This window comes from Delphinapterus leucas, chromosome 17, assembly GCF_059928025.1.
Source record: "Delphinapterus leucas isolate spDelLeu-1000000601 "Yukka" chromosome 17, BTC_Dleu_Yukka2, whole genome shotgun sequence".
NCBI lineage: Eukaryota > Metazoa > Chordata > Mammalia > Artiodactyla > Monodontidae > Delphinapterus > Delphinapterus leucas.
The window spans coordinates 62,544,637-62,616,725 of record NC_143145.1 but is presented as its reverse complement, the minus strand read 5'-3'; the positions used below and the strand labels follow the sequence as shown (position 1 = coordinate 62,616,725).

General features: G+C 37.5%; 1 protein-coding gene across 2 annotated transcripts; it reads left to right on the top strand.

Annotated features, from left to right (window-relative positions):
• Positions 1-13,348: 13,348 nt before the first annotated feature.
• Positions 13,349-63,184, top strand: ZBTB10 (zinc finger and BTB domain containing 10). Of its 2 annotated transcripts, none has more exons than XM_022555003.3 (6): positions 13,349-13,471; positions 25,471-26,359; positions 37,356-37,454; positions 42,244-42,420; positions 42,619-42,791; positions 43,066-63,184. In XM_022555003.3, the coding sequence occupies exons 1-6, from the start codon at positions 13,376-13,378 to the stop codon at positions 43,369-43,371; spliced, it is 1,740 nt and encodes a 579-aa protein (XP_022410711.1). In that variant the 5' UTR covers positions 13,349-13,375; the 3' UTR covers positions 43,372-63,184. The 2 variants fall into 2 exon arrangements, with proteins under 2 accessions (XP_022410711.1, XP_022410710.1); XM_022555002.3 differs by lacking the exon at positions 13,349-13,471 and adding an exon at positions 14,376-15,387.
• The last annotated feature ends 8,905 nt before the right edge of the window (positions 63,185-72,089 follow it).

The following is a 72,089-nucleotide window of genomic DNA, read 5'->3' as shown; positions in this document are numbered from 1 at the left end:
ATCGCACCAACAGGAAAACAAGTTACCTCACTTACGTTGACTGTCTTTATACGTGCCCATGACACTACTGAGCAACTGTAAGCAGTGCAACTACTTTGAGCAGTCTAGGCAAAGGTACTTAGGGATCTTTCCTTCTCCCCCCACGCCATCTGGTCCACCCAGATGAGAACGGAGGTATGACAGCACGGCTATTCTTAATGGCTCTTGTTGCAAGAGCAATAACTCAAAATTTGAGGCAAATTTTATGTTAGTTGGTCGCATATGTTTATAAGAATTTCATCTTCATTTCTGGAAGTTGTGTTAAGGATTTTTAAAGTATCACACCATCTTTTATGAAATTATTGCCAGTGTGACTGTGGAATTCTCAGTATACCTGAGAGGTGGGAGGCTGATAGGTATGTACTCTTCAGGGTACTGTACAGGATGTCGTTAGAAGTCTTATTAGCTTCTCAGGCAGGACTTCAAGAGGTGGCAATAACTAGATCTCAATAATACCTCAGATTTCCAGCTCAGGTATGGGCATCCCCAAACCGGGCTTGATTGCTATATTTAAAATCTATGAGATTTTGGACACTACGTCAAACCAATCAAATTTAGAAGAGACTGCCAATTCACTGTTTTTCAATGGAACATTTATCTGGCAGGATAACCCATTTCATTTACTAAGGGAATTTCTTCCTAGTGGATGACTACATAGAAGGCCCAATTAAAGATCAGATTTTTGGATGAGCGACAATTAGGAATTAAATGTTATTAAGAAGTATCCAGAGCTTCCCTGGTGGCGCAGTGGTTAAGAATCCGCCTGCCAATGCAGGGGACACGGGTTCGAGCCCTCATCTGGGAAGATCCCACATGCCTCAGAGCAACTAAGCCCATGCGCCATGGCTGCTGAGACTGCGCTCCAGAGCCCACATGCCACGGCTACTGAAGCCCGCGCGACTAGAGCCTGTGCTCTGCATGCAACAAGAGAAGCCACTGCAATAAGAAGCCCGTGCAACGCAACGAAGAGTGGCCCTGGCTCACCGCAACTAGAGAAAGCCCCGCGCACAGCAACGAAGACTCAATGCAGCCAAAATAAATAAATAGATTAAAAAAAAAAAGTATCCAATTTAGTCATTTCCTTGCTTAAAAACTTTCATTCTCCCCATTGCTTTCAGGAAAAAATACAAACTATTTATTGATCTTTCCCCCTCCTTTCTTTTCAAATCTCACTTCAAGCATTTTTATAGTCCACACACACTGAACGACTAAAAATTTCCTTACTTTTATGATAAATTTCCTTTCATTTTGGTGACATTCATATCTATATTTCAAAACCCTGCTCAAGGATCTATATTCCTTAGCAATTCAATTTTTCAAACAGTCATTCTATCCTCCATGTTTTCATAGCATTTTGTACATATCCCTATCAATACTTAACTGTTATAATTGTTAATTTACACATTAATCTCCCTCACTGAAATGTGAGTTTCTTCGGGGTTGGGACAATCTTCTTTATCTATTAAATTCTAGTGTTTGGCAGGCAGTAGGAAAAAAAAAACTTTAAAATGCTTGTTGCTATGTCCATTAAACTAGGTGGTAAATTGGCTGTCTCAATTCCTCAACAATTCCAGAATATTCTATTTTATAAAATATTCCCCTTTACATTCTGTTAGACCAGTGGTTCTCTCAGGGTTCTGAATTTTGTGAGTTAGTAAAAAAGTTTTAAAAAATATTTTGGGGAGCAATAAAGAGCATTAAAAAAAGCTACCATCTGTTAACATCTTAATTTCAAAATATGTACCTTAAGCTTAAAACATCAGAAAGGATATAATTTCAGAATAATCAACAGTCTTAAACTGAACAAATTTAACTTTATGAAAAGTTCTGTAGATTGTATTTATTTTTCATTTTATCACCAACTGGTGAAATATAGCATTTGGGAAGTGCTGAAATAGTTCAGTGTCCTCCCCAAAATAATTTTGAAAAATTAAGTACCCTTTTATGCATTCTTTTTTTTTTTTTTACTTTTTATGTAATTTTGGCTGTGTTGGGTCTTCACTGCCGCACGCGGGCTTTCTGTAGTTGCGGTGAGCGGGGGCTACTCTTTGTTGGGGTGTGTGGGCTTCTCATTGTGGTGGCTTCTCTTGTTGCGGAGCACGGGCTCTAGGTGCGTGGGCTTCAGTAGTTGTGGTGCGAGGGCTCAGTAGTTGTGGCGCAAGGGCTTAGTTGCTCCGTGGCATGTGGGATCTTCCCGGACCAGGGCTCAAACCCATGTCCCCTTCATTGGCAGGCGGATTCTTAACCACTGCACCACCAGGGAAGCCCCCCTTTTATGCATTCTTAAGGTAGCATCTGAGATATTTTCCTTGTAAGTTCAAATTGTTGTAATGAATGTCATTTCTGGCATGTTGTAAATATTGACACTAAAAAATAAAATTATATCTTCTTAGAAAATCCAATCAATAGAAACTTTATACCATATTTATTTGATACCCACAATCATTCACTTAAAAATATCTCTACTGGGGACTTCCCTGGTGGTGCAGTGGTTGAGAATCTGCCTGCCAGTGCAGGGGGCACAGGTTCGATCCCTGGTCCGGGAAGATCCCACATGTCACAGGGCAACAAAGCTTGTGTGTCACAACTACTGAACCCGCGCTCTAGAGCCCAAGAGCTACAACTACTGAGTCTGCATGCCACAACTACTGAAGCTCTCACGCCTAAAGCCTGTGCTCTGCAACATGAGAAGCCGCTGCAAAGAGAAGCCTGTGCACCACAACGAAGAGTAGCCCCTGCTCGCCGCAGATAGAGAAAGCCCATGAGCAGCAATGAAGACCCAAGGCAGCCAAAAAATTTAAAAAATATATCAATACATGCTCATCAGCCAAAAAATTTAAAAAATATATCAATACATGCTCATACAACACAAGAAGTATAGCCAATATTTTATAATAACTATAATTTATTTATTTTCTTTTATTTATTTTTGGCTGAGTTGTGCCTTTGTTACTGCACGCGGGCTTTCCCTATTTGCAGTGAGCGGGGGCTACTCTTTGTTGTGGTACGTGGGCTTCACATTGCGGTGGCTTCTCCCGTTGCAGAGCACAGGGCTCTACGCGTGCAGGCTTCATTAGCTGTGGCTCGAGGGCTCTAGAGCGCATCCTCAGTAGTTGTGGCGCATGGGCTTAGTTGCTCCGCGGCATGTGGGATCTTCCCGGACTAGGACTCAATCCTGTGTTCCCTGCATTGGCAGGCGGATTCTTAACCACTGTACCACCAGGGAAGCCCTATAATAACTATAAATGGAGTATAATCTTAAAAAATTGTGAATCACTCTGCTGTACATTTGAGTATTGTAAATCAACTATACTTCAATTAAAAAAAAAATCTAATGGGACTTCCCTGGCGATCCAGTGGTTAAGACTCCGTGCTTCCACGGCAGGGGGCACCGGTTGGATCCCTGGTTGGGGAACTAAGATCCCGCATGCCATGCAGCCAAAAAACAAAAAAACAAAAAAACAAAAATAGAAGGAAGAAAGAGCTTATTAAAACAATACATGAACAAACAGATGGAAAATCTACATTATTCCTTTATTTCCATTCTACTTCCCCACAGAGTTTTATAATATTTATACTCAGAAGTCTATTATCAATTTAAATTTAATTTAAAAAATTCTATGACCCTAAATGTTATAAAATATCCTGAAATGAGTTACCATTATAATTATTAATTCACATTTGGTCAAAGGAACATAAATATATTGATATTAAATATGACATATTTATTGGAAATACATTCCTTAATTAGCTGAGTTTTTTCAACTAATTAATGTGCCAAGAATTTGTTTTCTAGGGAATTTCCTGGCGGTCCAGTGGTTAGGACTCGGTTCTTCCACTGCAGGGAGCATGGGTTCGATCCCTGGTCGGGGAAATAAGATCCCCACAAGCGGAGCAGTGCAACCAAAAAAACATTGTTTTCTATAGTGAAAATGTTCTTCTTTTTTTGAATACGTGCTGCGGACATTTGTTCACAAAAAATTATGGATGATGGGAATAGAAAGGGTTTTGTTTCAACTACATCACAAAATTCTTTAAACTCCTTCCAAGATATGTGCAAAACCCCCTAGTGATCTATCGTTGAAAATTATTTTTAATGATGAATTGACACTTCAATTAGGGCCTTCTTGAGTTTTGATGAAAGTAAAAGCTGGAATCAGAGCTGCAAAAGCGTAGTTACCAAATAATTATGACATTTACTTCCTCTATTTGTCTCTGGTGCTCTTTTTCCATCCTTGGGCAATGTAAAACAGGAAGATCAGTGATGGGCGGACCGCTTGCCTCTTTTGGTGAAGTGGAAGAAAGGTGATTGAAAAGGGAGGTGGGAAAGGAAAACCAGCTTGAGAGGAACATTCTCCAGCAGTTCAGTTTTGGAAAACGAATGCGTATGGAAGTTGAAAGCCTGACAGCTTATTATCTTAAAAAACCATCTATGTGCTCACATATCCCTTGGAAATTCTGTGTATACCTCCAGGGCTAAGCACACCCCAGTTTGAAGGGCACTGGACTAGACCTGAAAGTATTAAGTGTTTTCTTTGAAGCAGTTACATTCCAATCCTGGGATGTACCCTCAATCTTGAACACATGGGAGATACCCTAATCACCGCTTTGGGATGGTATGTTTCTTCTGTAAAGACCTATCTCATGATTGATATTGATTCTCTCAGCTTTAGTTTCAAAGTGTGGTATTTTCTGACCTTGACATGACCTTCAAATTCTGGGAGAAAGGAGTTACGTTATCTAGAATTGTAAGCCTCCTATGAAGTTATTGCCTGAAGTTATGTAGAAAGTCCTGCTTTAGGGTATTTCTTCATGACATTGTACCTTTACAGCCTGGCCATCTTTCTGTCTTCCGTGTTTTCTCACCTGGTCCTTCTGAAGGTAATTGGTTTGCATTTGCAAATTTATGAAAAAGGTGGTTTAGTGTGGAATCTATGGCTACTGAATAGAGCCTAGTTAATCAGCCTAGCAGGAACATGAATCTGTGAATCAAACAGTATCTGTAAACCAAATATTTGGGTTGGAACTCCTACAAAAATCAGTATTGTATATGTGGTTTTAATAATTCAGTTTTCAATAAAAATAAATATCGACCTCCTCCTCTACTCCATAGTTCTCATCCTTTGAAGCCTATATAAAAATTCATATTGTAAAAAGAATCTATTTTTGTGCAACTCATATATACAAAGGAGGCATTTTACTTTTTACTTCCTCTCTCTGAGAATAGAGTGAACTAACTCGTTTTTGTGATTAATTAGAATATAGACACTGCAATCACAAAAGGGTTAGCTATCATTAAATTTAGAATTTAGAAGCATAACTTCAGGGGCTTCCCTGGTGGCACAGTGGTTAAGAATCCACCGGCAAACGCAGGGGACACAGGTTCAAGCCCTGGTCTGCAAAGATCCCACACGCCGCGGAGCAACTAAGCCTGTGCGTCACAACTACTGAGCCTGCGCTCTAGAGCCCGTGAGCCACAACTACTGAGCCTGCGCTCTACAGCCCGTGTTCCGCAACAAGAGAAGCCCGCGCACCGCAACGAAGAGTAGCCGCCGCTCTCCGCAACTAGAGAAAGCCCATGCACAGCAACGAAGACCCCATGCAGCCAAAAAAAAAAAAAAAAAAGCATAACTTCACAGATAAAGCGGTTTTGTGTGAATTTTTAATGACGTAGTAGTTGAAATTAGAATTTTTATGCACTAGCTTTAATTTAAAAATATTTCAAAACAACCTTTCTACAACTACATATTTTATGGAAATGCCTTACATTGTATAACATGCAAATATTATCAACACTTAAAACCTACCATAACATATTTCTGTTCTACTAGTTTATTCAGTAAAAATCTGTTTTAGTCTTTTGTTGAAAGTTCAAGGTTGTGTGTACCTAGTGCCTGCCAATCTGCACATTCATATATTGATTCATTTAACAAATCCTTCCTGATTGTATGCTATGTCGTAGTCACTGTTTCTAGATGCTGGAAATACAATATTGAGCAAACCCAGAAATGGTCCTTGCTTGCATGGAGCTATCAGTCTGTTGGCGGAGTATGCAATAATCAAATAATTATACACATTTAAAAACTGCAATTTTGGACTTCCCTGGCAGTCCAGTGGTTAAGACTCTGCACTCCCAATGCAGAGGGCACGGGTTTGATCTCTGGCTGGGGAACTAAGACCCCGCAAGCCGCAGGGTGTGGCAAAAAAAAAATATATATATATATATACAAAAATAAAAACTGCAATTTTGACATGTTTAAAAACGGCTGTTGCCACAAGTGCTGTGAAGGAGAGGAAAAAGTGCTGGGAGAATCTGCAACAGGATATTTGAATGTTGGGGAGTGTGGGTGGTCAGAGAAAGCTGCCCTGAGGAAGTGATGTAAGAATGAATGTGGGGGGACTTCCCTGGTGGCACAGTGGTTTAAGAATCCACCCGCCAATGCAGGGGATACGGGTTCCAGCCCTGGTCTGGGAAAATCCCACATGCCACGGAGCAACTAAGTCCGTGCGCCACAACTACTGAGCCCGCGTGCTGCAACTACTGAAGCCCGCGCGCCTAGAGCCCGTGCTGCGCAACAAGAGAAGCCACAGCAATAAGAAGCCCACGCACTGCAATGAAGAGTAGCCCCTGCTCGCCACAACTAGAGTAAGCCCACATGCAGCAACAAAGACCCAATGCAGCCAGAAAAATCAATCAATCAATTTATAAAAAAAAAAAAGAATGAATGTGGGTTCATTAGAAGAAGGGAAGGAAGAGCGTTATAGACAGGGAACAGTTCAAAGGCCAGACAGGGCTCAAAGCAAACCTGAAGGACAGAAGGAGGCTAGCTTCTGGAGGAGAGGGTTAGAGGAAGAAGGAGAGGCTGGAGAGGTGGAAGGCAGCCAAACTTGCTGGGCTCTGCAGGGCTTTAAAGTGTTTTGATATGTAGACCAACAGAAAATAATTAAAACTTTTGTAGGGTTTTAATGTGGGTGGGGTGATAAAATCAGATTGGCATTTTAAAAAGATTACTGGCTTCACAGTAAGAATGGATTAGAGGGCAGGGCTAGAATGTATGGTTTAGTGAGATAGATGCTACCCTGAACATATGCATGTAAACACAAGCTTTTGAAATATAAATCATGTTTTAAAGGGATTTAGAATTTTCTAAGAAAAGAATCACTGGTTTTTATCTTTTAAATCTTTGTGTTTATTTTTGGGGGTCAGGGCAAAGTTGGTTCACGATACATGGAGAAAAAGAAGAAAGAACAGTATTTTCCAGAAGACCTGGGGAAAAACATATCATCAAAGTTAACTTTTTCCCCAAAACCAAAAACAGCTGTATTTTTTGGATTATATACTCAATATAAATTATAATATCAGTATAAGACAGTATGGAAAGTACATCCTTTTAAACTACTTTTTATGCTTGTAGTCACATACAAACTTATATATACGCTCTTGGGAGCATGGCTGTTTTGTTCAGTAACGAATATATGCCCAGTACTTAACAAAGTAGGTGCTCAGTAGCTATTAATTGCATTAATTATTGCTGTTATATCTGTTAATATACATATTGCTTTTTTCACTCAATAATAAGCCCTGGACTTACATAATACCACATCAACCTTTTTAATGGCTCAATAATTCATTATAGGCATGTGCCATAAGGTATGTAAACAACCCCACACTGACGGAAGCTCAAGATTTTTAGGCTTATAAACACATCCTTGTGATTCAATGAGCATCCTTGCACAGACATTTTAATACTTGTCTAGGATAAATTCCTAGAACTGAAGTTGCTGGGTAAAAAGATATATACACATTTTATATTTTGATACCTATAGCCAAATAGCCTACCAGAAAAGTTGTTCCTATCCCCATTCTCAATTGTATTCATTTTCCTATACCTCTGATGGGTTAAAAAATTTCATCTCCTGGTGTTTTTAATGCACATTTCTCTGATTATTGGCCAGATCTGCACGTCTTTTCATAAGTTTACTAGCCACTTGTATTTTCTCTTCTGTGATTTTCTAATACATGTCCTTTGCACATTTCTTTTTCTTCTACTAGATATGTGTTTATCTTATTGATTTATGAGAGCCCTTTGGATATTAGTGATATTAAGCCTCTTTCTGTCATATAGATCCCTATTTCTTTTTCCTAGTTCACTCTAAAAAATCTTTATTACATCTTTGGAAAACAAAAGTTTTATAATTTATATAGTCAGTTCTGACAATCTTTTCCTTTAAGGTTTCTGGCCATTGTATTCTGCTTCGAACTAGGTCTTTCACTCCCCAGTATTATAAAAATACCTCCCTAATAACATTTTCTTTTGGTACTTTTTACACCTTTGAGAACATTTCTGGAGGGCAATCAGGTGATACTAATAGGACGTTATAAAATGTTCATTCCCTTTGCCAGAAATTCCCCTTTTAGAATTTATCCTAAAGGAATAAGATACAAAGTTTTAGTTTCAAGGATACTCGCTAAAGAGTTATTTATAATGGCAAAAAACCCAAAACGGTAAACAATGAAATGTTCCACAATGCAAGACTGGTTAAATCAATTATGGTATATCTATATCCATTAAAATACAAAAAATATTTAATCATATTAAAACATATTAAAAACTAAAAGCAGAAATATGCTAAGTCCAATTCATAAACACCAAAAAAACTTTTTGGCTAGGCACAAAAAAAGAAGACTGTATTTGCACAATAGTGGTTAGTTCTGGGCACTGATGACCTTTTTTCTTTTTCTTTTCTTCTATGAGAGTATTTGAACAATAAAAATATTTAAAATTTAGTGTAGCTTACAATTATGCAGATACAACATCATTAAGTGTATTATTTGTTTTAGTAGCCAAGGGTGCCTTAGACTAGAGAGCATTATCCTTGTCTTCAACTTGCAAAGGCAAATTTTGCCTCATCCAATAACTTAAGCAATAACAATAAATTAAGCAAGTCAATTAACCTTTTCGTACTTGGGTATCCTCATCTGTTGAATGAAGATAATAATACCTACCCCGATTTAACTCACAAGGAAGTTGTGTAAATTGTAATTCACTGTAAGCAACATAGAAAATGGTGCTAATATTATTTATATTCAACTCCATGATTATCATTGTTTTTGCTTAAGCCTCTTTATTGAGGTATGATTGACATATGAAAGGCAGTACATATTTAATGTACACAATTTGATGAGTTTGGAGATAAGTATACACTTATGAAACCATTACCACTACCTATGCCATAAATGTATCCATCATCTCCCAAAGTTTCCTACAGCCCAGTCTGTTTACTGATTATTTTTGTGATAAGGACACTTAAGATCTATCCTCTTCCCAAAATTTGAAGTGTACAGTACAGTATGGTTAACTACAGGCACTATGCTATATGGTAGATCTCTAAGACTATTCATCTTGTATAAGTGAAACTGTACCCTTTGACCAATACCTGTTATTTCCCTCTCCTCCCAGCCCTGGCAACCACCATTCCACCTTCTGCTTCTATGAGTTTGACTAGATTCCTCACATAGGTGGCATCACGTAGTATTTTTCCCTTTGTGTCTGGCTTATTTCACTTAGCATAATGTCCTCAAGGTCCATCCATGTTGCTGCAAATGGCAGGATTTCCTTCTTTTTAAGGAAAAAAAAGATGGAACCCATCGTGTGTTATACGATTATTGCTGCTTTTAATGTAAATGCAATGGAAATGGTAGGTCAATATCTTTAAAAAGAGTATTTTTAATTATCTAAGGGAAAGAAGAAACAAAAGAAAAAAGTGGCCTACCAAAACAGACTGTAAGGGAAGATGATTATCCAGTAAACATTTATTAATTGTCTACTTTGTGCTGGGTTGGTGCAGAGGTAGGGGAGAATAAGAGTGAATAATACAGAGTCTCTATTCTCAGGTACTTTATTCCGGTGGATGACTCATGTCAGTGCCACAGACAGAATCACAGACCATTGTCCCTAGAACCTAAAGAGGCAAAGTGCTGACAGAGGCAAAGTGCCTCTACCAAGGCAATAAAGGACAGTCAAGTTCGACTGTCAGAAATCAGCTGAACCAGGTCTAGGAGCTCAGCCTCATCACAGAGTTACAGTGGAAGAGTTATCAAGGTAACCTGCAGCAGTTCCACACGGCCTAAAGTGAAATTAGGGGACAAATTGGTTGGGGGTGCCCCATTCTGAAGGGGTTCCCCTGGTAAGCATACGGGGGAATCCCCTTAAATATGGTAGAACCCCTACCGTAAATATAGGGGCTAGAGGGGAGAACAGATCCTGGCTTGCTGCTAGGAGGCTGGAAGGGGTGGGGGAATTCTTTAAAACTCCATTTACAGAACAGGAGATCCCCTTCTGTTACTCAAAGTTCCCTTGTACAGGGTATTCGTAGCCATTTGTGGATTACTATCCTCTTGAACTTTGTTTCTGATTCGATCTTCCTTCAGGGTTTAGAAGAAGACACCTGAGTATATATTTATACATATAAAATGATAAAAATATAAATACATACACACACATACACCACACACCCCCACTGTTTGGCTGTTAGGCGGTCAGTGGCCCTAGAATTTAAGTCATTTATTTGTACCACTTGAATCTAGTGTTGTTCATACCTCATCGGTGCATGTTTAAACATAATTCCAGACAGAAGATGATGTGTATTTTACAAAATACAAGGTAAGATATATGTCTGAGAAAAATACAGTTCGGACACAATTAACAACTTTATGGATTCAAGCATTTCTGGTGATTCTGGTGCTATAGGAATCAGCAAAAATAATAATACTAGCATAAACTTATATACTGCCTACTATGTACTAGGCATATACGATGAAAAGAAGCAAAGATATGAATTTAACAGTATGGGAATGAAAATAATCTTTAAAGTTGAAATTTTAAAATTCTTAAGTACATTTTACTTCCCATCACCTTAACCCTAGATAAGCAATTAACTTCAGTAACTGTTCCCTCCTTTTATGGAGGAGGAAGTGGTGGTTAAAATTGAATAAATAGTGTATATATATTTATTTGCAAAGTGCCTGGAATTTTAAAAAATGCATTAAGGACAAAGCACAGTATTATTATAACATTCTTCCATATATTACATGGAAGCACATAATACATACAGCCAAGCAGGCAGAATCCTCTCATTTCTCCAATGTACAAATTAGGTCATCATAGATTCCACTGTCCTAAACTTTCCAACTAAAACAAAGCTGGACAAAATTTTTTAAAAACCCACAAACTGGGGCTCCCCTGGTGGCGCAGTGGTTGAGAGTCTGCCTGCCGATGCAGGGGACACGGGTTCGTGCACAGGTCCGGGAAGATCCCACATGCCACGGAGCGGCTGGGCCCGTGAGCCATGGCCACTGAGCCTGCACGTCCGGAGCCTGTGCTCGGCAACGGGAGAGGCCACAACAGTGAGAGGCCCGCGTACGGTAAAACAACAACAACAAAAACCCCACAAACTGTACCAACCTGAGGACCTATATTGGAATTCCAAGCTGTTGATCACTGGTGGCCAGGTGACAATATGGACAGGTCGCAATATGATCATTACTGAAAAAAAAAAACTCAAAGCCAAAATCTTTTTGTGGCAAGTTAGTATCATCATTCCTTACATTAAAATTACATTTCATCTATAAGGCAGAAGTCATATTTTTTTTTTGATATACAACACTGCTCATTTTTACAGATACCAAAATTACAGTGAATCAAGTGAAAGTTGTTTTGACTAAATCTATATAATCAATAACATATGAGTCTGGTTGTGCATGCATGTGTTTAGTCCATTTAAAAATATTAAGACAGGGCTTCCCTGGTGGCGCAGTGGTTGAGAGTCCGCCTTCCGATGGAGGGGACACTGGTTCGTACCCCGGTCCGGGAAGATCCCACAGGCAGTGGAGCGGCTGCGCCCGTGAGCCATGGCCGCTGAGCCTGTGCGTCCGGAGCCTGTGCTCCGCAATGGGAGAGGCCACAACAGTGAGAGTCCCGCGTACCACAAAAAAAAAAAAAAAAAAAAAAAAAAAATATATATATATATATATATATATATATAAAGACAAATGGTATTTTATAATATGTCTGGGAAAATCTGGCTTTTTTATTAAAGTTAATCTTGAAAAACATAGCATATTCCATATTCCACATGGTATATTCAAAGCTTTAAATATTATTTTAAAAGAAGAAATTTCTGAATCACAAGACTAGAGAACCTAAAAATTGTAACACATGCTCTTTATTAAACATACACAATTTTCATTAATATATAATGTAGAAGATTAAAATCTCTAACACAGGATAATCTACAACTGTAGAGTCTGTATTCTTTTTCCCCATGCACGTCCTGACATATATTAATGTAAGAAGTAACATATCATTTTTTCCCACTCAATAATTATCTTGAACATATTTTACATTAGTTTGTGATTAAACTTTTAATATATATTTTTTAATTTTTAATTTACTGAGTTATTCTTAAGGTTACATACACTGTTTCATTTAGTCCTCTTATTATATTTCTTAAAAGAGTAAAAAGCTCCTCCATAGTTTGAAAATCTTTTTTTAACCTGAAATAGGTTTGAATAAAAATAATTTAAGATTTCACACTTCTTGTTTTCTTTGCTTTTCCTTTTATTTTTTCTTCTTGTGTTTTTACAAGTTTGTTTCACATTTCAAAATAGTAAAATGAATCTAAGCACTTTAGATTTTGCTAAATTTAGCATATTAAAATTTTTTAAATAGGAGTATAAGGGCTCTAAGATGGAAAATCTTCTGAAAAACCTGACTACGATTATTATTGTAAGAGTTTCATTTCCAGCTCCATCTGTTCTTCTAATCATTCTAAATTCCAAATGCAGTGTAAACAGTTAAAAAAAACAAGTCTTACAAATCAATTCTTGCCTTTACACACACGATCTTCGGAGTCGCACGCAGCGTCTGTATAAGCAGACTCCTCCCCACTCTTGGGGAAAACCCTGCCTAATATTTATAACGTTATGACATACTGTAATACTCACAAGGTGGTTGTAGAAGTATAAACACGACTGGAGTTATCTGATTGGCTGCTGGTGATGTAACACCCATGTCAATACTTCCCACTGAACGCACGTGTTCGACCTTTTATTTAAATTTCCATTTCATCACAGCAATAAGACACTCGGGGCGGTGCATTTTCTGTGAAATGATTATTGCCTTGGGCCTGAGGTGCTGCCTCGCACACACAATACATCAGACGAGGAGGTGTCCGTGGTTGCAACCTCCTCGCGTGAAAGGCACAGCCTGGTCCAGTCTTTGTGAAGGAACAAAATAAGTTCACTTCCTTGGGCACCGCCACACACCCCCAGCAAATGACAAGGCTGGAGCGCAGCTCCCACCGCACAGTTATTTCCAAAGTCCCAGGTGAACTCGTGGCGAGAGAAGGAAAATGTGCTTCCCGGGCGCGGGTAGGTGCGTGCGGGCAGCGGGGAGACGGCCAGACCCTGACACTCGCCAGCTGTTAGTCCTCCGCGGAGCCCGGCCCCGGCCGCACACGCCCGCCCCCTCCCCGAGACCCCCAGCCTGCCGCCCGGCCTTTTGTCCCCCGCTCCTCGGCCGACTTCCTTCCCCGCGGCCGCACCCCCGCCCCCAGGCCGGAGGCGCGGCCCGGCCCCTTTCCCGGTCCCCTGGCGCCCCCACCCCACCCCACCCCAGCCCAGCCCCAAGCCCAGCCCCCCTCCCCCAGCTCGGCCCCCACCCTTTCCCCCTCCAGCGGTTACTGCTACCCCGGTGCATTGTGGGCGCACGGTCCGTTGTTCATTTGCCATTCGACCTCCGCCGGGGCCTGGTCGGACGGAAACGCTCCGCCGGCTTTATTGTCGGTTCGTTATGTGGCGGAGCCCGGCAGTTTAACGTGCTTCTCGCCCTCAGCGCCTCGGAAGCCGGCAGCGGGTTGGGACTCCTCGGCGCGCCGGAGGAAGGATATCTGTTTGGAGGGTCGGTGTGTGCGCGCGGCTTTAAAGAGGGGGCAGCGGAGGGTCTCCCCGCACTCCGCCTCTCAACTTCGAAGGCCCCACGCGCCCCGGCTCGCTGCTCACCTCTCCGCCGCCCGCCCCCTTCTCCGCGCGGGACGCTGCCCGGAGCGCAGCGGGGCGGGGGTGGAGGATTAGGAGGCGGCCGGAGGCGGCGGCCCGGCGGGCGGCGGCGGCGGCGGCGGCGGTGGCGGACGCGTGAGGCAGCCCCGGGGAGCGAGCGCGAGCCGGGCGGGAGGGCGAGGCCGAGCCCCGCGAGACCGGAACGCCCGGGGTGGGGGCGGGGGCGAAGCGGAGGGGGAGCGCGCGGGACGCGGCCCGAGGCCGGGCGCGAGCCGGGGCACCGGGCGGCGGCGGCGGCGGCGGCGGCGCGCGCCATGTCGTTCAGTGAAATGAACCGCAGGACGCTGGCGTTCCGAGGAGGCGGGTTGGTCACCGCCAGCGGCGGCGGCGGCGGCGGCTCCGCGAACAATAACGTTGGCGGGGAGGCCTCGGCTTGGCCCCAGCACCCCCAGCCAAGACAGCCTCAGCCGCCAGCGCCGCAGCAGCTCAATGGGCGGGGGGCCGACGAGGAAGTGGAATTGGAGGGCCTGGAGCCCCAAGACCTGGAGGCCTCTGCCGGGGTGGCCGCCGCCGCCGAGGAAACCAAGGAGTTGCTGCTCCCCCAAGACGCGGGCGGCCCCACCTCGCTGGGCGGCGGTGGCGCAGGGGGCCCCCTGTTAGCGGAAAGGAACCGTCGGACTCTGGCCTTCCGAGGCGGCGGCGGCGGCGGGGGGCTCGGCAACAATGGCAGTAGCCGCGGCCGCCCCGAGACCTCGGCGTGGCCCCTGAGGCATTTCAATGGGCGAGGGCCCGCGGCCGTGGAGCTGGAGCTGGACGCGCTGGAGGGGAAGGAGTTGATGCCAGACGGCGCGTCCCTGAGCGACAGCACCGAGGACGAAGAGGAGGGGGCGAGCCTGGGCGACGGCAGCGGGGCGGAAGGCGGCAGCTGCAGCAGCAGCAGGCGGTCGGGCGGCGATGGCGGGGACGAAGCGGAGGGCAGCGGAGTGGGAGCTGGCGAAGGAGAGACTGTCCAGCACTTCCCGCTCGCGCGGCCCAAGTCCCTAATGCAGAAGCTCCAGTGCTCCTTTCAGACCTCCTGGCTCAAAGATTTTCCCTGGCTGCGCTATTCCAAGGATACTGGCCTTATGTCTTGCGGCTGGTGCCAGAAGACCCCCGAGGACGGGGTAAGCGGGGACCTGCCTCCTGTGGGGCACGACGAGCTTTCGCGAGGGACCCGCAACTACAAGAAAACCCTCCTTCTGAGGCACCACGTCTCTACCGAGCACAAACTCCACGAAGCCAACGCCCAGGTACGGTGTATTCTGCTTCTGCTTCGGGGGAAAGGTTTATCAGCTGAAAACCCCGTTTTCCTGGGTGAAGACATCTTTCCTGTTGGGAGAGAGGTGTCGGGAGCTTACGCGTGGGGGGTTAGAAAACCTGGGAACAAGTTTTCAAAAGTTACCGGGGGAGGGGGAGGGGGGAATAACAATTTTCTAATCGTAGCGCTGAATTTGTTTTAATTTTTTCATGACGCAGATTTCTTTGCCCATCAGGTTGAATCAAAAGGAAAGTTTAATACGCGAGGTGGAAGGGTTTAACCCTGTAAGGTTAGCTTTGTGGGGTCAAAATGTTATTAGCTGTGGTTTTAGGAAAGCTGCTTTATGTTGGTAGTCTTTCAGCTTGCCGGTGGAAGTCAAATCTGGTAACTCTTTGAAGAATGAATTAAACAATTTCCTTAATCTTTGACGCAACAACCCCTTTTAGGAGAACATCCAACGGAGAAAAATATTTTTTATCATATCAGGATAATGTGAAATATGAGAGCAGTATGTAAATGTAGGGGAAGCTATGTGCATAACTCCTTTTTCGTGGATTATTTTACTGAATTCATCTCCATTAAACTTGTTGAACTTCTCTTTCCAAAGGCATACTTTTGGTAAATTGTGGTAGTTTTTGTTTCCTTCTACCCAGATTTTTGTGCTGAGATTTTCTGTAATCCCCCCTTTTCAAAAAGTTTCTTATAAATGCAGTTTACTTTAAACTTAGCATATTTGAAATGTTTAATGTAAAGTTACTTATACCAAGTAGTTGATTTGGACTGGTAGAGCATGTATTTACCGGATTCCTTAAAATCGTAAGTTCTTAGTTATAAAACAAGCTATACTTTAGTTGTTCTTAGCTCTTGTTTTAATATTTCTAGTCTAAAGATAATAGTCTTGCCATTTTGATAATCCTTTTTCAAGCCAAACAGATGTTGATCAGTGCTTCGAAGACTTTTAGACAACCTGTGGTGGTGGATGGAATTTATTCTTTTGTATTGCTAGCCATTGATTTTAGAAAGTCACCTTTCGGATATTAGTCCCTTTGTGTTTTTATTGGAGTGATCTTGCTGTTCAGAACACTTACACTGGAGTTAGTTAGGCACTGTCCAATAACCCTGTAGCCCAGAAGTTTCTCAGAAGTTGAGGCTTTAACGTTAAAGCATAGGGTTGTTTTTCTCAGGGGGCGATGGCAACAGTTTTTGCACAAGTCTTAGTTGCCTAAGCCCTAGAAGGAAGGTCACTTAAAGATATAAGGCCCAGAAAGGTTAAGTAAATTGTCCCAAGTCTTACAGTTCTTCGTGATAAATGAGACTGAAGTCTATAAGGAATGTTGCAATGGAAAAAAAAAGTTTTGGAGTAAATCTAGGTTCAGATCTCAGCTTTCTGCAGTTACTAGCTTTGTGAGCTCGGGCACTGGAGTGCCAAACTTGTTTTCTGTATGCCGAATACAGATGTCCCTTATTCTGCCAAGTAATTATTCTGTTCCCATTTTTCAGAAGAGGAGTCTAGAGGCTTTAAAGAGTTATATATTCCTGAAGTTATTTAGTAGTATGATGGGAGAGGTGGAAGGCTTGTGAAAATGAAAGTGTGCTTTTCTAAATTGTAAGTTGGTTATTTAGAAACATTTAAAAAGACAATCAGTGAATTTTCCTAATCCAGTGGACCAGTTACTCTTATCTTCTTCAGCGTAGTCTACGTGTAGGCAGATCTGAATGGGAGTACAAATTATAATTAGCTGCTTAGTGAACCTGAAATCAGAGGAAGGGGAATTAGTTGGATAACTTTATGATAGACTTAGTGTGGTGTATCCTTCTCCCCTAGGCATATGTCTGGATTAGGGAATTCATTCCTTAGGTAAAACCTTTTCTAAACTTAATCCGTGAGTTATCCCTCCCTTACCCTTTGCCCCCTTAAACTCCCTTTTTACAGATATAATCTTTAGACCACCTTTTTTCTCTTAGGACATTATTTCATTAGACTGAGAGTAATAAAGTTTAGTAGTCATGTTTGTCTAACATGACTATTTATTGGTTCCCTGGTTTGGATTTTGTTTTCATTCTAACTAACCTTAGTTTGGGGTGTTACCTTGTGATTGACCCCAGGTACCACCTATAGAATCCTTTTGTCTTGTTATTACATGAGTGTCAGGTTCAAGAACTGACTTATTTTTTCCTATGGGCAGAGTTAATCACTTTTTTTCCATTCCATGTAGCCTTTGATTACCTGTAGGAGGCAGTATAACACAATCTGTAAGAGCATTCTTGAGCTTAAAGAAAGGGGGACCTGAGTCCTAATCCTCTTTCTTGGCAGGAAAATGAGTTAGTTAACTTCTAGTTTCCTCATGTAAGCAAAGTATATATGCCAGCACGTAATCACTCAGTAAATGATAACTGTTATTGTCATCATTACTTATTTTCATTGTAGGTAACTATAACAACACTTTTTGGGGGGACTTGGTACCTCATGTCTCAGTGTTACAGTTTTCTCAGTTTGGGAGCCACTTTATCTCATGGAATCACTCTTGATTCTAGAGAGCAAACCAGTTCTCTTCTTCATACTTTTAGAGACTCTGGCCATTCAGTTCTTTGAACATTGAGACTTTCTCATCATACATGCAGTTTTTCTTACCTTCGTAAGAAATATCTTGCATTAGCCTTGTCCTGTCTTAAAAATGCTGAAATAAGAGTTTTGGAGTTCCTCCGGCAAGAATTAAGTTTGAGGCTAGGGTGTAGTTCACTCCGTTTATCTTCCCCTCCCTTTTTTTTTTTTTAAACCCAGAGGACTAGCAAGATAGTTTTATTATTATGAAAATAATACATGCTCATTTTCAAAAATTGGAAAAGTATAGAAGGATAAATAATAGATGAGTCTCCCTCTTACCTAGTTCCCCCTCACCCCCCAATAACAATTTCTTCTATCTACTTCCACAGTCTTTGCACATAGACGCATCTGTGTGTTTATCCTCTCTTATTTAAACGTAATCAGGAGCACATGGAGGCCTGTTTTTTTGAGAAGAGTTTGGCCAAATCGTAGTATGTGAATAAGGGTTACTTTACTTTTTGTTTCTTATGCCTTCTGTAAGAGAAAAGTTATTTTCCATTAATTCCGTGGTGGTGGCCAAAAAACTGTGGCACATTCTTTTTTTTTTGGCTGTACCTCATGCCTGTGGGATCCCTAACCAGGGATCGAGCCTGTGCCCCCTACATTGGAAGTGTGGAGTCCTAACCATTGAACCGCCAGGGAATTCCCTGTGGCACATTCTTAAAGCCTTTGATATTCTTCTGTTATTTGGATGTTGGTTGTTAAGGATTGCTCATGGGAGAGTCCATAAATATGCTTTCAGAATCTGTTCTGGAGCCTTCTATTTCAGAAATACCCTTGTATTTATAAGGATGTAAGGGACAACATGTAGTTTCTGTTTTGAGTAACAACTGCCTATATCTTTAAGAGTCAGGTTCAGTGATTAGCTCATGTAGGATTTGACCATTCAGCCCAGAGGACTTTAAAATTGCTTTAATAACAGTGATTACCACTGTATCTTGGTTCAGATCACTTTCTACCCAGTTGTGAAATTTTCGTAGCCTAAATCACACATTCTGTCAACTCTTTCCAGTTTAGTAAGCTTAAAACATACACTCAAATGTGTTATTGTTATAAATTTAGTTAACCTTTCCAGAAAGTAAATATTTAATTCAGATCAGTGATCTGATTAAAATTACTAATTGGAATATGTTGGTGAGCAACAAAAGCAAAGGTGAGACAGATCTACCAGCCTTCTTTGCATTTGGCAAAAATAAGTTGTTTGTTTGTTTTAAAGATTTTGGAAGAAAGACTGAAAAAACCTTTCACTAGGAAGGAGAAATAGGTATTACAGAGGACTACGGAGCCTATGGCCCATTAAGTAATCAGTTTGTATAATACTTACATAGGTTCTAACAGTCATTCATTGTGTTTGGTTTGGTAAAAGCTGGTTCCTTTCCCTTGTGGTTTTTACTATATGTTACAGTGTATCTAGAATTGGCTTGTTTCTCCCTCTTAAACTTACGTACACATATTAGGTAGATGCAAGGCACTGAAGATAAACCTATATAAATAAGACATTTTTCTGCCCTCAAGAAACTTGTACTCTAGTAAGGAGAGACAGACATAAAATGATAGCTGCCATGTTAGAAGTATATTCAAGTTACAGTTAAGACACTAAGGAAAGTCATCAATTCTATTTGTGAAGGTTGGGAGAAGCTTGTAGAATTGGCTCCTAACTTAATTGTGTTAAGTGAATAAGTATTGAAGAGGGGAGGGCATTCCAGGCATTGCAGTTGGAAGCAGCTTGAACATAGTGGAAATTGATGTCTTGATGTGTCTGAGAAGTTAGATGATTTGGTTGTTGAGCAGAATGAAAAATGAAGTTTGAATGGGTAGACAGACTCCAGGTTATGGATGATCTTTTTATGTTGAAATGATTGTATTGATATTTTATTCTGCTAACAATGGGCAAACTATTTAGCAGTTTTAAGCAGGGGAGAACCACGATGAAATATGTGTAAGTTGCTGTTTAGAAGCACCTGTGTAGTGTGTATGTGTGGGTTTTGAGGAGAGCTTGTAATAAAGCATATTTTTGGCATCTAAAATTGGTTGGAAGTTGTAATCACCTGAAGGCTAATACCCCAGGCCTATAGATTTAGAATTTCTAGGGATAGTACTTAAATTGCAAGGAAAGATGCCATTTCTCAAGGAGATCAGAGAAGTGATAGAAGATTGCAAAGGAGATCTTCCTTTCTTTCTCTACTGACTGTTAATAATTTGTCAGTACTACTAGCAGGCATCTATTTGGCATCATGTTCGCTGTGGCCTTGTTTGTCCTCATTACTAGAAATTGAATTTGGGTTTGTAAGTGGACATTGATGTTTGAAATCTTGCAGTACTGTTCCAGTGGGTTGCTGCAGCAAAAGTAGTAAAGATTTTTGGTTTTAATGCTTTTAAACTTACACTTTGATGTTTGTGTTGAAAATTGTGTTTTCTACTAATCCATTTATCAAAAGAGGGCTATAATTCTGGGTATGGAGGTAAATACTAATTACTTGATTTTTTAAGCCAAATAGCATTTTTTAATTTATGGATTGACTACAGATGAGCTCACTGCAACTGAAGTTCCCTCTCCCATTGTACCCCTCAGAAGGGTGGGGAGACTGGGTAGTGTGGTCTTGGATTCTCTACAGGTTGGTGGCATTATCTAGCGCCCCCAGCTAGAATGCTGTGAAGACCCTTTGATCTCCCTCCCCACCCCTACCTTGAAATCTAGTTAATCACTCAAGTACGGATTTTACTTTCCAAACTTTTTTCCAGGCTCTGCCTCTCTACCTCTCCCCCCATTATTATCTCTCTTACCTAATTAAGGTCCTTGTTTCTTGGCAAGTGCAGTGTGTTGCACTATTAACAATAGATTCCCCTGGTCACAGTATCTCTAGTCTTCATCCCCTGATAATTATCCTCCACTTTGCTGCCACAGTCATCTCTATCTGCGAATTCAGTCAGATCACTACTTCTAAAGCTCTGTAGGCACCTATAGCAGTGGTTAATCTTGTGCAGGATTCAAATCTCTTGATAATCTGATGCACCTTATAGACACTTAGCTCCAAAAACATTCATAAGAGCATATTTGCATTTCTTGGGCTTTTTTGGGATCACCTTGAAGGTCTTTCATAAATCTAGAATTGTGAGGATCTGTAGACCATCTTGGTTCTTTATCTCATCCATCTCATTTGCTTAGAGTGCTCATCCTGCCATTCCACTCTTGCATCCTTTAAGGTTCAGCTCAGATCTTTCTTTCAAAAAGCATCTCCTCCCCCACCTCCAAAAAAACTGGATTAGATGCACTTCCTTCTGCTCTCATAACATGCTTGTTATACTCTTCAGTACCTTAAGAATCTTGCTCAGTAGTGATAACTGCGGGTTGGGAACTAATTCATTTTGGGTCTGCAGTGTACAACCTGTCTAAAGAAGGCATTCACTTCATGCTTATTAAATAAGTGAGTAAAGTCAGGATTTTTCAAGATTTTAGGAGCTTTTTCTCTGAGTAAAATATTTACTATTTTTTGGCCTCTCTGGAAATAAATTTGAAGATAATAAGCTGTGAGGATTTTAACCAAATGTATATTTTTCTATATTTTCTTAATTTTGGAAAAGTTAATTAAGGTGTCTTCCAGATCTAAAATTATAATTTTACATATGAGCATCTTCACAAATAAAATAACGGAAGACTTTTCATATTTATAGATTCTCTGGTATAGCAAATTATCTGATTTTTGAAGTCTGACTGTCCATTTCCTTAAAATCTCCTTGTTTATCTAGTTTAGACTAATGTCTGGGCTAAGTCGTGTTTTCCTTTTTGGGAAAGGGAATAGAAAATTTTAAAAAGACTAGTTTTGGAAATATTTAAACCTTTTTATCAGTATATTTTTACTTATCAGTGATATCTCTTGTTTATCAGTATACTGAGAATGGACATAGAATGTTAAAGAACTAGAGAGATAGATGACTTCTTAGGGATCTATTATGATTTTTGTCTTTAGTACTAGGAATTTATTTGGTTCAGCAAATAATATTGGCAGTTTATTTTAGTGCATATTTTGCTCTGTTTTACCCATATCCTCAAATAATACTCCCGCTTGTTGAATACATATACTCTTGACTTGTAAACCCTTCATTGTGAAGAGCATGTTTAATAGGTGCTACAGAAACATGGCATAGTGCTCTGATCGATACTGAAGGAGAAACAGCTAGTGTTGCTTGTAAAAACAGGTAACATTACTGTTCTTGCACAATAGTAATGAGAAAAAATAGTGGTTGAATAGCGTGTTTGGTTTTGTATAGTTTGTGTCAAAAATGGAATGGGCAAATATTTTGATGGATAGGCTTTTGTCTAAGTTATTTTTAAAAATTAGGACATTTGGTCTGATAGTGGCAGAGAATTACAGAAATTAGGACTGGCCCAGAAAATTCAGAACAGTCACCATGGCCTAAAATAACTGCTATGACGTAGCCACCTCCTTTTTAAAGTGTTTTGAACTGCTTAGTGTATAAACTTTAGGCACTTCTTGACTTGTAAATGCTAATTCACTGCTTCCACAGACTCTTCATGATGTGCTGCTAAATTTTGGTCAGTGCTTAAAATTTTTGCTTCTTCCAAGTATTCATACTGTTACTACAATACCTGTTAGAACTTCGAACCGAATGAGCTTGCTGGGCAGGTATGACATGCATAGCAAAGCTTAGTTTTAGGCTTGCATCAAAGAAAGATGCAGTTTGGAAATTTGCTGTAGTGAATAGAGAGCATAAGCAAATTAGTAAAAAGTCTTTTAGTAAAAGTAAACAGTATGATGCTTCTGTAGAAAATTATACTACAGCAGTAACTATTTTAGATATTTTTAGTATTGGTTTAGCTCTTTGTATATTCATACAAGTCCTAAACATTTCCCATCCCCTTTGCTAAATAGTTTGAAACTTCACAACATACTGGTTTATGTATAAGATCTAAAAGTTAAAATGTTACCTCACTTCCTTTCCTCCAGCCCCTCAAAGCAAACATTTGGGACTTAATCATGAATAACTTGATTACTTTACTCCAACTGTGGCTGTTAGCAGGTTTTGCTTAGGATTGGGTGTTTCAGTAGGAGAGTATAGCCAATTTAGAATATTTTGGTCTGACAGAGCAAGAATGTGGGGGTGGGGTTAGAGTATAAGTATGCAGTGTAAGTATGAGGTATAAGTATGCAGTATAAAAGTATGAAGTATAAGTATGCAGTGTAAGTATGAGGTATAAGTATGCAGTATGAGTATGCAGTATAAGTATGCAGTATAAAAGTATGAAGTATAAGTATGCAGTATAAGTATGCAGTATAAGTATGAAGTATGAGTATGCAGTATAAGTATGCAGTAAGTATAAGTATGAAGTATAAATATGCAGTATAAGTATGCAGTATGAGTATGCAGTATAAGTATGCAGTATAAGTATGAAGTATAAATATGCAGTATAAGTATGCAGTATAAGTATGCAGTATGAGTATGCAGTATAAGTATGCAGTATAAGTATGCAGTATGAGTATGCAGTATAAGTATGCAGTAAGTATAAGTATGAAGTATAAATATGCAGTATAAGTATGCAGTATAAGTATGAAGTATGAGTATGCAGTATAAGTATGCAGTAAGTATAAGTATGAAGTATAAGTATGCAGTTGAGTCTCTGGGAAGTGATAGGGATGCTGCCAAGGGTCAGTTGGAAATGCAATGGAAATTCTCCACTTTCTGTGCTTCATTCTGTAGTGATCTTGTACTCCAGATTTGCAGTTATCTGTAATGTTTCACTATTGTGAAATACTGAAGTGTCCCGGAATTCTAGTGTTTTGGTTCTTTCAGTTGACTTCTCATACCTGGAAGCAGCACGAAAATTCTTAGATAGATTATGTGATCTGGTTTAGTTTCAGAGAATTGGGATTGTTATATGCATGACCCCATGTGTTCAGGACTCAGAATGAAACCTGTTATTTTTGTAATTTAGCCCTACCCATTGTGGGGTTAAATGGAGATGTGGGATTGCTTCAGGAATCTCACCACCAATTAAAATATTCAATGAGAAATATTTTGCAGTCCTAACAGCTTTGTTCCCTACACCCTTTTCCCCCCTAATTCCTCCTCCTCTCTTTTCCTCTCCAAGCATATCAGTCCTCCCAGCATGTATCTTTTCCATGTTTTTCCCAGGCTCATATATTCATGGATCTGTATATATGTGTCTCATTATTTTATAGTAATGACTTGTATTTAATATTTTGTGCCAAAGAAAGTAATGAATCTTTAACACTTAAATAAGGTCAGCATTGTCAGTTATCTTTTCTACTAGAAATGTCTAAGCACGTTTTTTTGCTGGAAAACCAATTGTTACTTCAGTTATCTACGAAAGTTACTGAGCAAGGTGCTGAGAGAATAGACACCTAGTCACTCTGTGAGTGAAGTCCTGAAGTTCTTAATTAGAAACATTCGTAGTACTTACTGCTTTCTGGTTTAAGAAGGCATGGTGACTTGCCCAAGGACACACGCTTAATAACTAGCATAGGCAGCATTCCAAATCTAGATCACACTCCTTTATTTTTTCTGTTGATATCACATGTTATTTTATAGGAAATTACCATAGCTTTAGTGATGCTAAAATGAACTGTAATGAGTACTTATAAGATTGCTAAGAGGGAAGATTATAAACATTTAAGAATTTTGAGTTCAGGAATTTTACCTGATGGATAGTATTTATGATCCTAAAGAGATAAGTCATTTTGAAAATTGATTGGGAAATTATATACTTGGTTATTCCTGTAGTTTGAAGCACATTTTTTATTAGGGTCCTAACTTTATCATTAGTTAGATTTAATTAACTTTGTTGACCTAAACTATTTGACTCAATGTTTGCCAAGAGTTTTACATATTTATTATTTTATTTATTTTTATTTTTGGCTGCGTTGGGTCTTCGTTTCTGTGTGTGGGCTTTCTCTAGTTGCGTTGAGCAGGGGCTTCTCTTCTTTGTGGTGCGCTGGCTTCTCATTGCAGTGGCTTCTCGTGGTGGGAGCACAGGCTTTAGGTGCGCTGGCTTCAGTAGTTGCGGCACGTGGGCTTCAGTAGTTGTGTCTCATGAGTTCAGTAGTTGCGCACATGCTTTGTTGTTCCGTGGCATGTGGGATCTTCCCGGACCAGGGCTCAAACCTGCACTGGCAGGCGGATTCTTAACCACTGAGCCACCAGGGGAGTCTCTTAAATAATTCTTAATCCATGTCTTCAGCTATATTTGAAAAGATAACATATTTTTTTTTATGATAACAGTGGCTTGCAGCAAGCTAAGCTGTTCACTCACTCCTTTCCTCTCAATATTTGGGATTGTGAACACTTCAGTCTCAATATGTAATTATTACTAACAAATTAGTGTATTTGATAGTGCTTTTTAAAAAGTTACTGATAATGATTTGTTGTCTTTGGTCTGATGGCTTTAAAAAGTAAATAGAATTTAATATTAATGTTTTCCATCTATTACAGGAGTCAGAAATACCATCAGAGGAGGGGTACTGTGACTTTAATAGTAGGCCAAATGAGAACTCTTATTGCTATCAACTTCTTCGACAACTAAATGAACAGAGGAAGAAGGGTATTCTTTGTGATGTCAGCATTGTGGTGAGCGGAAAAATCTTTAAAGCTCATAAGAACATCCTGGTTGCAGGCAGCCGTTTCTTTAAGACTTTATATTGCTTTTCAAACAAAGAAAGCCCTAACCAAAACAATACTACCCATTTAGATATTGCTGCAGTTCAAGGTTTTTCAGTCATCTTGGACTTCTTGTATTCTGGTAACCTGGTGCTCACAAGCCAAAATGCCATTGAAGTAATGACAGTGGCCAGCTATCTTCAAATGAGTGAAGTTGTTCAAACTTGCCGAAATTTCATTAAAGATGCCTTAAATATAAGCATTAAATCAGAAGCTCCAGAGTCTGTAGTTGTGGACTATAATAATAGAAAACCAGTTAACAGAGATGGCCTGTCTTCATCACGGGATCAAAAAATTGCCAGTTTTTGGGCAACACGGAATCTTACCAATTTGGCAAGTAATGTAAAAATTGAAAGTGATGGTTGTAACGTCGACGAGGGCCAAATAGAAAACTACCAAATGAATGACAGTAGTTGGGTCCAGGATGGTTCACCTGAATTGACAGAAAATGAGTCTCAAGGTCAAACAAAAGTGTTTATTTGGAATAATATGGGCTCCCAGGGAATTCAAGAGACTGGCAAAACAAGGAGGAAAACCCAAGCTACGAAGAGATTTATTTATAATATACCACCTAATAATGAAACAAATTTAGAAGATTGCTCAGTGATGCAGCCACCTGTTGCCTATCCAGAAGAAGATTTGTCATTCATCAAGGAAGAACCAGGTAAATACTGTATATACAGAGGTATTTCAGTTTTCATTCTTATTCTGGTTGGATATAATCTTGTGTGTATTCTTAAAGTATTTTTTTCATTATAAAAAGAATACACATAAGTAATACTAAAATTTGAGTCTTTATAATAGAAGGGAGAAAATCACTCAAACAAGCACATATTATATCTTACATAATCTTATACTAAATGTAAGATTTGGCATGTCTTAGTTTTTTCTCTAAGCATGTAGATGTGAGTTTCTCAAAGGTTGTGTTAAATATAGGAATTTGCCCATATTTTATGGAATGTGGACTCCATGTATAGTTCTTTGACTTTCCTGATCTTTAGCCTCTGATCACTTTTTGTACCCAGTACTGGAAAAGGTAAAATCTTCTGGTTGTAATGTGTGATCCGTTTGTCATTTCAGGACATTTTTGAGATCTAGTTAACATTCTTTACTCTCAGTTTTCTTCGTAAACATATAATTGTTTTATAGAAGTTTGCAAATGTTAATGGGATTATTCTACTTTGTTTAGGGGTACTGTTCTGTGCTCCGCATAAATCTTTCAGAAGCTGGAATATTTTAAGTTTGTCCCACTATTACCTCATTTTCATTCTCATTTACATTAGTTAAGTAAGAGAGAGGCCTCTGAGACCTTTCTCTTCAATATATTCCCAAAGGAATATATATAAGAACCTCAGCATATCACATTTGTAGTGTGGGTTTTTAAAAAAATGGAGTGAGTGGGGGACCATTGTTGAAGAGTGAAAATAGATTTGAAACTTTTCTTTACGTTTAATTTGATTGTCCGTGTTTAACTTATTTGAAGAAGTAGCCCAGTGGGTTTGAGATTTTCCTATGTGGACCCCAGACTTGTCTACCACTGTCGTATTTAGTGCTTGTGTTGCTTCAGAGCTCTATAACTGTTCAGTGTCTGAGTTCCGTGATGGTGATCATCTGGGGATGGAGTACTTTCTGTTAAAGAGAATCATTGTTGTTAGTTCCCAAAGGGCAAAATGCCATAATCCTGTGAAATGGTTCCTCTGGCTGTTTAGGTTTGGGTTTAATTTTCATTGGTAGAAATTTTTAATCATGTGAAAATCAGTATGCATGTGTAACGAATACTATTTGCTGATCTTTCCCCTCCTACTTATCAAGTCTTTAGCAATAAAACCCCAGAGGTAGTTTCTTTAAAGTATTAATGGTAAGTAGACTTTCTTAGCAGCACTTTATGTTTTGTCTTAATTTTTAATGTAGAAGACCTTGAAGCAGTTCTCAGAATTAGAGCTACGTTGTCTTTTTCTGCATGAATTAATCATTTAGTAGTATGGTGGGAAACCTGTAGTGTTTTTTTTTAATTTATGTAGATAGCACGCAATATAAAGAGTTAGCAGATTTTTTTGTATAGTAGTTGATTGACAAAACTAATTAGCGCTAACCCCATTCTTAAAATTAATGCCACACATAATTGGAGTGATTCAAAGAGAAGAAAAGCAGTAATTTGAACCACAGTGCATACTTTCAAAAATAACATTGCTAGTGATTATCTTAGCAAGCACCCCTAGCTGTATCAATGGACTAGGTCTATCATAAATTAATTTTTGGTAGTCTAGTATGTTTTTAACTTATCTCTAATATCTTATAAATGAAAATTCTGTTATGTCATTGATATCACATTAGTATCTGATGAGCCTTGCTTAACTCACAAGTTTGGTTGTATCAGTGATGTGCTACATTCCAGCTGTTAAAACTTTTCACAACTTTTTAGTGCCTCTGAATCCACCTTCATTCAGTGGCAGAAAATGGGTCCTGTAAGAGCTAGAACATAATATGATACAGAGCCAGAGGCTGGCAAATTTTTACTGTAAAGGGCCAAGCAGTAAATATTTTTGGGTTCGTTGGTCATAAAGTCAGTTACTTAAGTCTGTCATTGTAGCATGAAAGCAGTCACAGACAGTATGTAAACAAATGAACATGGGTGTGTTCTAGTGTTACCAACTTTTGGTATAGAGCGGTGGGTCTTAATCATGGCTGCATGTTGGCATTAATTGGGAACTTTACAGGCCACCATGATTCTTGGATCTCTCTGCTAGGGATATAGATTTAATTGGTCTGGGATGTGGCCTGGTTGTTGAAACTTTTATAAACTCTGCAGGTGATTCTGTTGTGAACCAAGGTTGAAATCTGCTGATGTAGAGGAAAGCCCAAATTGAATCAGGATTGGGAAGTGAGCTCTGCCACTTATATGTTACCATAATCAAATTAAGCTAAACTCGTGCCCTCAGTTTCCTCTTCTTTAGAATATGCTATTTATTTTATAGGGTTATTATGCAAAATGACAAATATAAAAACATAGCTCGCATGGTCATCTTAGTCCCCCTTACAGACTATTGAGATTATTTAAAATCAGTTTTCCAGTGCAGTGTACTTTCTACCAAATTCTAGATAGGTGGTCTTATTATAGCCTCAGCCTGACCTTTTGTTTTAATACTTAGAATACTTTTTGAAGCAGCCTGTTCCAGGGTTAAAATCAATATCATTATTAGGAAGTTACTTTATATTGAGCTAAAATTTGCTTCTCTTTAACTTCCTAATTCTGCCATTTTTAGTAGTATAATCTGAGCCTAACCTCTAATCTCTCTAATCAACCTGATAACCCTTCAGATATTAACATTTGAAAAATTCCCCTGAAGTCCCCTTCTTCTACGCTAAGTGCTGTGCCTCCCACCTTGTGAATGCCAAACCCTTTTACACCCTTCTTAACAGCCATAGACAGTTTGTTTCACCCTGAAATTTTGATGCACAGAATTGACTAGAACTCTCCAGGCAAATTCTGACCAGTAAAGAACACAGTGGGTCTGTATTTATTACCAAGGTTAAGGCCTTTCTCAAGGTCATTCAGTTAGTAAAAATAGAGGCAGGTTCCATGTTTAGGACTGTCTGGCATTAAAAGCTTGGCAGTTAATAAACTAGTGACCCAGTCTTAAAAAATGAGGCCCATTTTAAAACTTGTAACATTTTAATGAATTCCACATTAATGGTTATACTTTTTTTCATTTTCACTTATTGAAGAAATAGTGAAATTTTTCAGTGAAATAAATGCTTTTAAACGTACTTAAAATTCGATACCTAAACATGTGGTGAATTATCCATTTATAAGCAGTGCTTATCTTATCTATAAGCAGTGCTTGGCATATTTGGATTTGTGGGTCTCTTGTAGGAACTGTGACTTCCCAGATTCTTAAGCCTGCTATTTGTAAATCACAGCCCTAAATACTGTTGTCTTCTTGTCATATAATGTTGAAGGTGGTGTTTGGATGCCTCATAAAGAAATATAATTGAGATACTGAGATAGGAAGGTTTATCAGGGATTGTATTCAGATGGTATTTTTTTTTGACCTTAAAGAAGCTAGTATACCTATTATTTGACTCACTACTGGGATTCCCTTCAAATCATTTTTGATAATATGAAGATATTTGGAAGTGGAACTCCGGAAAAGTTAGAAACTTCTGTCTTTTTTACTGTCTTATTGGGGTTTATTGGATAATTAAAACTGTTAGGAAAAACAGTTCTGGGTAATAAAATAGGAAAAAAAGGAGTCATTTAATGAGTTCCTTTGATAATGTAAAAATTTCAAAACCTCATCTTCCTGATTTACAGCCAGAAAACAAGTTTCAGCCAAATAAATAAAGTACATGTAAATCTAAGATTAGAAATTAAACTGTAGGGGCAAAAATAATGCCTACATTATTTTACACAGTGTGTTCATCTGTACTGTTGGAACAAGTCAGCTATGTTAATCCCATCTTTGATCTACTCTGGACTCATGGAACATTGGGTTTTCTGAATCTGTATTTTTGTATTATTTGTGCCAGTCACACTGGCAAGTTGCCCCATTGTAAATAACTGTACTCTGTATGTAATACATTTTATATCTGCATGCAATACATACCTCATTTTGAACAAAGATTTTGAATGACTGACAAGAAACAAATTATCAAAATACAAATAAAATATAGCAATAAAGAAGTGTGCTAGCCAAGGGTGTTAATATGGTTAGCCTAATTAAAATTGCTTTTTGTTGGTTCTAAGATGATAAGAAACCCTTCAAAGTGAGGAAACGTACCAGTTCTGTGGGATGACAAACTTTTCTGGTACTGAATTCTGAAAGGAATTTCTCCAGTGGGGTTTTGTATAGTTGACACCAAGTAGTATAATTGGCAATTTCCTCAAAAGCATTTTCTAGTAAATGCAACAGTAGATTATACAATTAATTTTTATCTAATAAAAGCTGGTAAAATTTCATCTAGATAATTGAATTTTTCATGATGCCGTACAAATACTCAGACGCAAGGTGGTTTTAGTTGATCAAAGGATATAATTTAGGGTTCTTTTAAACAATCTAAAAGTTCTTTTCTCTCATCTGTACTTTGGATAGGAAAAACAGCTTTGTGGCATTTGTGAATTTTTATTAATTCCTACGAGTTGAATTCAGGTTTAAGCTTTAACATCTTTAATTTGTGTAATTGTCTATTGGTTAAAAAGCATTTAATTCGAGTATTTAGAAAACAACTTTGAGAAAAGAATGCTCAAATTATATATCTTTAAGATATCCTAATGAGTCATACTTGAAGTAGTGAATTACCAGCACTTATGCCCTTCTATATTTGGCGTGATAATTGATACGTGGCATCACTTTCAGATGTTGCAGAATCTTGAAATGCTTTTTTAAATGATCTTTTTTTTTTTTTAATTTAAACATTTTTTACAACTTTGAAAATTGGCCATCTGATTTGAGATTTTCCAATATTTTGGCCATGCCATATAAAGTTACTGTATGAACTACTTAAAATGTTTCCACTTAACTTGGCTTGAGTTTATCACACATAATGTCTCTAATTAGAAGGAAAGAAAATTTCATAATTATGAAATCTTGGAGGCTATAAATCAAAGCTTTTAAAAATCATTTTGGCAACAAAACCTGATAATGAGTTGACAGCAAAATCACCTATTTATATTTTTTACTTATTTCCTAAAATGTGAATATCCATATGTTTTGTTGCAGAAATACCGTTTTGATTACAGGTTGCTACCCTACATCCACTGGGGGTGTTGTAGTTATTACTTGCCTAAAATCTGAAAATTTATGCATTGTACATCTTAACCCAAGTGTTTCACGTAACAGGTTTATGGACCTGGATTAGTTCTTTCTTCTTAAGGGATTCCAGATGTACTGCTGTACGTTACAGGCATCCTTTTGGTTGAGTATGTTACAAAGGATGAACTACAAGTGATTTAAAGTCATTTTTCTCTAGAAACTGTTACATTTGGGTATTAAATGGTAGTTTGAAGGCCTGAGGCTCATTTTAAAAAATGAATGTCCACCACTAGCTAATGGACTGCAAAATATACTAATATATAAGACTCCTCAATATTTAATCTTAAAAGGATGATAATAGGTAACTATATGGTAATAGGAGTATTCTGCCATCTTTTTTTTCCTTCTCCTTTACTTTCCTCTGCCTAGTGTCCCTTTCCCTTCCCTGTCTGCCGTATCTGATCCAAGAGATGGCTACACTAATGATCATTCTCTTCAAGTTATAAGCCTTAAAGAAATAGAATTTGTGTGGCCAGACTAAAGCTGTGTGTTGAAGAAGCCGTGTGTGGATCAGTTATAAAAGCATTTTTGTGACTTCTATCTGTTGATGGTATTAAGTTGTCTAAACCCTGTAAGTGTCAACCCCTGAAAATTTTTGTAAGACTAAATTTTTTATTTCTGATATAATATTTTGGGGTGACCAAAATATTATATTCTGGGGTTTAATATTCTGGGGTGACCAGAAATTTTATCTTATAACCACATATTATTACTTTTCTGGGACTCCAAAATAGCTTTCCACATCATAAGAGGAAATTTGGTAATAAAATTTTTATTTAAATCCACAAGAAACTGAGCAACAGGTCAGGTCATATTGCTGTCAAGATTGAGAACTTGTTCACAGTAGGATGGCTGTGGGGTAGAAACATACCAGTGCAGTGTGATAAATGTTAAAATCAGAAGTATGGGAGAGGGTGCAATGGGGGAGGTTCCTGACTGCTCATAAGAGTTGGAGAAAGCTTCATAGAGTTGGATCTTGTATAGGAGTTTGCCAGGAGAGGGTGCAAGGTGGCAAGAAATTGGAGTAAGTGGGTGAAAGAATAGAAAGAGGAGTGTCGTAGGGGTAGATGAGGTTGGGTCAAACGTTAGGGCCAGATTGTAATTCTCTGTTTGACATGGTAATAAATTGTGAATTTTATTTTACAGACTCTGAGGCAGTGAGAGGCTTTAAATTAGAGATCCGAGCTGTATATATTTGCCTTTAACACAAAGGCATTTGGAGGGTGTTGTTCATGAATTGGAGTGGGGAGTGTCCCAGGGAGACCTGTTAAGGCCCAGTCATGGAAGAAATAACAGCCTTGTTTGAATAGAAGCGAAGAAGAAACAGTAGAGCCTAGTCTGTCATTTGAATCATCGAGTTTGGGGGTAAAGGGAAACTGCTATTTGTTGAGTCTCTAGGCTGCTATAGAACTGTCAAGAGTGCTTTGTATAATTCATTTGCAACTGAATTTACTCTCCACTGAAAGGGAAAAAAAACTCGAACACAGTGAATGAAGAGAAAAAAATCTATAACTGTTTATGAAAAAAAATCAAATTTAGTTCTCTGAAACCGTCTTCAGAGAAGAGAAATTTGTTTCTAGTATATATTTACATGAAAACAAAAGTTGAATAGACCTTACTGAGTTTTTGTAGGATGGAGTTGTAGTTATTTCTAGAACCTTGATTTCTGATGTCCTCTCTCATATTTCATTCTTTTAAAGAATATTTGTGTTTTAAGAAAATCTGGATTAGTCTGCACCTGCCTTATGTTTGGAATTTTGAGAACCAAAAGCAAACGGTCAGGGAGACCTCCTTCCCAACCTAGCTTTGTTTAGCACTTACAGGCAGGTGCTGTACTAAGCACCAGATGCTTTGGAAGTGATGCTAGCCCAGTGTGGTCCCAGAGAAACCTATAGCCACATGCACCAAGCTTAAACTCATTTAAGGACATCATGATTTATGCTGCACTTTATAATTTATGCAGTACTTTTATTTACTAATGTTATTTTTCATAGCAACTTTGTGAAGTGGGTAAATATTGCTACTCTTTCCTCGTGAAGAAAATCAAGTTATGATTGTTATAAATTTGGGAGAAGGTAGAGACTGAGATTTACACCATTCTTTTTTCATCTCATTCTCTCTGCATTGCTTGGTAATCAGGTTTTTAAAAAACCCATGAATAAGATGTCATTTTTTTAAAGAATGCAATACATGGTTAATCAGAGAAGTATAAAAAAGTGCATTCTAAGGAGGAAGTTGCTTTGAAGATAGACAAAAATGTATTAAAGAACAATGACAGCTAATAACTAGGTACACTTAAAATTTTGGAGGTGCTTTTATTAAAGAGGTTAATAAAGTGAAGGCTGGTTTGGCACAGAGCGTAGGTAGGTTTGTTTTTGCACATTTAGCAGTAGATATCAAGTATCACTAGGAAAGTAAGTTTAAGATGTTTATACTTCTGCACTCTCATTTCCAGCATTGCAGATTGTACTTTTTTTTTTTAATTGCCTGGTTAGTGCCAGGTTTGGTGCTCCTGTTGTCAGGAGGCAGTGTAATACAGTTAACAAACAGTGCAGCACTCTGCACTAGCTTTAGTTTCCTCTTAAAGGCTGAGCATAAGAATATTCGTAACTATATAAATATGTAGTGAAATTTAAATGAGATTGCATGTACAAAAGGACTTTATGTATAAAACCTGTTTTTTTTTTCTCTTAGGGAAGGGGTCAGCTATTATCTGTTCACTGAAGAAAATACGTTTGTAAAAATAGAAGAAATTGCACGTGGCTTAGCATTTAGCTCTGATTATTTGAATGGTATTACATAGTGTACATTTACTTCCTGTTATCTTATAAAACTAATGTTTTAATAGCTCTTCAAAAAAGGTCTTTTGTTGTTTGCAAAGAGGTCTCAGCCCTTTTTGCTAAGTTTACATTAAGAGAAAGATTTCCATAGGAAGGTTATGAACGTCACAAAAGCAAAGTATGTTAGAGTTTATTTTTTAATCCTATATTTTTTTGAGAAAAAGATGATGACCAAGAGTTCCTGGTGAAGCAGAATATGTATATTTTTAAATTTATTTATTTATGGCTGCATTGGGTCTTCATTGCAGCATGTGAGTTTCTCATTGCGGTGGCTTCTTTTGTTGCAGAGCACAGGCTCTAGGCGCGCGGGCTTCAGTAGTTGTGGCTCACGGGCTCTAGAGCACAGGCTCGGTAGTTGTGGTGCATGGGCTTAGTTGCTCCGCGACATGTGGGATCTTCCCGGAACAGGGCTCGAACCTGTGTCCCCTGCATTGGCAGGTGGAGTCTTAACCACTGTGCCATCAGGGAAGTCCCAGAATATATTCTTGTATCAAGTGATTGGTTGGTTTCCTGGCTTCTATCTTACTCACATCAACTCAGCTGATTAAAAATAAGTTGCTAGGTGGGTTGGCTGATTTCAAATAAGGTACAGCAGTGATATGATGTACTGATTCCTAAGTTAAGCGTGGTTTTTGAAAGCTGTTGTCAACCTGGACAAGCTTATCTATTTTAAGATTTATTTTTGGTATCAAGAACCAAGTAGTTGGTACCTTTCAAATGGGTTTTAACATCTGTAGTATGGATATGATTTTGTTATTGTTCACAGAAAGAATACATTTGCCATCTATTAAGGTTTTAGGTTGACGTATTCTCTATTAGTGTCCATGTAGCATTAAAGATCACAAATTAAATCCTAATACTTGAAAGCCTTGAACAAATCACTATAGAATATTACATAAATAGAAACACCCTGTATTTACAAATCTGCTTGGCAGAATTTAAGAAGTGCCCTCAGAACAGACTGTACACTTTAGAATAATGACTTTTTTCAAAAGATGCTGGGAAAAGGAACATTTTTTAAATAATGATTTAAATTTTACTTTTTGATTATTGAAATACATTTAACTTTTCTTAGGAAAGCAAAGCCACTAAATTTCAATTAATTAATTTTCAGTTATTCAATGTTTTAGTGTTATTATATACCAGAAAACTGAGAATTTTTTTTTTTTTTTTTTGCTGCGCCACGTGGCTTTCAAGATCTTAGTTCACTGACCAGAGATTAAACCCAAGCCATGGCAGTGAAATTGCTGGATCCTAACTATTGGACTGCCAGGGAACTCCGGAGAAATTATTCTTCATAAGTCTAAATTAGTAACACAGGTTGCAAAGGGCAGACTACTCAAGCCAACATTTAACAACATTTGTTGAAAAGCCTTTTATTTGTCATGCATTATGATAAATACTGGGAAAATAAAATCTAGATAGTATCCCTGCTCTCAAGGAACAGGAAAGGAGTCTGTGTCTATTTACTGTTCCTTCTGACTTCCAACCCATTTACTGTAGGCAGTAACCTCACGTTCTACTATTCTAAGTTACAGAGAAAATAAAAGCCAGTAGACATTTAGTCTTTAAGTGCCTGTCTTCAAACTTCTCTCTGTATATACTGATTGTCTTAATGCCTCTGGATCCCAGACTCCTTAGGAATCTTAGAAAATTGATAATTCCTTCTTTTTGCAGTATTTCTTCAGTGTCTTCTCCCTTTCTTGGTGACTTATTCCTTTTAGTATTTAAACATGTTTGTTTATTCCATCTTAAAAAAAAACCCAAACTCTTACCCTATATCTCACTCTTGCCCTTTACAGCCACATTTCTCAGATTGTCTGTACTGTATCTCTAATTCGTCTTCCATTCACAGCACAGGCCACTCTCACTCTTTCTACTTGCCAGCTGATCCACCAGTACCACTCTAAGATCACCAGGTGACCTCCAAGGTACTCAGTATTTATTGAATGAAGTGAAAGTAACACATACTTCAGTCTCCATCTTGAATTCTTGGTAGTATAGGATGGTGACACCAAAGATGAGTCTTGAATGGGAGGTAGAGGAGAGATTGCCTATTAAAAGTGGCATTTGAAAAATGTCTTCTGAGACTTTAATTTGAGGAGTAGATAATACCAGTGGGATGATGCTAGATTCATAAATAGAAACCTGAATATTAGGACCTTGTATTCTAAATTAAGGAGTTTGAAGATTATCCTAAAAACTGGTGAATTGATTTTAAGTAAAGGAGCAACATGTTTTATGTTGTCAAAAGATCTTTCTGGCAATGTTGTGGGATATGAAGAGTGAGCACTGACTGTATTTTTGCAGCAAGGAGACCAAGAAACTGTTGAAGTAATTCTCTAACTAATCCAGGAGAATAATGATGAGTGCCTGGATTAAGGCAGCGGTAGAGAAAAAGAAGAGATGGAACAGATTCAAGGGAAATAACAGATTGGAACCAAAAGTACTATCTCATTAGTATGCCCTTTATGCTGCTTTTCCATATTTCAAGATTAACTCTTAGGAATTACCTCTTCTCTGAAGTCTTCCTTTACTAATCTGGTATTAATTGGTCTTTTCCACTTCTGAACCAGTACAGAAACAATGTCTTATACATCTAGTGCTTAATACTAGCAGTAGCAGCTATCTTTTGGGTATCAGACACCATAATTGTAACACTTGGCTTGCATTAACTAATTAAATTTCTTTATCAAATCTATGATATAGGTAGATGCATATGAGGAAACTGAGGCACATGCTTGTACAAATGGAGCCAGGCTCTAAAGCTCATTCTTAATCCAGTGTGCTGGTGTTCCTGTGGAGTGTGCACTTGTTCCTGTGGTTGAAAAGCATGTCTTATGTATGCTTTTGTGCCTTGTAGCGTTAAGCACATAGTAGCTATTCAGTACTTGCAGATATCCTCTGTTTAGTCTGCATAAGAAACAATTCCAAGAAGAGAGTGGTGTTCTGGGTGATGGCTATTGTGTGGTTGTAAATAACAGTTTATTCTGTATCTCCTTTTCAGATCTGGATGGTGCTCTACTCTCAGGGCCAGATTGTGATAGGAATGTGAATACAAATTTATTGGCTGAAGCCGGCTCCAGTCAAGATGGAGGTGATGCTGGTAGGTACAATAGAATTTTAGCAGGAGTACCTTTAAGAGGATTTGAAGATTGGGAGGTATTCGTGTATGTGTTTATTAAGGACCTACTGCAGTTTCTTTTCCTTAAAGGAAAGTATTAGGTATAAACACTTTCAGTCTTCTGCAGCTATGTTGATTGTAGAATTTAGAAGCCTGGTAAATACAAATGGATAGGTATTTCTTGTTTGTTTGAGGGAGTCATTTATTTAGAGTTGTTGTGGCTTGTGGCTTTCTGCTAGTGTATAGATGGAATAAGAATGGTAACTATCAGAATGGTTGACTAATGTATTTTAATTAGCTTTGATGTAAAATAATAGTGTGGTTGTTGATGACTATAGAAAACGTTAATCCTAAATAGTGATATTTATAACAACTACTTTGGGGGAAGTGCACATGAATACAAAGAATCCATGAATATTCCAAAGAATAATATAGGTAAATTAAAAAGGGAGAAAGCTTTCTTAACAGAAGAATTCCAAGCTAATAAACATAGAAGAATGACAGAATTGGAAAAACACCTATTTTTCAATGTCCATGGGAAATAATTCAAGGTCATCATTGGATAGTAAGCCACCATTGATGGGCTTATCCCATGATGACTGGGATAAGTTTGTTGTAATAGCATTTTGTTGTAAGTTTGTTGTAATAGCATTTTACAGTTTTGCTGTAATAGCATTTTGCTGTAATAGCATTTTCGTGTGGTCTCAGTATCATACCACAGGTTACTTTTATTCCCAAAGGAGAAAAGATACCTCTACAATAAAGAGATCTGATGAACATGATCATAGTCAAGTGATTAAATTTACTATGCCTCCTGGTATGATGCACTAGCTGGCACCATCACCTATGTCTTATAGTATACTTGCCAGAATGTTTTACTCGACTTTAACCATGAGGAGAAAAAAAGACAAATCTCTCCAAGTCCAGCACGTCCAGATTCTAAAATGTTAATGCCAAGAAAGACAAGCAGAGGAACTGCTAGGTCGAAGGAGACCAATGAGACCAACTTAAATGCATTTAGCATTATGTCAATCTTTTATTATATCATTGATCCAAAAAAGAAAACAATGAAGAGGCATTTGGGGGATAGTTGGAAAGGTGAATATGTAGTCTGGGTTAAATGATAGTCTTAACAATTTTTAAAATTCTTGGATGTGATAAAGGCACTATGGTTTATATAGGAGGAAGTTCTAAAAGATGCATGCTGTGTTTAGGGGTGAAGTGATGAAGCATACAAGTTGTTTTCAAATAGTACACAAAGGTATGTATATGTATACATAGAGCGAAAGCACATGTGACAAAACTAACATTTGTTGAAGATACATAAAGGGATATGGGATATTCAGTGATTCAGTTTCTGTAGCTTTGGAAATCTTTATAAACAATTGATGGGGACCGGGACAACTGTGCTTTTACAGAAAACTCTCCGGGGCTTTCGAATATACAGTGTGCATGGACCAAAATTAAGCCATAATTCTGAAGAAACTGCCTTAAGGTGGTTTTCTCCTAACTGTTGAAAAGAATTTACAAAGATTTTGAAGTTAGCAGTTTACAGATTAGATGCATTGAATTTTGAACACTTGTCTCTTGTACAGAAAATCACTAATAGTGCCAAGAGTACTTTATTGCACTCGCTTTCTTGTTTTAGAAATCTGGTTCAAGAATGGGTTTATTTAGTTTGGCATGTGAATTCAGATGTAAAATTTAAATTTGTGCACATAAACATATTCAGTGGAGGATGGTCCATATAATTCATTTCATTCTCAAAAAGCAAATCCTTGATTTAGAGTCCTTTCTCTTTAGGGGACATTCTAATCCATTAATGAGTATTTTGGGGAATTCCCTGGCGGTCCAGTGGTTAGGTTTCTGTGCTTCCGCTGCAGGGGGCATGGGTTTAATCCCTGGTCGGGGAACTAAGATATCCTGCAAGTTGCACGGTGCAGCCAAAAAAAAAAAAAATAGTATTTTTGCAACTGAGATCCCTTGTGTTACGTTTTTGTTTTTGTTTTTGTTTTTGCGGTACGCCGGCCTCTCACCGCTGTGGCCTCTCCCGCTGCGGAGCACAGGCTCCGGATGTGCAGGCCCAGCCGCTCCGCGGCATGCGGGATCCTCCCAGACCGGGGCACGAACCCATGTCCCCTGCATCGCCAGGTGGACTCCCAACCACTGCGCCACCAGGGAAGCCTCTGTGTTACGATTTTGACATAAAAAAAAAAGTGCTTTCTTCTTACTTTGCCATTATGGAATAATGTACCCAGAAGATTATTAAACAGTAAGCACAATTATAGAACTGAATAACCTTAATGATCCTTCAGTTTTATGAATTGCAAAGGAAATACCTTTTTCAGTTTTCAAATGGGTGTTTTATCAGATTGTTTGAACATTAAATGTATCCTTTGCAATCCAAAACAGTTACCTGAAGTTTGCTGTTTGTGTGTTTACTTTTACTGTATATTTGTTTTCTAAATGTTTTGGCACAATTTTCTTGGGTGGGCGGGCACTGCCGTGATACTAGTCAGTTGGTACTGCCAATTCTGGGTATTTAAATTTTGGTTTGTTTGGCTTGTGGCTTTCTTTTGTTTTTGAAGTCTCCTGTTCTTTATTTGTAACAATTGTATTTTAATTTTCTGCATCCCCTAACTCCAAAGTATCCTTTTTCTCCCTCCCACTCAAAGGCGCAATACCTTGGTTCAAGTTGCTCTTATACTTCCTAAAAGTAATTTGTACTGGTTATAAGAATCTGGAGAGATGAAAGAAGTTTGAGATGAGGCTTTCTTAATTTGAATTACCATTTTGTATTCCAGATATGGTTTTCTTGCCTGGACCATGGATGCTTTTTATTGTATCTTACTGTAGGTCTAGAGAAACATTTCAAGTGTTAAAAATCTTCAATTCTGAATCTTGAGTTATCAATTCATCACTTGTTTTAGGGCTGCTCTCTTTATTCTTATGCAGTGAATAATATTTTGTTGGATATTAGCATATCTAACATGATTTATGAGGTTAGTTTTCCAAGTTTTTTGAGCAAGTAAAAAATAGTACATGTTAGCACTTTGCTAGATACATTTATTCAACAAATAATTGAATGGTGTATGTTTTGGACATTAGAAATACTGAGGTGAATAACAGGCACAGTCCTTGCTCTTAGAGCTTACTTTGTTTTGTACTGATTTGGACAAGAGCTATGAATCATAAAACTCAAACTTTATGTAGAAATGTGAAACTGAAAATTGATGGACTTTCACAGGCTACTACTCCCAACCTTATCTCTGTCACACACACATAGATATGGTGTCTCACTTTCGGATTCTGAAACTTTACCCCAAGCAGTATTACAGTTAAATTATATAATTATGGATTCAGAGGGCTTTCCTAACATTAAGAAAAAAGTGGGTGAAGGCATTCCAAGTACAAAACAATTTACAATAGTAGTAATGAATTGCAATTTTTAAATACCTTAAGACCTTTTTGTATTGTTGGGTATTGATACTTTCAATTTTTCCTTAAGAGGGAAATCTTAAGTTCTTTTAATTTTTAAAAGAGGCAGTGTATCTGGCAAGTAGATACAGGAAATTGAATTCTTAGAAAACTCATTTGGCAAGCATTGTTTTATAAAATCGTGTATATGGGAGGAAAATTATTAAATTGCTGCACGAGTGTGCTGTGCATATATCCTAGAAAGCAGTGTTCTAGGCAGGGGAAGGAGTAAGTGCAAAGGCCTTAAAGTGGGAGCCAATTTATCATGGTGGAACAGCACAGAGGCCAGTATGATTGGAATAGAGTAACCAAGGGGGTGGTTTGGAAACAAGGGCTAGATCAGGTAAGGCTTTGTAGTATATTGGAAGTCTTTGGTTTGTACTATGAGTAAGATGGTTAGTACTTGCTCTGATTTAAAGTTTTGAAAGAATCTCTGATTGCTGTGTTTAGAATAAACTCTAGGAAGGCAGCAGTGTGAGCTGGGAGACAAGCAGATGGCTATTGAAGATAATCCAGAGGCGGCAGTTGATGGTCGATTGGAATAGGATGGCAGTAGTTATGGGGGATTCTGGATATCTTCACATTGCCAGAGGATTCCTGGATCCGAGGAATTACATACATATTCAAGATGGAATTAAATGCAGAGGAGATGATTCCTACTTTAGCTTATCTGAAGATCCCCAGGCACAAATTCCCTAAGGCTCATTGAGTCTACTTTCCAGACTTTTATTTATTTAAGGATGACATTAGAGAGGTGTTGATGAACCCCCAGATTCCCCGTTACCTTGCACCAGTGCATCTGAAACAACAAACAAGGGTCTAATAATACAAGAACTTTACATTTGTAATTACCCTATATTTATATTCTTCATCCTTAGCCCATTTCTTCTCTACTGATAGGAGACGATCCCATTCCACAGCTGGGTTTCCCATTCCACAGCTGCTACTGGTCTTAAGTGATAGTATAGTTAGAAACAGCAGCTATTAAAAGGGTAGTTTCATGTGGGCTCCACATACCATTAAATAGTATTTTTATTTTACTGATTTTTTTTTCTGTGGTTGAATTGTATTTTAAACTTTAGTTTTTTTTCTATTCTAATAGCCTGCCAACCAGGATATTATAAATTGGGATAATAAGGTATGAGGTCATCTCAGTTTTAGACTAAAATACAGTTTTTAATTCAGCTATTTTATATTACGCTGTTCTATCATAGAATATAGATTTTTTTAATTCTCATAAGAGACAGATCTTAATTACCATCATTACATCAGGATCACTTTTCAATTGTTTTAGGTCCTTCACATGATTTCAAGTATGGCCTGATGCCTGGCCCTTCAAGCGATTTCAAGTATGGATTGCTACCAGGTACTTCAAATGATTTCAAGTATGGATTGATACCAGGTGCTTCTAACGATTTCAAGTATGGATTATTGCCTGAATCTTGGCCAAAACAAGAAACTTGGGAAAATGGCAAGTATTAGTCAAACATCTATAGAATTCTTAATACTTTTTATCAATTAAAAGCTTCCACATTCTGGGTTCTAAAAAACTCAGATAGTAGTAGCCCTATAATGATCCCTGTTCTCAGGAATAGACAAGCTTTTGATAGCAAATTTTCTGTTTAATATATAATAAGTGCTTTTTTTGTTTGTTTTTTAATTCTCAAAGGTGAATCATCTCTAATCATGAACAAGTTAAAATGCCCTCATTGTAGCTATGTAGCCAAATACAGACGAACACTAAAAAGGCATTTGCTCATTCATACGGGAGTCAGATCATTTAGCTGTGATATTTGTGGGAAACTGTTTACTCGCAGAGAACATGTAAAAAGACATTCCCTGGTAAGTAACTTTAAATGTAAATGATCTTTGAGATAAACTATATTTGTGTCAGTGAAGCTTAAGATATTTTAACACTATTACCTGCAAATTTAAGGAAGGTAGATTATTAAATAAATTGCTTCAAACAGTGAATGTGATTTATGAACCAGTACTGAACTTCATACAGAAAGATGATGTATTTACTCATTGTTAAATGGGAGGTTTAATTTGAATGGTTCAAATGTATTATATTGTCTGTACTATCCTTACATTGGATTTTTCCCCCTTCAATTAGGTGCATAAAAAGGATAAAAAATACAAATGTATGGTGTGTAAGAAGATCTTCATGTTAGCAGCCAGTGTTGGAATAAGACATGGATCTCGACGCTATGGTGTTTGTGTAGACTGTGCAGATAAATCACAACCAGGAGGGCAAGAAGGTGTAGATCAGGGACAGGATACAGATTTCCCTCGGGATGAAGAATATGAGGGGAATGGAGGTGGAGAAGCTGATGAAGAGCTGGCTGATGATGGAGAAGATCAGAATGATGCATCTCGATGGGATGAGTCCGGAGATGTTTGTATGTCTCTAGATGACTAACTGACCTACTATACTCCTCAAGGATGCTGCATTTGGACATAATATGAATCAACAATTTGAACTGTTGAACTTGAAGGCTTGCAAAATATGGTACATGCTGGATGGTAGTTATGTTGCTGTGAAAACTGTAGGGTCAAAGCCTTATAGCAAAAAAAATTTTTTTTTTATATTTGCACAGGACTGTACAGCAGACAACCTTGTGGTTGGATTACATGGAGTCCACACATCTTCAGTCAGTTATCAAAGTAAAAATATTTTTTATTTATAGGATATACAGTAACTATTTGGGTCCTATGGAAATATAGTACCTGTTCTTAAAAAAGCTTACATTCATGTGCCACTTTAACATGAATTAAGAAAATCCATTATTAAGAGTACAGTGACAGCTGACCTAATTACTCTGTCCATCAAACCACTCAGGCTAGTTTGTACTAGTAGAGTTTTGTTTCTATTTTTATTTTTATTAATTTTATTTTTTTTAATACAGATGTTCAGTGAGGGGCCTTTTCAACCCCATTGGTTCTACTTTTCTGTATTTTCCATTTTAATTTGCTTCATAACTTAAACCAAGTCTCTTCTAGTCTTAGCTATTATTTCTCAATTTTGTGCTGATGGGCATGTTTATAAGAACTGGAGAGGTAATTTATTGGAATGAACTAACTGACTTCCTCCATTCCCCTTTTCCTTTTTGACATGAATTATACTACTTTACAAATGAAGAATGATGTTGCAAAGTACCATGGTGAGGTTGACAAATACCACTAAAATGATTATGATTTAGAAGTAACTTTCTCCTGCTGCTCTAATCTGATAAATGGTTACTATATGACGTTTTCTGACAAGGCATTCGGTTTTGGGTATCTGTTACTTTGGCACTACTCTTGTTTGCTTCTTTTTATTTTTGCCAGTGTACTATACCTCAGTCCTATTTGAAAAGACAAATCTAATCGAAAGAAAAGTCATAGATAAAATGATTTGTTTTATAATTTATCCTTCATGTCCAGTTTTGGTTAGCTTGTTATGCAATATAAGTGAAATATCAGGTTTTTACTCCTGTGCCCTTTTTATCATTAAAATTAACACAAAAAGTGCATTCTCTTTTGTTTCATACTTACTGGGGTATTCAGTGTTTGAAATTATGATAGATAATTTAATTTATTTTTCATTTCCTCGAAGTCACTACATCTTGATATATATATATAGTCTTTCTAGTAGTCACCATGATTCAACAATCTGCAAAAATCTTACAAATAAAGCATTGAGAGGCTTTACAATTTTTATTCTGTTAACTAAATTCTTCAGGGTACAAGGGGGTGATGTGTTAAGTTGAAATTGCCAGACTTGTTTAGCCTGATGACAGATGAATTAGCTGATTGACTCACAGCAGCATTTCACGTAATTGATATTAACATGCACAACATTTATCAGGAACATATTGTATATTATATAAGATTGAGGGATATCATATTTTCAGCTTTCTTTTAAATAGAAATTGAGTATATTTTCCTATTTTATATCAGGTAACTAAATTATGCTAGTCTTGTGGAGAAAATTGCAAAGTACACTTTGGCAGACATAATCCTTTTGGTGCTCCATCCCATCAAAGTTGAAAAGATGATAGGTTTTTTAAGAGACAGGCTTTCTTACTGTCTCTGATTTCAGTAGAAAAATGGTTTAATGTTAGACACTGATGCTTCTGCTTGGATAAATCAAAGAAAGATACAGTACAGTTACGTGGTTAGATGCATCATTTGTCACCTAAACTTTATCATAGTTTCTACAAAACTGAAAAACCGACATGAATAGTTTTTGTTTGACTTGTTTAAGACTGAAGAGTACATCTTTTTCTCAATGTTCTAGACAAATGAGTAAAATGTAATTCTGGTTGGGTCCAAAGTAGACGTTAGTTGGGCAAAGATACTATGAATGGAAAAGTATTTTAAACGTAAACTGTTCTGCTTTGTGAATATGTAAGTATAGTATAAAGATTTCGTTCATCCCATTTATCCCTCTCCTTTAAAATAAACCATAGTTTACAATTGGTAGATCTGTCTATATATAAATATATATTAAAGAGAAAAGATATATATCTAAAAATCACCTAAGTCTGCTTTATTAGATTCACTTAAGTGAACTACAGTTCACTTATTGCATAGAAACTGGACTTGGCTTTACATTCTTAATGTACTTTTACTTTTCCTTAAGATATGAACTTACTCTCTTTAAACTGAATTTTCTTTTACTACTTAAATCATTTATGTATATCTGGTAAATTATGACCAAATTTTTGTTAGATTGCATACAGTAAATTGAAATACACTCTTGGTACACTACGGGATTGTTGTGCTTTTGTTTTGGTTTTAGTTGGAAACAAGGTTTGATGTAGATGGCTTGTTACTGTTAATTTAAAATATTCTATAATTATTGTCCATTACCTTTTATGTTGTGTTGTGACAGATTTGGCTATATTTTTAGTCAACTGAAATATACTTTAAGAGTTTGTTTTTAGAAAGGTAATCCAAAGGAAAAATGTTTATACTCTTGAATATATTAGCCTCAGCCTATATAAAAATTTCGTCTTTAAAGTAAACATTTTACCAGAAACAGAATTGACAGATTTTTCTACTTGCTGACTGCCTAACTTATTTTGTTTCATGATCTCGAGGGGACTGCCTTTTCCCTTCCAGATCTTTTTAAAAAAAATAGTTTAGTACTAAGGTATACTACTGGATGTTTCTATTTTTTTAAGTATATTCTTTTTTTGACTTACAGTACAGTTTCAGGAAGTTGATAGATACTAAGAACTTATGATTGGTCTCAGAGAGGTAACAATGGAACACTCAAAATTTTGTCTGTGGAGCCCTGGCGGAATTATGTGTTACGCATTTGCTGAAGTTTTCTCTTGTAACTTATATTTTAAATGAAAAATATTTTAGAGCTTTTATTTAATGAAGAGGAAGAGTATAAACTGTTCATTTCCTATTCATTTTGTAGTAACAGACCCTCATAAATCAAGATCATGTATTCTTTCTTACGAGTCTCAGAGACAGTTACTTCATACAGTCCCTGATTTTTCATTGTTATTGGCCCTCATTATTCATATTCACTAGCTATTTTGCTAAATTTTAACACCATAGCAATTAAGAGCTAAAAAAAAACATTATAGGAAGGGGAAACTGAACAGTAATGAGTAGCTTTGAAATTTGGGGGGAAAACATGAGCTGGTTTTGGTAGAGCCATCCTGATGAAGGAAGAGTGAGATGAAGGATTTAATTCATGTAAAGCGCTTAGAACACTGCCTGGTGCATAATAGGGGCATGACACATCTTAGTTGTTTAATAATACATGGAAAACCAAGACGAAAAGAAGTGGGGAAAGGGGTGGAGAATAGGGAGAAAATAGGGAATGAAAAGATTGGGGCTTAGAAATTTGTAGTAATACAATGTGCTGTAAAAGGCCTGAAGATGACTGGAGTAGTATAATAGGGGAAAGTGTGATGGAAGATGGGTCTTAAAAATCATAAAATTTAAAACCAATAAGTTTTATTTATGTTTTTAGGATGTTAACATAGGATGAAAAAGTTATTTTTCTGAATAATTCCAAAAGCTAGCGTTTTTTTTAGTGCCTGCACATGCCATGCGCTTTACATTATCTTATCAAATTCCCTATAAGTAGGTGCTATTGTCTCCATTTTATAGAAGAGGAAAGGCTCCATTGAAATTTGCTTAATTTAATTTGACTCATGTAACACAGTTACTAAGCGGTAGAGCTGGATTTGGACCAGGTCTGATTCTGAAGCCCATGCTCTTTTTAGGGGGCTCTATTGCCCCAACTTTTGTAGGATTTTAGCTCTTGTAAAGGGGTCTGTCTGTGGAGACATCTTTTCCTTGTGAAACAGCTATGTTAGCAATTTGAATGTCTAATCCTTCCTCCCCCAAATATCCTTAATACTTTTTCCTCCTAGTACAGCAATTGTATCACATGATTATAAACAAGATACCCAACCTCAGTGTAGCACATGCTGTTAATTGGCTATAGCATTTTCATTTTTAAAAGGATGATTTTTAACTGAAGAACTAGATGTGAACCCCGGTTTTTGTGCCGTTCAGTCACCCGGATCCTTAAACTTAACTATGGTACATAATATACATGCTTAGAACTAACAGGTGTTTTTTCTTAGTCACTTTAGGATTTTAAATGGAAAGGTTTTTTTTTTTTTTCTTGCTGTATCCCTACTTTTCAAGTGAAGTTGAACCGTTCAAGGTAGTTTAAAACGTATTAGGGATAAGCACACTATAAAAGATGTTTTCTAGCTCTGAATTTTATGACATTGGGTACTTAAAATTTGGAATATGCTGGCTATTGAGAACAAAATTTTGGGTTTAGGAGAGGGATGGTTGAGGCCATTATGAAATGGGAGAATCAGCATTTTAAACACTGTAAACATAAAAGAACACTTTCTTCTGCCTGCTGTTTGTAAAAGCTCTTTGGGAAGATCTTTTACGAAGACCAATTTTTTAATGTAATTTACCTACCCAGTATAAGTGTCCTAAGACATGTATGTAAACTTCCACAACTGTTTTGTCTGTGTATTTAGAAAATACACAAGAATCTTTATCAAACCTAAAAATATAAACTTGTGAGCACTGAACTGCTTCTGGCTTTGTGAATTTTGTTGACTCTGACATTTAATTCAGATTCCTTTGCTTTTAACATATACTAATTTAGACTAATTGGGGTCGGGGAACACCTTTGTAAAATTTGACTTATGTATAATTCAGATACCTCTGGACTTAAGGTTTACAAGTTTGAATTGCAGAATATTAAGGGTTTTTTGGTTTGTCTCTTTTTATGTGAAGTGCATAAAAGACCCAAACTACCTCCTAGTAATGCTTGGAGAGCTGCTTTAATTAATAGCAGTGATTTGTAATCTGCATATTGTCTTTCATCTTTTTTACTTTTTTGGAATTCTCTACAGGTTGTAGAAGACATTGAAATATTCCTCCTGAAATGTACATACTTTTGGAAATGGGTTGAAAAGCAAAGGTGAACTACTTCATCTCATATTTGCTGCATACTAGTGGATTAATGGATTATAAGTAAATATATAAATTTCAAGTCTTTGAAACTTTTTAATAATACAGAAAAAACATACTTTTAAAAGGTTTTTGTGGTGGTGGTATTAGTAATAGCCCAAAGGAAATCATAGAATAACTAGATATCCAGACTTTTAATTATTAAAGAAATGAGTTTTGATTTAGTTTGGAAAACAGTGAATTACTGGATGGGATGCCTGTATTGCATATAATTCTTAGTATCTTTGAACTTTTAAAAGAACTATCCTGGCAGAATTAGATATATTCTAATGGTTTATATAGATAGACTCTCTACGGTTCCAAGGGATTAGGATTGGAACTGCTCAGAGTGCTCAAGGTTAAAAAGCAGTTTTTAATAAATAAAGATGCAGCGGGGGCTTCCCTGGTGGCACAGTGGTTGAGAGTCCGCCTGCCGATGCAGGGGACACGGGTTCGTGCCCCGGTCCGGGAAGATCCCACGTGCAGCGGAGCGGCTGGGCCCGTGAGCCATGGCCGCTGAGCCTGCGTGTCCGGAGCCCGTGCTCCGCAACGGGAGAGGCCACAACAGTGAGAGGCCCGCGTACTGCAAAAAAAAAAAAAAAAGGCAGTGGGATTACTCCAGGAAAAAACCAACCCCCACCCCCTCACCACTGGAGATGTCCTAAATAAAATGAAAGATTACCTGAGAAGCATTTTGGCTAAGGCAGTATTGACCAAAAAATTCTATTTCAAGGTGGATTTTTTTGTTGTAATTTGTTTTGACCATTGTAGTTATCAACTTTTTGTTTTGCTTAGAATGTTGATAAAATTTTGTGTAAATATCTCATGAAGGATATTTTGACACCAAAATGAGCACAGTTGAAACTTAGAAAATCATGTTTATCTTTATGGAAAAAATTGTTACTTGAGCTTTTTTCTTTTTCACTACAAGTCATCACAGACCAATGTTTGGAAGCTGGCGTAGGAAATTCAGTTATTGGAACTAACTATATAGTTAGATAAGAAAATTAGAGGTCCTTCAGATCTTAGTCTATGTCCTAAGTGAATTTTGAACTAAGGGAAATTTAAAAATGGACTACAGGAAATCTATTCAGTTAATTAAAGTGAATAAAAAATAGGCTCCATAGTTGCATGGTGCCTTACGTGCTATTAATACTACCTTCTGAATGTTTTTTCTTTTTTCCAGTAGAATCAGTTTGGCAATAAGAAAATACTAATTTTCCACACATAATTAGGTCTGTTTTAGAGTCTTAGTGAAAGACATGCAAAAGACAGCCTTCTTGACACATGTCCCAACAGCTGTTGAGAGGACAATATATAAAGATTTAGGAGATAATTAATACAGAATTGATTCCCAGAGAGGGAACTCTAAGGACTTTGCAGTCAAGTTTAGACCAGGGCTCCTCAGCTTTCATTTCAGTATCTTCCCCATAACAAACTCATTCAATAAGTATTTAACATTTGGGAAAACTTCCACATTAGAGACTACAAATTATATTCAGATAAAATTCCTGGCACATAGTCTGAGCTCGGAATTATTTCTAAGTGAATGATAAAGACCTCAACATTTTTAAGGCTTTTGCCTGCTGGTATCTCGTGGCTTGTAGCTCTCAAGCTAATTTTGTTTAGAAGTAGTTTGTGTTGTGCCATGCATAGGGATCACACTGAGCCCTCGGGGCCCTTTATCCCAACACCACCATAGGTGTCCATACCCACAGGCACAGTGACCAAACCCAACCTTTGGCTAATACTACCATAGACATCTGAATGCAAGTAGTCTTCTGTGATTCTTTTTTAACCTACACCATGTCCATAACAAGTGGCAAGATTAAGTATCAGCCGTTTGCTGCAAAATTTTAATGACTGGCATAGCCACCACTGACATCTAAATGTCTAGTGTTCATTGTATATAAGGAAGACGTGAAAAAACGAGGAAGAAAACCCTACTGGAGTTGATTCCTTCGTGTAGTGTAGACTGCAACAGTGCATCAATAAAGATATTCGGATCTGATGTTTTAGTTTACTGATACGAATTTTTGCTATTTGTGAAGAGGAACGTTGGGTGTTGCATTTATATTTTGCCATATGAAAGACAAATGTGTGTTTATCTGTACCTTGTTCTTATGTCATCCACTTGGATTTTGGTAGCACCTAGATTCCTAAACTGAGATGGTGGTATTTACATAAGAGACATGAGTGATTCTCCAAAGCAAGTTTTGCCACACTAAATTTTCAAGTAATTGCCACTTAAAACAATTAGCTTATTCCAAAGAATGGCAATTATAGGAATTGGATCAGTGTCCAAGAGTTACTAACCCAGGGTCTTATACTTCTCATCTATGGCAAAGGAAATGAGAAGAAATTATTTTAAGAATTACTTTAGTTCTAGGTAAACAACTAGAGTTTTATATATGTAGGTATAGTTTTTCTTTGATTAGCTTCCTTAAAAGATCTTATTATTGGGCTTCCCTGGTGGCGCAGTGGTTGAGAGTCCGCCTGCCGACGCAGGGGACACGGGTTCGTGCCCCGGTCCGGGAGGATCCCACGTGCCTCGGAGCGGCTAGGCCTGTGAGCCATGGCCGCTGAGATTTTATTATTTCATAAGCTTAAGGGTGTTTATTAGAATCCTACCGTAGACTTCAGGCAGTTATTTTTGAGCCATTAATCATCCTAAACTTTTGCTCTATTTGTGCCTTCTGAAGGTCGCTGACTCTTTAGCACCCTAGTCTGTTTGCTGGCCCTTCTTTGTTACTACTTGGTGACTTAACGCGACACTCAAAATGTAAGTTCCCATTTAAGTCAATGGACTCTTTTCCTCTTTGGTCATACATGTATTGGCAGATGTACTGAACACCAATTTGTGCGAAAAGTTACCTGGGATGGATAATGGGATCACGGTGTATATTCAGTTCTCTATTCTACAAGACATTTGGGATGGGAAAAGATGCAAAGTTAGACAATCAGGGAACTTTATCAAAGAGGCGTTTCATTTCAGCAATTTAAGAAAGTTAGTGATTGAGAGGTGTGGAGTGAAGATATAAAACAGTGCAAATTAAGTTAGTAATGCATACACAGCACTTTGCTTTGTCCCTCTTCAGTGTAATAAAGAGGAGAAAGAATACTTTTACCTTGAAAATTTATTACTTTCTAGGTGCCTCCCAATTCTCTCAGCTATACTGGACAAGTCTGTAGGATTAGACAAGCTCTTGTTTTCTCGGAAGACCCATCTGTGTACTCAGGGAAACGGACACCTTAGTAGAGTCTACCTACTGTTTGGGGGACCTAGATGATGAAGACTTTGACCTAGAGGTTTCGTATCCAGCAAAGCAGTTCAGTAAAATTGTAGGAACTTGGGGCTAATGTTCATTCCACATATTTTCTGAATAGGGAAAGAATATCACCTCTTCTCAAAGGATGAAATCACAGGCTTCCGTAGTCCCCAGCCCCACCTCAAGTTATTCTTAATGAAAGTTATAAGATCTTTACTCAATATTTTTTGAATTTTATTTTATTTTTTTATACAGCAGGTTCTTATTATCGATTTTATACATATCAGTGTATATATATTAGTGTATATATGTCAATCCAAATCTCCCAATTCATCCTACCACCCCCCCACCCCACTTCCCCCCCCTTGTTTGCTCAATTTTCATGTGCTTTTCTTTTTAGCATAGCATATTTACGCCTCACTAAAAGTAATCTCTTAATATCAAAAACCTAGTCAATGTTCAAAATTCCAGTCATTCACGTTCCGTGTGTGTGTGGTGTATTTTACAGTTTGCTTTTCGGTCAGGATTCTAATAATCTATAATAGGAGTCAGCAAACCTTTTCTGTATAGGGCCAAACAGTAAATACTTCAATATATTCATTGAAGAATGATGTGCCTTCTTAATATCGGTGAATTATTTCCTTTCCAGAATTACAAATCTGGGGTAGCAACAAGATTTAGCAGTTCGATGGCACCATTTTAGATACTATCTTGTCTGTGATTATGCAATAAGACCTTAACAGGAATTCAGTTAAATACCATACCTCAGTCCACAGAGTGTTCCCTCCCCCGATACCCCAGTTGCTAAATGAGAAAGGATATGCCCAATTCAGAAATACATTCAGAGCTTGAAAGAGGAGACTTTAACTTGCTGATAAAAGTATGTACCTTTCTAAACTAGACCCTTTTATTGCCACTTAATCCTAACGTTATCCTCTGTTAAAAGATTCTTTTATATCAGACCTCAACCTTAGTTGAGTACTATGACTTTGACTTTACATAGCCTTTAGAATGTAAACTATTTTGGGAGATTTTCATTAATATCTGCACTTACAAAAGGTGTCAGTAAATTGGACTTGTCAGTCTTCTTGGACACAGTTTGATAATGCTAAGCTTGTGAGTAACTGAGCCAAAGTATCTGCCCTGAAAAACACTTTCTATCACACTGAAGAAAATTCCCCCAACTAAAGACTATCAAACTGATTCAGAAGCCCATGTCATTGTTTCAGACACACATAATTCCCCATTGTAAGTCCCATTGAGGACGATCTTCGTTGTGTGGCTCAGACTATTGTAATAGTAGACCCGAGTACATGGCAAATGAACCAAATACTGAGCGCAATTCTTCTGAGTCAAAATTTCTATTAAAACATAATTTCAACAGTGACCTAAAATAATTCCAACAGTTTTTCCTTATAATTAAGGTTAAAATTAATCAAAACAGATGGTCTGATTCTAAGAGATTTAGAAAAAGTTTTGTACCTCTTCTAATGTGGTACTGCCCCATCAGAAGTGTCAAATATATCCAGAAAGGACATACGATGGAACTCTGAGGACACAGCAGGGTTCTTATCTGGGCATCCCATTCACTCCTCAACCCACTGCAACCTAGACTGTGACTTAAATATTTGAAACTACCCTCTTAAAGGCCACGATCCTCACCTCTGCAGCATTTGCTACTGTGACTGAATGACTGATTTCCTTCACACAGCCCTCCCCTTGACCCTGTAAACGTTGGTGTTCTTTTAATTCTTTGCAGGGCACTCTCCCAGTGCTCTTTCCCTTCGTGTTCTTAGTCTCAAATGATCACAATGACTTGGTTGACCTCTCTTCAGTGTTCACAAAGATTTGTAGAAATGACACCATGCATTGTTGTTTGATGCACAGAGGATTTTTGATCACATCCTAATTTGGGTCACTGTTCTTTAATTTCTCGTGGATGACCTCGGGGGTCTTCAGATGTACGTTTTTGGTGTATGGAGTCTCATCATGAGCATAGCAAAGTCACCTTTAGAAAAATTATAACCTTGATTTTTCTGAAGCTATTTAATGCATGCCAGCCATGTAAACACTATTTTATGAGGTGATGTCTAGCAGACTTTATCATGTCATATCAACATGTATGTATCTCTGTTAACTATACAGACTAATAAAATCTTCGAATTGAAGGAACCTGAGAAAAACCACACCTGTTTATCCAGCCTCTGCTTGAACTCATCCCATCAGTTCATCAGTTCATTTCCAGCTCACGTAGCAGCCATATTAGGTTGAGATCCATCTTATTAGTTCTTCTCTAGACTGAGTTGAGTTGAAGTCTCCTTATTCCATCTCCCAGTGCCACATGGATTCACATCCTTTCACATAATGGTCTATGCAACTGTGGGAACTTGAAAGGGGTGTACACTATATTTGAGGAGTACTTAGGGCCTTAAATTTTTTCCATTGCTAGAGAAAACTGTTTTCATTCCTGTAAGTATTAATATAATGTCAGAAATCCATAGTGTTCTCTCTTTTCCAGTTTAATGTTTCTCTCTTCATTTTAAAGCTAAGAATCAAATATTTAATATGAGTAACCAGTGCTCAAAACAAGATTTTAAAGAAAAGCACCCAGAAATATTTCTTGTAAAGTAGAATATTAATTTGTTGGCACTGGTGTATAACACTTAACATAAGATTAAACTCGCTTCTCCAAGATAAGATTAAGTTTGCAGCTTGATATAAAAATTTAAACGTTGCTTAATCCTAGGCTTTCAAGAATTTCATAATTGATTTCTTAATGCAGTATAGTTTTAACATGTATAAATTTAATGATTGAACTCCCTTTAGAAAATGTATTACGAGGAAGATGTGAGTTATTTTTTCCTTTATTTGCATTTCGGATCATATTCTAAAAGAAGTGATAAATAGTTCATTTTTATTAAATTCTTATAAAACTTCAGGTCCTTCAGCCCCAAGCCATCCCTCTCCTTAAGCAGCAGGATAGGTTTATAATTATGACACTTTGTTATTTTTATACTTAGTTTGAAAAAGATTATGAGTACAGTCCTGGTGCGTTTATGTCACCAAGATGGAAGAATGAGAATATTGTCTTCATTAGGTAGCCAGTTTAAGTCCTAAACATTATTGAGTATTCATTGGCATAATATTTCTTCTCAATGTTTGAACTCTAAAAATATGAGTCAGGAAATTCCATAAAAATAGTTACCCAAAATGCATTTTTGTAAGGTTTACTGCATGCTGTTTGAAAGTTACCACCATATCCCTCATCTTTGTTTCAGCACAAAATCCAAGAACGTGAGCTGAGAATCCGAGGACATTTTGCCTGTGTAGGTGATGAATTTCATTGCAATTTTAGCCATTTACGAATATGAGAGGGAAAAAGGGGGATGTTTTTACTCTTTAAGCATTTATAACTCACTGACATCGTGCCAGTTTGTTATAACTTTTATGTTTAATGTGAGCAATTTCTTTATAGTATCATTGTGACTCTAACCTGCTAGACCTCAGAATGGCTACTTTTTGGGAAACGAAGCTTAAATGATGCAGACGTAATATTATTTGCAAGCAAAAAATGAATAAATTTGCATTAGCTGGTTTGCCACTGTAAAAGTCCATTTTCTGCATATATAATGGAAATGGAGTGACTTGAAAAATCAGATTTGAGAATGTTTTCAATATATCATCCTGTTATTAACGTCCTGCATTTTAATAGAATCTTTTTTCTTATATTCCCACCTTTATTAACATAATTTGTCATTGGAGATGATTAAAGAGGCAACTGCAAAGGCAAAATCTGACATTTTGTATATTCTAAGAAAGACTGTCAATTTATTTTTTAGCCATATGTACACACAGAAAGCAAAACTTAATCATGCCATTAAAGAAAAATCGTAAGCAATTGAAACTGTACTATGTAGTTGAGTCCCATCATAATAATTTAAGTATGTTCAAAGTATTTTCATTGTGGGATTAATAATTAGAGTGTGGCACATATTTGAGGCCTTTTATATTTGAGTTTCAGAGTTGAAAGCTTTCCAAAGTTTCTAAAAAGTAAAGTTATAACACCTTTATGTGGCTTTCTCATTTATGGTCATTAGAGAAGGGACTTACATAAGTCTTACGAGGCAAAATATATTGAAAAAAGTATTCCTCAGGCAAAAGTCTTCATGATCTGTAGATGTGATATAGAAAGGTTTCAGAATAAACTATAGAATTTCATATGAACTTCACTTCTTTGAGCAAGTAAATTTGGTAAATAATTAAAGAATGTTTTCCTTTAATGTATCCAGTCCATTTGGTATATTAGATAATTATTATCATTTAGATCATGTCTATTTCTTTAGCTCTATTAGAGACCCTTTGTTCTTTCTTTAGTAAACAGTGATCTAAATTACCATATATGCTGTTGTATTCCACAGTGACTAATTAGCATAAGCTATTCAAACACACCAAGACATTTCTATTTTAAAATACATCCTTGAAGAGAAAGTATACTTTATAGGATAATTGCTAGTCACAGTATTCATTTTTTATAAATCTAATTAACTTATTTACAACGTGAGTTTTTAAAGTGAGCATTTTGTTTGCACATTTCTTTTCCTTGTTTGCATTGGTGCTTGACAGGTATTCCATACATTCTCCACTCACTCTTTTGAGTTCCTACTTTAGCCCCTTTGCTACCTTCATCTGATCTTTGGCTGACTCTTGGAAGTTACTGTTTTGTAGCTAAATTCTTTCAACTAAATCTAGCCATGTTTTACGATATAAATATGAAACCGAGGATCCAGTTCATCCTTGAAATCACTGAAAGTGAATTTTATTCCTATTTTATTTGCCGAAAATAATCTCAATTAAATATTTCTTATTCTAATGGTAACCATGTAAATTTACTGCCTGATTCTTAATACCTCACCACCAGGAACAGTTTCTTTCTAGTGAATTTCTCTCTGCCTTAAATTTGGCCATTTTGCCCCGACTATGACCTTTCTTATTTAAGCCTAACTGGCTAACAAATGCAGAGCAAACCTCAAAAGAGGAGCATTGTTTTCACTTCTAAATAACCTTCTTCAGGGATTTTCAAACTATGCTCTGGGATCCTAGGAGTTCTTTGAAGATGCCTCTGAGTGGGGTTAGCTGATGCTGAGTAGGTAGGGCCCTTGGGCCTTCAGCCAGAGCTCTACAACAGCTTCACTTTTATCTACTTGTTTATGCTTTCAGGGCCCAGTACTTTAAAAAAAAAATGTTTAAACCACGGACTTGATTTCGAAACATTCATGGATGATAATATTAATAATAACAATAGTAGCTTTAGTTTACAGAGTGCTTATCATGTGCCAGACCCTAAGTATTTTCTAACATTAATCTATTAATCCTTAAAACAACCCTGTAAGATTAAGCATTTTTATTATTCCTCTTTACAAATGAGGACACTGAGACTTAAGGAGATCAAATAACTTGCCCAAGTGATCACAGCTACTAAGCGACAGACTCTGATTCAATTCTGGGTGCGCCAATTAATGTCTTAAGTCAGGAATGGCAAATACAAGGTAAGTGTGCCACCACCCTGTGCTCCCACGCTTAAGGCAGACAGAGCTAATGGCCGAAAACAGTGTTTCTCACTGATCACCAACACAGCCTTAGAATCCTTCTCCATAAGGTGCTATGGGCAGTCACTCCTAATCCATTGGTGTTGGCATTCAAGACGAGACCCATCTTCTTACCCTACTTTAAGATGAGATGAGATATCTGTGACCTCACACTTCCAATCAGGAACTCTCCCCTAAGTCTAAAAGTGTTGCCAATTGCTTGTTTGGATATTGGTAGTAGAAAAACACCAAATTATCTTTGATCCTAGATGTAATTTTTCACAGTGAAGCTAATTTTGATAAACAAAAATCCCTAACTGTACCATCCTCATTCTTGCCAACTTCTAATAGAGGCTATTTGTTTTTCTATTTATATGCTTGTAATTTGTATAAATTTATAAGTTGATAACTATAAACACTATATACAACACTCAAAACCAGGATAGTTAAGGTTTTTTAAGCTTCTCTTTGAGTGCCTGCTGGAAGAAAGACCTAAAGTAATTTATATTCTTAACCTAATATTTTAGATGTGGGGTGGAGTGGTGAGGAAGAGGGTGGAGGACTTATGTTTGAGGCAAAGTCCGCCAGTTTCCGTATTGTAGAGTGGAGAATTCAGTCGTTTGGATACCCATCAATATTTCCACTACCAGCATACCCTGCCCAGGAATGTCGTAGCTACAGGGCTGGGTGAATGCCCAAACATTTAAAAAAGAAACACACGTGCCCAACCCCCAGCTGATTTTTCAGTTGTTCTCTCCAGGAGGTAACCAGTAGTTGCTGTGCTGTGCCCAATCTTACCAGGGGAAGCTATGTGCAATTAAACTTTTTCCTTTTACGTTTTTAACATGACTCATAGTACTTCCTGCTCAAGACACATCGAAGTGGTCCAAGACTATATTTAGGAACTTGCTATGAAATTACCTGTCAGTTCCAACCAATTTTTCCAATACAGTATATATATGGAGAGTTAGTAGCAAGTAATTTATAATTTTCAAGGCACAGAAAACTTGTTATTTTTTGTTGTTAACTGTTATTGAAATCTAGATTTCCTTAAATGGATAGACATCCCTTCTGTGAAATTATTACACATTAGTGTATTGGAATGATCTTCATGTGACGATTATCGTGGAACCCATTAAATCCTTGTTCATAAAAATATTTGAATATGTCTTAAAATATTCTCTACATAAATAAAAATTTCCCCCTAAAAGCTATTTCTGATACATTCTCTTTCCAATTATTTGTAAAACTAGAAATTGCTGGCAAGTGAATCACAGTGAGTGGGTTCAGTGACACTTGGGTAGTGCTACTAACTAGGAAGTTATTCTACGGTTGCAGTGTATGGTGAGCTCCACATGCCTTTTTTCTCCTGGTTTTTACTTTTGTCAGATGAGAGAATAGCCAGTTGTAAGTTGTCCTATTCCTAGGTGATCAGGGCTTGCTAAAAAAAAAAAAAGACAACCAAAGCCGTTGATTCAATTACATGAAAGAGTTTTAGTTAGTATTAGTAGCCCACATGAAGTAGAGATAGATAAGCTGACCTAAGAACTGTGTGATACTAAGATAAGATGTACAGAAATGTAGAAAGCATTATCATGCTTTTCTATAATGTAGAAAGCATTATAAAAAACATTATAATTAAGACTGGAAATGATACCAGGGTTATATTCAATGGTGATTGGTAGCAGTTAAGGTTTGGTGAGAAAGGTTAGTTACGTGTGTTTCTTTGCAAAACTTTTTCCCCTTGATATTTCTAACTCACTGTGTATGAAAGCATCTAAGCCTAAACATTAAAAGTTAAACTTTTTTAAAAAAGTAAACAAACATGCCACTGCAGTTACCTGATGCTACCGCATACTAACTGCATGAACAATATTCCACAGAAATAAAAAAATCCTTTCGAATGTTAATTTACAAACATATGGATCAACGGCAAATACCATGAGCTATAAACTGAATATAGTTTTTTTTATCCTTAATGATTTAGTAGAAGAATGGTTATGATCTAGGCTTAATATGAATACTAAAAACTCTATACCACTTTACTAACTGAAATTAAAATACTGTAAGATCAGAATACTTTCATCTTGTAGACAAATAGAACGCCGCCACTTTTTTGGGAAAAAAAATTATACAGAAAAAGAGTCATAGATAAAGTTCTTCTTTAAAAAGCTATTGTTAAAAAAACCTTTTTTAAAAACTTTCAATAAAATTTCTGGCCCATTATTTATTAGATAACTGTCATCAGTATAGTTCTATGATAATAGCACTTGCCATCAAAACATCATGTATATGACAAACAAACATACAAAAATAAATCAGGTAACTAGTTTTCAAATAGAAATTAAAACATTCTAGAAAATGGATGGTTTATTTTTAAAAATTATAATACCTTAAATTGGCAGGTATGAAGTAAGTTGAGATGATTGGGACTATTGGAAGAGGCTCTCTGGAAAGCAACTAAGTAATATGTTTCAAGAGTCGTTTTAAAAACGTTCATGCCCCCAAAATGCACTCCCAGAAAACTAAGCCACAGCAGGGATGATTTTTAGACAAGTTTCTTTTTCAAAGTGTTATTTATAGGAGAGAAGAAATTTTTTTTTAAACCCTATATTTCCAAGAATGTAGGAATAAATAAATTATGGTAGATGCTCACTATTAATTACTAGTTAATTATTAACTATTATTACCCATTAATAATGCTTTCAAAGAACATTGGTAATATAATAGTATATCACCTTATCTAAATATTAAGAAATAAAGACACAAACTACAAACAATGGACAATGTGTCCAATTTTGTGTAAAAAATAAATATAACAATATCTTAATCTTTAGGAAGTTTTTTTTATGTTTTACTATATTTTCCAAATTTTCTTTGATAAGCACGTATTTTAGTCAGAAAATTATATAATAAAAATTAAGAATCAAAGCATTTCTTATTAGGAAACAAACATCATTTCTATTTTACAATTTATGGAAATGGTGCTATTTAGTTGATTAGTTGGTTGATTTCTTCTCCTTTGCTTTATTTCTCTTTCCAAATAAACATACAGTATTTTTTCCTGATTATAAGAGTGATAATGTTGTTAGTTTAAGAAATATAAAAATATAGAAAAGTGTGAGTAAATAAAAAAGGACATGAAAATTACCCACAGTGTTACCAAATAAATGTTAACATTTATTGTATATTCTTCCAAATAATGTTTATGCAGATATGTCTATATCCTGGACTGGTTTTCAGGGACATATGCTGATAAATAACCATATCAGTTATTTACAAATGGCAACAGTCTGGTGGTTCCGTGTTCATACCTACAGGTGGCAAAATCTGTAGACTATCAACCTTTTCCAATCTCCAATCCATCAATCAATTGGTTGATCTATTTCTATATTTTTAAAAATGTGGTCATATTATGTACTCTGTTTATAATCTGCCCCTTTTTCATTTAAAAATATAGTAACGTCTTTTTATGTTAATAAACATATGGGTCTACGTCATTTTAACAACTGCATTGTATTTGATTGTGTGCTTAGAAAGAACTTCTCCACTTCAAAATCATTAAAATATCCATCTACATTGCTTTCCGGGTCAGCTTATCTCAAGTTCGGTGGTCAGCAAACTTTTTCTGCAAAGGGTCAGAGAGTAAATATTTTTGGTTTTGTGGGCCACGCAGAAGGTCTCTATCACAACTACTCAACTCTGCCATTGTAGTGGGAAAGCAGCCGTAGACAATACTTAAACTAATGAGTGTAGCTACGTTCCACTAAAATTTTATTTATGCACACTGAAATTTGATTTCATATAATTTTAATATGTTATGAAAAAATATTTTTTCAGCCATTTAAAAATGTAAAAGCTTTCTGCCTCCTCTTAGCTTGCCAGTCCTACAGAAACAGGTGGCCGGTCAGATGTGGGCTGCAGTCTTCTGTCTCCTTCTCTAGCTGAATGCTTCCCTTCACAGCTTTCATCTCCTGCTATGAAGTCTATCAGTGTCACACCTAAATTTCTTTCAATTAGATGCTAACCTTCTTGGAAAATGTTCTCTTGATGGAGAATCCCTAAGGAATAAAGCAAAAAATCATACCTCTGACTTAGCTTGCTGTTTCTGTCCAAAACCTAAAATCATAAAATTCAGAGGCCTTCATTTCTATTTTAGAATAACAACAATTACACTTTTTCTAGAAACTGAACACGTTCACTGAATGCACTAGTATATTTAATAAATTCTATTTCTTCCTTTTCTTGTAAAAATTTCCCATTGCTTTTATAGTTTTACTGAGACGAAATTGACTTGGTACTGAAGACTTTACCTTAGTGTTGTCCTGTGGAAGCCATACTCCTAAGCTTCATTATATATGGTCCTTTTTTATAGTTTGTTCCTTAATTGACTGCCACAAAGAAATATTGCACTTTAGTAGTGACCGTGTATTTAGAAATGTTTTGTTTGCCACGTACTCTCTCAAGGGCCTAATATACCTTATCTTATTTAATCATCATATAAACCTTTGTGTGGTAGGTATTTACGTCCATTTCACAGATTAAAAACTATGGGTCAGGGCTTCCCTGGTGGCGCAGTGGTTGCGAGTCCGCCTGCCGATGCAGGGGACGCGGGTTCGTGCCCCGGTCCGGGAGGATCCCACGTGCCGCGGAGCGGCTGGGCCCGTGGGCCCGTGAGCCATGGCCGCTGGGCCTGCGCGTCTGGAGCCTGTGCCCCGCAACGGGAGAGGCCGCAACAGTGAGAGGCCCGCGTACCGCAAAAAAAATAAATAAATAAAAATTAAAAAAATAAAAACTATGGGTCATAAAGGTAAATAACCTGCCAGCCAGCAAGTGCAGGATCAGAATTTAAACCTACATTTGTGAGTCTTTCAAGCCATGAGTGCCCTTGAGCAGTGCTAGCCTGCATCCTTGTAATTTATTTGCCACCCTGATGAAGTATAATTTTTGGTATTCAGTAAAAACCTTGTTAGAGTTATTTGATATAGTTGCAAAGGCCTACCTCTACAAGATCCATATCTCCCACCCAGAAACAAGTTGGTTGGCCAATATGGTCAGAGGCTCAGAATAAATTAAGCCCAACAAACTTAATTACATTCAAAAAACCCCTCAGTGAAAAGTGTGTTTCTTTGTGATACAATAAACATACAAAAACTTTTAAACATTGTTTCATTTATCTGTTCTCTTACCTTTTTGCTTTGTAGATTTTTAAATGTAAATGTATAGACCATTTTTTAACATAGTCAAATAAATCATTTTTATTTTCTTTATGGTTTCTACCTTCTCCTATTTTATTAAAGTAATCTCCTATTTTCCTTCAATATTTCTCTTAAAGTAAACCAATCTCCAAGCTGTTTGTAAGATTGCATGGAGATTTATTTACAAGAAATCTATGTCAGAGGATTTAAGTTTAGTATGCTTTTGCCTTCATTTCAGTCCCAACAATTTAGATAGCAATTTTACAACCACATTCTCTTCCCTGTTACAAGTCTTGATACCTGAATTTATCATGTTCAAAATTAACTTCACTTTTGAAGAGATTCAGTTACCTTTGAAACCATGCTTCATGTTTATCAATTGCAGAGAAACCCATGAACTGTGGAAGAGAGCCCCTTTTCCTAGAGATTAATCTCAGATTGCTATCTAAATTATTAGCTCATATCTTAAATGATTTCTTAAATGGTCTCATTAATTTCCCATAAGAGATTAAACTTAATTCAGAAGTTGTACAGCTTCTCTGTAGAGCTGTGACACACAATGGATGATCCATATGTTGCTTGTGGAGGAACTGGCTAAAATTTCAATCTCTGAAAGATCCACGGAGCTCTTTAGCTATTCTCCTAATTGAGATTTATAGTCACCAGATGAGCTCTATTGGTTTGCATCTAGGAACTGGCCGTTAGAACTTCATAGTGCCTTTTTGTTTTTTTTTTAATGATTTTTGATCCTGCAGAGTTCCTCTGATTCTATACCCTTTACCGTCTGCTCAAGGTGAAATACTACTGAGTAGCGGGTACGTTTAATTTCACTTGCATTCCTCATTATGTGTTTTCTAATTAGAAGTGCAAAGCCGTTAAGATTTTGAAGTGAGAAAAAAGCAGTATACATAACTGACAGAAGTTATGAATTTTGTGAAGCAGAAGAGAAGTATATATTCACAGAAAAAAAATCTGGAAAATCATAAAGTTTGAAGTGGTTATCCCTGTGTGGTGGGATTAATGATTTTCAATTTCTTTATACTTTCCTTTGTTATTTTCAAAATTTTAACATGAACATATATTACACAGAAAATAATTACAGGCATACCTCGTCTTATTGCACTTCGCAGATACTACATATTTTACAAATTGAAGGTTCGTAGCAACCCGGCATCAAGCAAGTCTATCAGTGCCATTCTTCCAACAGAATTTGCTCACTTCAAGTTTCTCCATCACATTTTGATAATTCTTGAAATAATTCAAACACTTTCATTATTACTATGTTTGTTACAGTGATCTGTGATGGTGATCTTTGATGTTACTACTATTTACTTGCTGAAGGCTCAGATGATGGTTATCATTTTTTAGCGATAAAGTAGCTTTAAATTAAGGTATGTACACTGTTTTTTAAGACATAATGCCATTACACACTTAATGGACTACAGAAAAGTGTAAATATAACTTTTATACAAACTGGGAAACCACAAAATTAACGCCACCCACTTTATTATGATATTCATATTTGTTTATTGTGACAATCTGGAACAGAACCTGCAATATTTCCAAGGTATGACTATTTGGGAAAAAAAACCATAGAACTATTACCTTTTACTAAAACATACCGCAATAGATATTATTCGATATAATTCTAAAAACTTTATTTCTGAGTAAAAACATAAAAGTAAAAATACAGCAAAATATAGAAAAATAATTATTAAGCCATTGGTATTATTCAATAGCACTGCAGAAAGTAAGGAGATGAAGAAAACGCCAAAACACGGGAACTGAAAGCAGGCAGGTGATTGATAAATGGTGGGAAGACAAAGTTTCTGAGGGTCATTTCATATCCTTTTTCTTTTTTTCTTTTTTTTTTTTAAGGAATATTTCTTAGAATGAGAGAAAAATCATGAAAATCAAAAGATTTCTGTATTTATTATTTAGAGGATTGAACTAATCCTTTGATTACAAGCACTGGTGATTATGATTTATCCATTTTGAGGAAACATTTATTGAGTTAGCATATATAGAAATCGGCCCTGAAAGGGACTCAGATGAAGCCAATCAAGACCTAAGTGAACTTATACAAAATTCAAACCTTATGTTTCATTTCTTGATCTTGGTGATAGTTATATGGGTGTTTCCACTTTGTAAACATTCATCAAACTATACCGGGGTTAAAATTTGTGTGCTTTTCTGTATGTGTTACACTTCAATTAAAAATTTTTTACTTTAAAAAAAAACAACAACACCTCATCACAGCTCTGCTTCTGTCTTTCTGCGGTGCATTACGGTAACCCCTGAGCTTGGTTCCCCAGAACATTTCCTCCGTACCCCCAGCTCTGCACCTGGCCAATCATAGCAGCCCATCTCCTGGGCTCAGTGACTGGTGGGTATACATTTCAAGCAGAGCCATTGGTGTCCTTCCTTGGGCCACTCTCTGCAAGTTAGGGAGATCGTTTTTAAAATGAGATAGGACTGGTATATTTTAATATTTCCCTAGATTTCCTTTTTATTTATTTAGTTATTTTAGTATTGGTCTATGTACAAATTCAACAGTCCAGAGACCCAGGACATTATTCCTCACTTTCTCAGTCCCTCCTTTTCTCAGCCCCTCCTTTTCTCAGCCCTCTGTGGGGTGGGAAGGAAAACTGATAGCCTTTCATATCCTCAAGCTATCATGCTCCTTTTTCTTGGTTAAAACGTCAGGTTCTTTAACCTGAGAATAAGGAAAAATATTCTCCATGACCCCTTTTCCTTTATGGGATCCATGTGACAGATGAGTCTTGGACCTATACAATGAAAAAAGTGCAAGACTAAAAAAAAAATTTTATTTTCTACTGCTCCATTATCAAGCACTCAAATAACAAATACTGTTAGCTATATGTCATCTGTGTTTGTAGAATCATTTGCCTTAGGCGGAATGAAATTAAATAACAGGTCTGAGCCAATTCTGAAGCCTTAGTCCCTTCAACCCAGCCTTCACCTTTTCTGAAGCTTTCCTTTCTAACCTTTTAACCCTCTTCTCAATGTGTTGACGGTCAACCTGGGAATGATTTATGCAAGGAGCCCACTGGTCAGGACTGCTGAGCTGCAGCACTACATTTAGGCCTGGAAATGGACTAATTCGTCTATGCTGTTCTTTTGTGCTTTTCTGGATCCTCTTCATAGGATTCATACCACATTAAAAAAATATATCAAACAACACATTATTTACTCAGTTCTGATTGCTTGAGCCAGAGGGAAGAAAAAAGAGAATAAGGAAAAGAAAATAGTAGACACAGTGCTACATGTGTCTAATTTTAGTTATCTCATTTGTATTTAATATCATTCCCTCTACACATAAGCATCCTATCTGGCATTGGAAAAAATTTTCATAAATTTCTTAGTCTTCATTCATATTTCCCTTGTTGCGGTAGCTTGAATAAATATAAGCATGTAATATTTGTCGATATATTATGCATTTGCTAGTTCCAGGCAAAAGTACATTACATCATCTCTGTGAAGAAATGTTTTATTTAAATATTTAAACACCAAAATACCTGATACATACATATAAAAGCATATTCAAAATCTGAAATCACTAAAAAAATTAAGAATTCTGTTGATTTGTATATATGTCTCTACATTAAACATTAAATCCTATAATTCAATATATGAGTGACTTCATTTCTGGCTTTTCTATACTCCGTATACCTAATATCTGTACATCTAGCCCTCCATGGATAAGGGTCCAAAGTAATTATGTGTACATATAAATGCATTTTTCCCCCAAATCATTAGGAATACATGCCATAAATAATTTCAAAGAGCATCAGAAATTATTCCATTCACATAAACCTTAAAGCTTCTAAATATAAAAGGCCATCATAAAAAATAAAAAGGCAAAGATTGCAAACTTACGACAGATAAAAATGAACTCTTCTTTGTGTATAAAGAATTCTTATAAAACGATAAGGAAGGGCTTCCCTGGTGGCGCAGTGGTTGAGAGTCCGCCTGCCGATGCAGGGGACACGGGTTCGTGCCCCAGTCCGGGAAGATCCCACATGCCGCGGAGCGGCTGGGCCCGTGAGCCATGGCCACTGAGCCTGCGTGTCCGGAGCCTGTGCTCCGCAACGGGAGAGGCCACAACAGTGAGAGGCCCGCGTACCGCAAAAAACAAAACAAAACAAAAAAAAACTGATAAGGAAAATACAAACAGACTAATAGAAAAATGGGTATGGGCCATAAACTGGCAATTCACAAAAGAAGAAAAATATAAATGGCCAATAAACGTGTGAAAAATACCCAGCTTCATTAGTGATTACAGCATTGCCACATAACACAATAGGATGCATATTTTTATGTAAAATCAACGAAATCAAGATTTTTTTTTTTTTTATTAACTACCCCATGATATCTAGGATGCTGGGAAACCAGGGCTCCCATATACTGTCAATATACATAAAACGCTGAAAACTGTCAGGAAAGCAATTTAAACACATGCATCATATTCATACTTTTGACCATGCATCAAATTCATACTTTTGATGTGATGCAGCTTCTAGGAATCTCTTCTAAATGATCATAGATTAATCCAAGGATGTACAGATATTGATTGCAGTATTTTACACAATGGTGAAAAATAAAAACAACCTCAATGTCCAACAATCACAAATAAAGAAAACTCAGGCTGAGTATTTAAGCAAATTTTCCAAACTCCCAGGAAATAAAGAGCAGGGCTGAATTCAAGCCCAGGTTTGCCTGCCTCCAGCTCTTCTCCCTTAAGTCCCTCAAGCTTGTGGTTTTCCTGGTATCTTTCCTGGAACTTTCCTGAGGTGTCTCTCAGATTCTGGCATTTCTGTTTTTTTCTGAGCTCAATATTAGACAGTGGTTTCCAACCCCTCCTGTGGCCCAGCCTCATCGCTCTCCGGTCCAAGTAAGAGTTCTCGGGGTGGCTGCGGGGGGGGATACGGAGTGGAGTGATGCTGCTAAACAACAAAACATGACCTTTGACACTCTCCATCACACTGGACTGAGTCCCACTCTGCACCAGTATGAGATGGAGAGGGAGCCTCTGTCTCCTCAGACCACTCAGTGGCCGAGTCCTGGCACCGGCAGACTGGCAGGAAAACACCATAACCCAGTACTGTGTCATCAGATGGCATATCTCAGGACGCTATCTGCTGTTAGATTCAGATTATCACCCTCTCCTCCAGGAACCACGAGGCCCCACCAGCCTACCCTGCCCCTCTTTTCTGTTTTATTGACAACAAATAGTATTTTCTCACTGCAGAAGTGGTACTTCTAAAAGTCTCTACTGTAGCTCCTTTTCCAAACACCGTCACAAGGAAGGATAATGGTTGGGGTGGTTCTCACGGTCAAGAAAGCACAGGAAGAACTGTGATCTCTAAGTTGGATGTCTGGGTTCCTTGATTCCTGAATCAGCTCTTGTAACTAAAAAAGCCAAACATCTTGTTTTCCCTGCCCTGGTTTAAATGCCAACTAAATTTAATTACCCTAAGCCAGTGGTTTTCAGAGAAGGCATCATCACCTGAAACCTGTTAGATAATGCAAACCCTTGGGGCCCACTGAGAATCCACTGGGTCTTCTGGGGGGCGGGGCACAGGAGAGTCGCCCTGTAATGTGGGCTGTAACAGGCCCTCCAGGGGATTCTGATGCCCTCAGGTCAGGACCGTTGCCTAAGCTTCTACCCCTTCCATTCCTCACACCAGCTGACCACGTGAATCACACCCTTCTATGTGGCTCCCTTACGTTGTGTTATGTTACCACATTATGACATTTAGTTGTGTGTCTGCATTCCCCCCTCGCTGTGAGCTCCTTAAATGACAGGATCTAGGTTTTATACGTGTTCATATCTCTAGGGCAAGCACAGCACCTGGCACTCATTAAATGTGTGTCAAATGAATATTGAATAAATTGAGGCACTAAGAGAAAAGGGAAAGTCTGAAACCTGCAGGCTTAAGTGTGAGAGTATTATCCATCAACATAGTGTGTGATCACCTATTGTCATGTTCTCAGGTTTCCAAAAGCTGCTTCTTCTCTATCAGCACAGGTTTCACTGTCTTTCTTAATGCATCTGAATTTTTAGTAAGTTTCCTTCTGCACAGTATCTTGAGCTGCAATTTGTTCCAGTTTTGTCAGCTGGGTCACACCTTCCACAGAGAGTGCTTTTTTTCTTTCATGTTGGAAATCTAAGACATTGTTAGCTAACACTTACTAAGCCCTTACTATTCATTCATTCAACAAATAGGCATTGAGTGTCTACTATATATGCCAAGCACTGTTCTAGGTACATTATAAAATAGAAGAGACAAAAATCTGTGCTCTGTGTCTGGCTCTGGGCGGGATGTTTTCTACATGTATCATCTCGTTTAGTCACACGCTGTGAAAATTAACTTTCCAAGTGTCATGGTGCACTTCAACTTAATGGGGTAAAATTTCTAATTTACATTAATCTCTTTTAACTCTATTTTGAGTGGCAAAAGGGGTCATCATATTATCACTAACTATGCCATATCCCTTTATATATTATAAATTTTACCAAGCTCCTTTTCTGGCTCACAGCTCTTCGTTATTTGGCACTAAGCACTCATGAAAATTGCACCCTAGCCCCTGGGCTACATCCAGCTCTGTCTGTTTATTGAGTGAGGTGACTAATAGTATTTTGCACCCAGGCAGCAGCTTGGATAATACCGTTAAAGGTCCTGGGTGCCTGGGTTCTCATAACTATTATTACTGTTAGGATGTCGACCATATGGCACAGAACTTCAAAACGCTTTGGTTTGATTTGTGATCCCTTGTTGATTCTAGGGACCGTTGAAGAGTAATGAAATTTTTAATCTAATTTTCCTACTTAAATAGTACTTTTGAAAACACACACAGTAAGATATTGTTTTACTGTGGTAAAAAAAGACAACATAAAATTTACCGTCTTAGCCATTTTAAAGTAGTGTTATGCACTCAGTAGTGTTAAGTGGGAAAACATTGTGAAACAGATCTCTAGAGCTTTATCACCTTGCAAATCTGAAACTCTGTACCCATTAAACAACTCCCCATTTTCCCCCCTCCCTGGAATATTTTTATGAGGCTTTCATACACAAAGCTTATAGAGTTCAATCTCTTTTGCTTGTACAGGTCTCTAAAAGCACAAGAAGAAAAACAGTAAAGGCAAAAAACCTGCTGTCTGTGTTTCCCTGAGAGTCACTTTAACCATCTGTAAAAATCAGTGGCTGTCAGAGGGCTCCCTGAATGCCTTCATGTCTTTAACAGATAACTCTGCCCTTAGTAGTGCCAGGGAGTTGAAAAGCCTTTTGCCTGTTTGTGTGTTTTGGGAGAACGTCTAGAAAGAGATTCTAGGAAATAAAAGGGCCTCGGAGCTGTGGGTTCATCCTTCACCTCCCAGTGCTGGTGTTCTCTCCCTCACATCTCAAACAATAATCACGTGGCTTGCACTTAAATAGTTCCAAAGACAGACATCTCATCACACCTGAGGTCAGTGTTCATTCCTTGTTTTCCCTTTACAATTACTGTAGGCTCTGAGAAAACCTCACAAAACTGCTCTTCTACATGTCTGAAAGTGTTTCGAGTTAGCTGTCTGGTCTGATTCTCTGTCTTGACTGTTTCAAGACTTGCTATCTTTCCTCCTAGATGCAATCTGGATTTAGGAAATATTAAAAGAACGTATTTTCCATAAGCAGAATATTAATGTGTGATAACTGGACTTTCCCTATCAGTATAGTTCATTCATGAATTCAACAGATAGCAATACAGAGAACAGCTTGATGTGGGATGGAGCCTGGAAGCTGGGAGACCTACTAGCATGTTTTCTTTGTTTGGTTTGGTTTTTTTGTTTGTTTGTTTTTTTAATAAATTTATTTATTGGCTGCGTTGGGTCTTTGTTGCTGCGCGCGGGCTTTCTCTAGTTGTGGAGAGCGGGGGCTACTCTTTGTTGCGGAGCGTGGGTCTCTCATTGCGTTGGCTTCTCTTGTTGCAGAGCACGGGCTCTAGGCGCGCAGGCTTCAGTAGTTGTGGCACATGGGCTCAGTAGTTGTGGCTCGCAGGCTCTAGAGCGCAGGCTCAGTAGTTGGGGCACACGGGCTGAGTTGCTCTGCGGCATGTGGGATCTTCCCAGACCAGGGCTCGAACCCGTGTCTCCTGCATTGGCAGACAGATTCTTAACCACTGCGCCTCCAGGGAAGTCCCTAACATAACTTCCAACTACGGGGTCATGGTCAAAGGGAATCAAAGTGAACAGGTTGCAGTGAAGGTCACTGGCTCAATCTGATTGGAAGTATAGCTAGGAAATTAGATTATATTAAATAATATAAAAATGAAATGAGATTTTATATAAGAAACTGCTAATGGATGAAGAAAATGTAAAGGCAGACCCAACCCTGAGAACATTTTTAGAGAATTGAGAATCAAGTAAGTGTCAGATATATGTATATCTGAAATGTATTAAACGTTATTTTTTCACTCAAAAAAGTAGTGCACGTTATTTCCACATTGAGCCATGTGTAGTGTGTTTTTGCGACATTGGTACAGTAATACATTCTATATGGATAGTTGATTTATCCATCCCCTATTTCAAAAAGTATTTGTGGACGTTTCAAAGTGAACTGTGGCTCTGAGTTGAAGATTAACTTGTTTAGAAGACTTTAATGCTGCCAAAAATACCAAATGATAACCAAAAATAATAAAGAAGTAAGCAGCTCAAACTTTGCTGATCTTTACCGTAACCCAATTTCTCTCACGACTGTCTACCTTTCGAAGTTCCATTAATGATATCCTGCACAGGCTACTAGGGAAGTAGTTTTCCAATTTTTTGACCCTGACACACATAAGAAATATTTTAAATGGAAGTTTAGAATAGGCATGTACATGTGTATATACAACTGAGAAGAAGTATTATGAAATATTGCTTTACTCTACTACTTGCAATTCACTAATATTTTCTTTTCTCTTCCTTTCCGTTCCATTCTATTCCATTCCATCCTATTCTATTCTATTCCCTCTATTTGTTCTATTCTATTTCATTTGTGACTCATAAGTTGATTTCACAACTTACTAGTTGATCTTAACGAGCAGTTTGAAAAACATTGCTCTAGTCCAAGTACAGCAAAGGATGAAAACTAGAAACGTCTTCTCTCCGGACCAGCCCCAAGAACTTTGCCAATCTACTTCAGATTATTTCCATACTTCTTTTACATTCATTCATTTATTCCCTCATTTCATTTATTAGAGGAATAGCTATGAAGCCCCTACCACGAGTTGGGCACATGGTCAGTTATTGGGAAAACAGTGGTAGGCAGGCTGGATTCCAGAGATCACAGGACTAACCAATTCTAAGGAAACTTGAGTCAGAGGAGATCTAAACTCCAAGGGAGGGGCAGTGGTGGTGTGATGAAGGAGGTGAAATGTGCTCTTCTGTCATGGCATGCGGGGGATCACTTACTCAACAGTTTCCTGGTGGTAACCATGCTTGCAGTTTTCGGAAAGGAAGACTCTGTACTTGGTTCTGCTGATAGATGGCGAATAAACGTGGTATCTTCGCGGCTGCTAGTCTGATAGTGTTGGGTGGGTAACACATAA

Excerpts from the sequence above, each read along its gene's own strand:
- ZBTB10 (XM_022555002.3), top strand. The coding sequence starts at position 14,413 with ATGTCGTTCAGTGAAATGAACCGCAGGACGCTGGCGTTCCGAGGAGGC. Across the intron at positions 42,421-42,618 it reads ACAAGAAACTTGGGAAAATG|GTGAATCATCTCTAATCATG; the intron begins GCAAGTATTAGT and ends TAATTCTCAAAG. Across the intron at positions 42,792-43,065 it reads ATGTAAAAAGACATTCCCTG|GTGCATAAAAAGGATAAAAA; the intron begins GTAAGTAACTTT and ends CCCTTCAATTAG.